This window comes from Capricornis sumatraensis, chromosome 8, assembly GCF_032405125.1.
Source record: "Capricornis sumatraensis isolate serow.1 chromosome 8, serow.2, whole genome shotgun sequence".
In the NCBI taxonomy this organism is placed as follows: Eukaryota; Metazoa; Chordata; class Mammalia; order Artiodactyla; family Bovidae; genus Capricornis; species Capricornis sumatraensis.
In genome coordinates this window covers 100,550,897-100,616,589 of record NC_091076.1, presented here as the reverse complement: position 1 = coordinate 100,616,589, position 65,693 = coordinate 100,550,897, and the positions used below count along the sequence as shown (strand labels likewise).

General features: G+C 58.1%; 5 protein-coding genes across 8 annotated transcripts; 3 read left to right on the top strand and 2 right to left on the bottom strand.

The window, feature by feature from the left end:
- Positions 1-13,999: 13,999 nt before the first annotated feature.
- ASPSCR1 (ASPSCR1 tether for SLC2A4, UBX domain containing) lies at positions 14,000-42,347 on the top strand. Its single transcript, XM_068977629.1, has 16 exons — positions 14,000-14,109; positions 15,029-15,084; positions 18,761-18,875; positions 20,151-20,251; positions 25,861-25,918; positions 26,757-26,830; positions 27,176-27,611; positions 36,312-36,451; positions 36,663-36,744; positions 37,107-37,173; positions 37,584-37,646; positions 38,175-38,227; positions 41,570-41,621; positions 41,856-41,925; positions 42,008-42,183; positions 42,268-42,347. The coding sequence occupies exons 1-16, from the start codon at positions 14,008-14,010 to the stop codon at positions 42,279-42,281; spliced, it is 1,659 nt and encodes a 552-aa protein (XP_068833730.1). The 5' UTR covers positions 14,000-14,007; the 3' UTR covers positions 42,282-42,347.
- Positions 42,348-43,873: 1,526 nt separating this feature from the next.
- Positions 43,874-51,130, bottom strand: CENPX (centromere protein X). 3 transcript variants are annotated; one of them, XM_068977140.1, is made up of 6 exons: positions 50,915-51,130; positions 50,627-50,759; positions 44,726-44,777; positions 44,472-44,525; positions 44,097-44,185; positions 43,874-44,009 (listed from the first exon to the last, which is right to left on the bottom strand). In XM_068977140.1, exons 2-6 carry the CDS (start codon positions 50,678-50,680, stop codon positions 43,995-43,997), a joined length of 264 nt encoding a protein of 87 aa, XP_068833241.1. In that variant the 5' UTR covers positions 50,681-50,759; positions 50,915-51,130; the 3' UTR covers positions 43,874-43,994. The 3 variants fall into 3 exon arrangements, with proteins under 3 accessions (XP_068833241.1, XP_068833243.1, XP_068833244.1); XM_068977142.1 differs by having other exon boundaries at positions 44,097-44,182; XM_068977143.1 differs by lacking the exons at positions 50,627-50,759; positions 50,915-51,130 and adding an exon at positions 47,096-47,128.
- LRRC45 (leucine rich repeat containing 45) lies at positions 47,693-55,291 on the top strand. Its single transcript, XM_068977139.1, has 17 exons — positions 47,693-48,041; positions 48,557-48,618; positions 48,999-49,069; positions 49,330-49,508; positions 49,728-49,856; positions 50,671-50,783; positions 51,127-51,185; positions 51,477-51,554; positions 52,013-52,148; positions 52,229-52,306; positions 52,407-52,518; positions 52,605-52,675; positions 53,080-53,172; positions 53,270-53,362; positions 53,889-54,062; positions 54,162-54,309; positions 54,556-55,291. The coding sequence occupies exons 1-17, from the start codon at positions 47,822-47,824 to the stop codon at positions 54,750-54,752; spliced, it is 2,013 nt and encodes a 670-aa protein (XP_068833240.1). The 5' UTR covers positions 47,693-47,821; the 3' UTR covers positions 54,753-55,291.
- Positions 55,292-55,775: 484 nt separating this feature from the next.
- RAC3 (Rac family small GTPase 3) lies at positions 55,776-57,884 on the top strand. 2 transcript variants are annotated; one of them, XM_068976886.1, is made up of 6 exons: positions 55,776-55,843; positions 56,427-56,498; positions 56,686-56,803; positions 56,950-57,012; positions 57,413-57,572; positions 57,701-57,884. In XM_068976886.1, the coding sequence occupies exons 1-6, from the start codon at positions 55,809-55,811 to the stop codon at positions 57,829-57,831; spliced, it is 579 nt and encodes a 192-aa protein (XP_068832987.1). In that variant the 5' UTR covers positions 55,776-55,808; the 3' UTR covers positions 57,832-57,884. The 2 variants fall into 2 exon arrangements, with proteins under 2 accessions (XP_068832987.1, XP_068832986.1); XM_068976885.1 differs by having other exon boundaries at positions 56,686-56,869.
- Positions 57,885-58,882: 998 nt separating this feature from the next.
- Positions 58,883-61,496, bottom strand: LOC138082617 (L-xylulose reductase). The gene is made up of 8 exons (XM_068975825.1): positions 61,425-61,496; positions 61,250-61,347; positions 60,612-60,766; positions 60,472-60,514; positions 60,296-60,395; positions 60,131-60,195; positions 59,915-60,032; positions 58,883-59,795 (listed from the first exon to the last, which is right to left on the bottom strand). The coding sequence occupies exons 1-8, from the start codon at positions 61,474-61,476 to the stop codon at positions 59,692-59,694; spliced, it is 735 nt and encodes a 244-aa protein (XP_068831926.1). The 5' UTR covers positions 61,477-61,496; the 3' UTR covers positions 58,883-59,691.
- Between the last annotated feature and the right edge of the window lie 4,197 nt (positions 61,497-65,693).

Sequence of the window (65,693 nt, the reverse complement as noted above, 5' to 3'; positions counted from 1 at the left end):
CTCTTTTCTTGGCGGAGGCATCGCCTTTTCTTCCCAAACCGCAAGCCTGACGGAGGGGCCTGGACTACCCCGCCGCGGCCGCCGGAGGCGCTCCCGGCCTGGCTCCGTGGGGGGCAGCGCGGCCCGGCGGCCCCAGCGGCTCATTCACCGCGGCCAGCCCGGCGCCGCCGCCCCCGCCCCCGGGCGGCTGGAAGGGGCGGCGAGCGGGGGCCAGCGGGGAAGGAGCGGGGTTTTTCCGCGCGGGGGTAGCTCGGTTGGCCACGCGGCGGGTCGGCCCGACGGGCTGGGGGCGCAAGGGGAGCGCTCACCTGGGCCGCCGGAGGCCCTTCGCTCCCGCCGCCCAGGCCCAGAGCAGCGGTGGGCGACTGGCACCCCGGTCGGCACTCCCCACCCCGAACCGGCTCGGAGTCCCGCGCTCACCGCGGCCCGCGCGGGCGGCCCCGCGGCCCCGGCTCCTTGGCGTCGCTCGCCCAGCGCCAGCCCGCTGTACGCCCGGCTCGGCTGCCTCCCCTCTGGCGCTGGCGCGGAGCCGCCCGGGACTTTTATCCAGCGGGGCCCCCGGGATCAAAGCGACGGCGGACACAGGGCTCCGCGCCGAGGGGCCGGCAGCAGAGGCGCCGGGGCCTCCCGGAGGAGCGGACAGGTGTGGCGCGAGGCCCCGGCGCCCTCGGCGACCTGCCGGAGGGACTGGGCGCCGCGGCACGGCGCCACGGGGGAGTCGCCCTGTCCCGCGCCTGGGTGGACAGATTCTGGGCGGCCCTCGGACGCAGTGGGAGCAGAGGGGGCGCCGTCACTTACCGAGGTCGGTGGGCCTTGGGGTGACGTCCTGGTTCCTCCACGCGTGTTCTCTGGCTTTGCATCCTGTACCAGGGACCCCCCAAGAACCTCTCCCCGCCCCAGCCGGCACCGGGGCGTGGGCCAGGATGGAAGAGCTGCCGGCTTGGTCTCTGTTCAGTGACCTCCGGGCAATAAAGTGTATCTGTCGCTTCTATCTCACCTTCCCAGCGCTCCTCACTGGGGACAGAAGGAGAGTCCTCAGAATCCCAAATGGGGTATGTGTGGGGGAAAGCTACTTACTTCGGGGCTTGTTCCGGGCTGCGTGGACAGACAAAAGAAAAAAAGGGGCATTTATTTGTCCTGCACACAACACACACAAAGCACCATAGACAGCTTTGGTAGATAGACCTCTCATTCCCCTCGCAGCCACAGCTTCACGGATGTCATTAAGCCATTTCAAAGATAAGAAATAGACCTTGCCTTTCGGAACAGGGGTCTAGAGCTGGGGCACAGCTTCCTGAGCTCCCTCCTGACTTGGGGCAGTAGAGAAGCTGTGTCCCCAGGGAGGCAGGCACCTGCAGCCCCTCTGAGGCAGGAGAAGAGAGGTTGCCAGAGCCTCTGGCCACACCAGGGACCCCTGCCCCTGCCTTCCCCTCCTGCCCTGTTGGCCCCGAGCACTGTCCTCCTCAGCAGTCCCTGGGCTGGGTAATGAGCTGTGGGGTAAACAGTTACCACACCCACCCTGCACACACACACACAGCAGCCTGCTCCAGCGGTCTCTCAGAAGACACAGTGAGACTAGACAGGGCCCTTGAGAGCGTCTCTGTGAGGCTGAAACTGTAACTTCAACCTCGAAGCCTGGTTATCAGGCTGAGGTGCCCCAGAGGTCAGCCTTGGCTGGAGTCACGCAATGGAGAAGAGGGCAGATTGTGACAGAGGGCCTCCCCACAAGCACCCATGGGGCAGCTGGGCACCCATTTTCCTGCTGAGGGGACCTGAGACTCAGAAGTGCTAGCGGAAGAGCTGAGTGTGAACTCTGTTCATTCAAAAACCCACACTTGCCACACTGCGGTTGTCAGGTCAGTATACAGGCCCTCCATAGGACTGGCCAGAGGCAGGCACTTCAAAGACAGATTCCCCCATCTGAAGGTGTCCCTAGGCATTGGGGAGAACGTGCCCCAGGAACCTTCTCCGTCTAAGAGTCTGTTATTCTAAGTCCCAGGCAGGGAAATGCTGCTTCCAGCCGGATGGCAGGATTGCATAGAGTTGTGCTTCACACGGACCTGGCTCTGAGCCATTTCCTGGCAGGAGATCCTGGGCAAGCTCCATGACCTCTCTGTGTGCCTCCGTTTCCTCTTCTTTAAAGCGGGGCAACGACCGTACCTCCATCAGAGGGCTGTTGTGGGATTACGGGAGCCCATGCGTGAAAGTGCTCAGCGCTGCGGGAATGGCAGTTACGACTGCCAGTGGAATTCCAGTGTGAGGGGGGAGCTTGCATGCTGCACTCGCTGGCATTGCTGTAATGAGATTTAGCCTGCACTTTGACCAAAATGAGTTCCTGTTTGCTTTATTCAACACTACTAACAGTAGTGAAGAGCCTTCCCCAGAACTTCCCTGTCCTTCCGTGTCTCTGCATTTCCCACATCCTCTTCTTTAAAGCTTTAGACCCCGGACCCCAACTCTTGGGGGCAACAGCTCCTGAGAGCCTTCTGGAGCTGTTCATACCTCCTTCTCTCGACTCTCACAGACTGGCTCTGTTCCCTCAAGGGCCAGCTTTACCTTCTGCACCTCGGACTCCTCCAACTCAGTCTTCAGCTCCCAAAATCTGGGAGGGAGATTCCCAGGACAGCAGGTTGGCCTCAGTTTCCAGGCTGTCTGCAGCTAGCCTAGAGGCTGCTGTGGCCCTGACATGTGGGAGGAAAGGGATCCTGGACTGAACAGTGGAAGTTCAGATAACACCTCACACCCACTAGGATGGCTGTGATAAAAAAAATATGGAAAGCAGGGAATTCCCTGGGAATCCAGTGGTTACGACTCAGTGCTTTCACTGCCAAGGATCGGGATCAATTCCTGGTCAGGGAACTAAGGTCCAGCAAGCCATGTGGTGCAGCCAAAACAAAAACAAGCAAAGGAAAACATTGAAAACAATAAGCATTGGTGTGGGTATGGAGACACTAGAGCCCATGCATTGCTGGCAGGAATATAAAACAGTATAGCTGCTATGGAAACAGTTTGGTGGCTGTGCAGTAAGTTACATACAAAATCATCACATGGCTCAGCAATTCCACGCCTAGGTATAATCCTAAGAGAGTTGAAGACAGGTGTTCAAACAAAAGCCTGACCATCACTGTTCACAGCAGCAGTACTCACTGTAGCCAAAAGGGGGAAACAGCCCAATGTCCATAATGAATAAAATGGATGAAGAAAATGTGGTCCATCCACACAATGGACTATTATTCAGCCATGAAAAGGAACAAAGTACTGACACGTGTGTCAACATAGATGACCCTTAAAAACAATAAGCAAGTGAAATAAGCCGGAAACAAAAGGCCACCTATCTTATGATTCCATTCACAAGAAATATCCAGAGTAACCAAATCAATAGAGATAGAAAGGCCTTTCTTGCTCAGTCCTGTCTGACTCTTTGCGACCCTATGGACTGTAGCCCTGCCATGCTCCTCTGTCCATGAAATTCTCCAGGCAAGAATACTAGAATGGATAGCCATTCCCTTCTCCAGGGGATCTTCCCGACCCAGTGATTGAACTCTGATCTTTTGCATTGTAGGGAGTTAATTTCCGGGGGACAGGGAGGAGCAGGGAGTGACTGCTAAAGGGTACAGGGCTTCTTTCTGGGATGATGAAAATGTTCTAGAATTGACTGTGGTGACGGTTGCACAACATTGTGAATGTACTACGTGCCATGGGATTGCACACCTTAAGGTTTTCTTTGTTTGCTTGTGTTTTGGTTTTGGTTGTGCTGGAAGTCCAGTTCAGCACTGGGGCTTTCTCATGTGCAGCCCATGGGGTCTTCTCTAGTTGTGGTGCGTGGGCTTAGTTGCCCTGTGGCATGTGGGATCTGAGTTCCCCGACCAGGGATTGAACCCATGTCCCCTGCTTTGGAAGGCAGATTCTTAACCATGGATCACCAGGAAAATCCCTAAAGTGGTTCTATATTATGAATTTTACCTAAACCCCCCCAAAAAAACCCAAACACCTAAGGGTCTGACCAGTGGTGGTCAGCAGGCTGGGCCTGAAGCACCAGGTAACTGGCAGGGAAGGAGGGTAGGTGAGTGAATGTGGTGGGCTTGTCCCACCCTGGAGATTCTGTTGGGACATGGGATGTGCATGCCACTATTCACTTATTAGACAGATGTCTATGGGACCCACACAATAACAGATGTAGCCGTGGGGCTGAGAGCCTACATCTGCCCCTGCTGGGCCTGCAGCTGGTTCTCTGAACCTCAGGCTTATTATCTGTAGGGTGGGGACGAGAATACTACCTGCCTTCCAGGGTCATAGGAGCATGAAATGGGGCAGGACTTGTATAGGCCAGTGAGCATGTGATCAATGATAGTTGTTGCTCCCCAGTGGATGCCAACCTTTCTTCAGGAACCAAGGCAGACGCGGTCCTGGGCACAGGGGGCTTGTGTGATGTCTGGAGGGCTGACACTCAAGCTTGAGGAGGAAAAGCGGGAACAATGGCCCATGGACACCAGATATGCTGGACGTGGGACTCACTCTTCTGCCGACCTTGTCCCAAACCATTGCCATGTCCAGGTAGTTTCTGCATCATTTCTGTCTCTTGGCTTCCTGGTTCCCGTTCAGGTGGGCAATAGGTGCTTCTAGCCAAGCTTAGATCCTGTGCATGCCCAGGTCCAAGGAGGCCTAGGAAAATGAGAGCCCAGAGGGGAGCCTCTGCCTCTTTTGAAGTGCCATCTTTAGATATAGGATGGGGGTTCAGGGGCTGGGCCTTTGGGGAGGAAGTTGTAGGGGAGGGAGCACAGAAGGAACTGATGAGACGGGTCCACGTGTGGCACGCGTGCATGCTCAGCCACTTCAGTTGTGTGCGACCCTGTGCGACCCTATGGACTGGAGTGTGCCAGGATCCTCTTTCTATGGGATTTTCCAAGGCAAGAATACTGGAGTGGGTTGCCAAGCCCTCCTCCAGGAGATCTTCCTGACCCAGGGATCGAACCTGTGGTATCTCCTGCGTCTTCTGCATCGCAGGTAATTTCTTTATCACTGAGCCACCCAGAAAGCCCTGTCCATATGTGTCCACATGTGCCAAGTTTCAGAAGAGGGCATCAGAGATGGAACATTTTGGGAAACAAGAGCTAGAGCCTGAGTTGGGACAGGCTTGGGGTCCCTGCTGGCCAGCAGGCCCTGGGGAGGAATGTATGGTGGGGGGCAGTCAGTGGTGCAGGGGATCCCACCTGTTGGACTGGGCCTTCAGGGTCTCAGGATGTCCAGCAGCTCCAGACTCAGTGTCTTTACCTGGACATGGGTCGGCCCCGTATCACACAGCCGGCTCCCTCCTGGGGATCCCCAGGGGCCTGAGCCCAGGGCTCCAACAGCACAAGGCTGCTCTGGGCTGCAGCTGCTGCCTGCCGTCTGGGGCCCAGCTGTTCCCTGCTGGCCTCAGCCGCCCCGCCTTGCACAACCACCTGGGCGGCTCTGCATCCCAGCTGCTGGCCTCTGAGGCCCAAGAGGGCAGGAAAGTGGGGCAGACCACCACACCCCCCACCAGTGGCTTGCCCTGAATGGAGGCCCTACTCCCCAGCCAGCCAAGAGCCCACAGCTAGCTTTGAGCTGGGGGAGGGGCCTCAAGTTGAGGTCATGCAATCGCAGAGCTTGAATCCGCCTGGTTTCCCATCAGCAGGAACAGCCTTCGCTTCACGTCCTGGGGCCTTGATGAGAAAAGCCCATCACTTGGAGCCGTCTGGTACAGGGGCTGGGGCCACCTGGTCAGTTCCAGGCCTTTACAAACAACTCTGAGGCATGATGTCAGAAGTTGTCCTCTCCTGTCTGCAGGTGGCCGTTTGTAGGCCTGGCCTGAGCAGCCTTGGGGTCACCTGCAGAAAGGACCCATACGCCCCTCACCGTAGGACTGGGAGCACGTGGGAATCAGAGCCCCCTTTACTTAGGGGTGAGGAAGCTGAGTACCAGATGTGCCTGTCACTCTCCCACAAGCCCTGCCCTCCCATGCCTGTGAATGGAGGACTGATAGGGTTTTCTGGCCCCAGGCTTGACCCCAGCCCACCCTCCCCACACAGCCCCACCTGGCTGGTGGGCAATCCTGGCTGAAGGACTGTCCTGGATGCCAACCCACAGCTGACCTGGGCTAACTATGGAGTGTCAGGGTCCACTGGGGTCCCCCTGGGACCAGCCACATTCCAAAGCTGAGGGGAGGAAGGCGATGGGGATGGGAGGGGCTTCCTACACATCTGTGGAGACGGGGCTTCTTGGGGGTGTCACCAGAGTGTCTGCAAAGTGCTAGGGCATGCTCCTCACTATATAGGTGAGAGGGCGCGGGGGAGGTCAGGCTGCCTCAGGCCTGTGGAGAGGGCCAGAGACAGCTCCTCCTTAGCTTTCCCAGCTGCTGGCTCTGCTGAGCCCTAATGAGCTCCAGCCGGCTGGTCCCCATCCGAGTAGCCTGCAGGTCCTCAGCGCTGGCTGCAATAGCGGCTGCAGGCCATGTGACCTTCGGCCCTCCCTCCCTCTCACCCTGTGATCCGCACGTGGCCTCTGGGGAGGCAGAAACAAACCCTCAGATCTGCCACTGGGAACCTTTCAGCGCCAGCGACTTCAAAGGGGGCAGCAGGGCGGCGGGGGCGGCGGATGCTTTTCTTAAAGAGCTACACCACTTTTTAATTCAAAGCAGATCCTGGGAACAGCTGTCAAGCCGCTGCTTGGGAGGGACCAGGAGGTGAGGAGGAGCAGGAAGGTGGCTCCCCTGTCCTCTCCAAATCCCACTGTGTTTGCTTACAGAACTGACTGGAGGGCGGGGCGGTGGGGACTATGCTGAGCACTTTCCTCACACCATCTTGCAGAAGCACCACCACCCTCCACCCAGGAATCAGGATCCACTTCTCAGAGGAGGACACTGAGAGCCAAGCAAGCTCCTGAGTGAAGGGTGTTGATTCTTCTGCCAGCTGGTGGCAGCTTAGAAACGGAACTAATTTCATGAAATTAACAGTGTGATCTCCTTTGCAGGTGTGAGTAGGAGCCAAGATTCTTACCTGTCCAGGTGTCTGCCTGGCCTGGAAGCCACCGAGACCAAATGTGGGGCAGCTCCATGCATGGTGGTCCATGCGTAGGGGTCCCTGACGATCTCACATGCACTCACCGGAGCCTTGTCCCAGGCTTGTCTGCTGGGGGTAAGGGGGCAGATGATGGAAACAGCTGCTCAAGGGACTCCACAATGTGAGGTCAGGAGTGGGCAGAAAATGAGAAAACGAGGCAGAGGGCAGCAGGTGGGAAACTGTCAGGGAAGCCCCCCAGCAGGTGACCTGTGGGCATCACCCTTCTGATGGGAGGCAGCTGAGGAAAGGCCTGGAGAATGGGCTGAGCAGGCGGCCGTGAGGTGGAGAGTGCTGAGGGTGGACAGCAGGCCGCCATCAGGAACTCATTTTTTTTTTTTTTCTTTGGCAGTGGAAAGCCTGAATGATAATACAGATAATCGCCCAGAGAATCTATGCTGGAAAGTAGATTTAAAACTTATTAAATTTAAAGTGCAATTTTACTACAATTATATCTGTCTATATATCTTTATGTATTTTTTAAATGCATTCAGCTGTAGTCTAAACACAGAGTGAGGCAGGGCTGATCCTCCCCAGGTCCAGCTCAGAGGAGCCTCAGAAGCCACTTGCTCTGAGAATGAGCCACAACTTTCCCAAAGAAACAGGTGGAAGGAGCTTTAGTCCCCAGGTCAGCCCAGCCAGGAGCTTTTAAACCTTAACCTACAACCTGAAGTTCTAAGAGAGGTAGTTTGGGACATTGTTTCTTTGGAAAATACAGGCTTGGTCCCATTACGGGCACTGGGGAAAATAACCGCTATTACTGCCCCCTCACCCCCGCATTCAGGTGGGTCCTGGGCCAATGTTGAAGGGAGTCTGGGCAGCCTGGGATGAGAACTCTGGCCTCACCTTCTGACCTGGCTCAAGATTTCCCACAGACACTGAGTAGAATCGCTGCCTGTGATGTTTGTCTGGCTTACCTGCACTGAGCCTCCACCTCCCTGGGTCTAGCTTTACAGATGAAGAATAGAGGCCCAGGCAGCCAGGAGATGTCAAAGCTCTGCTTGGTGTAGGGAGGGGAGCCTGGACCCGAAGCCCTGACCACTGTCTAAACTATATAACATCCAGGACTTCGTGCTCTGGATGTACCATGTGGTGGAGTGGAGCAGAGTTAGACGAGGTTCCAGAGTGAGTCGTACAGGCTGCAGAGAAGACAACAAATGAGGGTATGTTCTGTGTTACCTGCTGTGTAAAAAGGAGGGAGAGAATCTGCATCTGTGTCCACTTAGCTTCTGATACATGCACATGCTCATCTTTGCAGAAAAACAGGAGGGCCACTGCGGAACTGGAAGATTACTTCCTATGTGGGTGACAGCCGGAGTGATGAAGAGGGAGTGACCCTTTTCTGGCTATGGGTCATTTTATATTTATAACTTTTGAATCAAATAATATTTAACTCAAATGAATATTCTCCATAATCAAAATATTAAATAGAGAAAGAATGAAAAAGACCCTAAAATTCAGTCATAAATGATTTTTTGATTCCTTTATTGTGTATCAAATCAACATAACCACACAGAAAAAAAGAGAATTCAAACAGCTTTGAACACCATATTCTGAATTTCAGTGTGATATATTCTGAGGACAAAAATAATTACAAAGAGATCTTGAGATTTCCTTAGTAGGTTTGGTTAGTAGCAGGATTGTTATAGTAATTCCAAAGCTATTTGGAGGGCATTTTGGAACAGAGTAAATTAATAAATATGTTGATGCCGCTGAAAAAGGGTTCTTACTGTGGATAAGGATTTATTTGGTTGTGCCTTTTTTTGTGTGTATTGAAAATGGTTTAATATTTACAAATGCATACAGTTCAGTTCAGTAGCTCAGTTGTGTCCGACTCTTTGCGACCCCATGGACCGCAGCACGCCAGGCCTCCCTGTCCATCACCAATTCCTGGAGTCCACCCAAACCCATGTCCATTGAGTCGGTGATGCCATCCAACCATCTCATCCTCTGTCATCCCCTTCTCCTCCTGCATCAGGGTCTTTTCAAATGAGTTAGCTCTTCGCATCAGGTGGCCAAAGAATTGGAGTTTCAGCTTCAACTTCGGTCCTTCCAATGAACACTCAGAACTGATCTTCTTTAGGATGGACTGGTTGGATCCCCTTGCAGTTCAGGGGATTCTCAAGAGTCTTCTCCAACACCACAGTTCAAAAAGCATCAATTCTTCTGCGCTCAGCTTTCTTTACAGTCCAACTCTCACATCCATACATGACTACTGAAAAAAACATAGCCTTGACTAGGCGGACCTTTGTTAGTAAAGTAATGTCTCTGCTTTTTAATATACTGTTTAGGTTGGTCATAACTTTCCTTCCAAGGAGCAAGCGTCTTTTAATTTCATGACTGTAGTCACCATCTGCAGTGATTTTGGAGCCCCCCAATATAAAATCAGCCACTGTTTCCATTGTTTCCCATCTATTTGCCATGAGGTGATGGGACCAGATGCCATGATCTTAGTTTTCTGAATGTTGAGCTTTAAGCCAACTTTTTCACTCTCATTCACTTTCATCAAGAGGCTCTTTAGTTCTTTTTCACTTTCTGCCTAATGGGTGGTATCATCTGCATATCTGAGGTTATTGATATTTCTCCCGGCAACCTTGATTCTAAGTTGTGCTTCATCCAGCCCAGCGTTTCTCATGATATACTCTGCATATTAGTTAAATAACCAGGGTGACAATATACAGCCTTGACGTACTCTTTTTCTTATTTGGAACCAGTCTGTCATACAGTTCAGCCAAGTATAAATATGGAAGGAGGGAAGAAGAGGAAGAATAAGGGGTGGTGAATTCAGGATGCTAGCACTGTCTCCTAGGGGGTCTACAAAGCAGAGGCATCCCGGTAGCAATGAACACGCTCAACCCCAGACCTTGGTCGCTAAATCCCACTCCCCTCTAACAGGGACTAGGGCTTCCTTGGGAAATGGCATTCAGGGCTGGGGCAGGGACAACCTTGATAAGCTTAAGACACTTTCTTGTGGCTGAAGTGAGGAAGTGCTCAGAGAACAACAGAAACATCAAAAAGATGCAGGAAAGGTGTGAGTGCTACAGGTGACTGCAGAGTAGCTCAGATTGTTGTATCAATTAAAGATCTCCCAATGTTGTATCATAGTTCGGTGGTGAAGTAAGAGTGGCCCTTCTTCAGAAATACATACTGAGGTATTTAGTGGCAAAGGTGTACAATGTCCCCACTTACTCTCAGATGGTTTCAGAAAAAAAAAAAGATATATATACACACAGTGACAAAGAGAGAAAAAATATACATAGAGAGAAATGATAATGATGAAGCAAATGGGCAACATGCAAACAAATGGTGTGTCTAGGAGGTATGCATGCAGGAGTTAGTTTATGGACTGTTCTTGTAACTTCTAAGTTTGAAATAATATGAAAATAAAAAGTTACTGTCCTCCCTTCCCCAAAGAAGCACAGGAGCCAGCTTGAATGGAGGGTCTAACTAACTGGTCAAATGTGGATCAAATTTTAGCATCAAAAGGATAACTGAATGAAGAAAAAGAATCCATGCGTTCATGCTAACATTTAGGAATTTAAAAAAATTCTCAATCAGAAAATGCCTGTTAAGTATAGAGGAAATGATAAGGTTGCAAGACTGATTTTGCACCATAAATGTAATGATGGATTCAGGCAAGGACTATCAGTTGGTGCTAAAACCACTGGGTCAGTGGTTCTTAGAAAAACATCATATTTGTGCTCTCAAAGAATTACCTCCACACACAGCTTATTCAGTTTACAAGGTACCTGGAATGGGGAGGTTCAATCTTTGCATACTAATGGGACAAACTGAAACCCTAGAGCTCCTGAGAGGCTGTCATCTACACTGCCTCACTGCCCTGAAAGTTTAACTCCAGGAAAAGATCATGCAGATCCAGCCTGTGGGCTCTAAAATATGTGAATGTCATGAAAAATAGAAACAAAACAAAAAACAGAGGCACTGTGGTTATTATTATTATTATTTTTGGCTGTGCCACACAGCTTGTGGGATCTTAATTCCCTAACCAGGGATCAAATCCATGCCCTCAGCAGTGAAAGTGCAGAGTCCTAACCACTGGACCACCAGGGAATTTCCAGGACTGTGGTAGATTAAAGGAGTGTAAACAGGCCCAACAACCAAATGCAATGTGACAACCAGCTATAAAGGACCATTTTGGGACAAAGGAAATTCTAACGTGGACTGTGTAGATATATCATCAGATAATATCATTATATCCATGGTTGTTGCATGTGGTGACGGGTTATGATTAAACAGGAGAAGGTCCTAGTTCTTAGGAGCAGCTGCTGCAATATTTGGGGAGAAAGGGCCTAGATATCATCAACTTACTTTCTTTTTTAACAATACTCACTCATTTATTTGGCTGTGTCGGGTCTTAATTGCGTCCCTTGGGATCTTTCGTTGTGGCACACGGGCTCCAGAGCATGTAGGCTCAGTGACTGCAGTGCTCAGTAGCATGTGGGATCTTAGTTTGCTGACCAGGGAGTGAACCTGCGTCCCTTGCATTTCAAGGTGGATTCTTTAACCACCGGCCCAACAGAGAAGTCCCTCATTAACTTACTTTCAAATATAAATACGTATGCACATATTAACACAGAGAGAAAAAGGCAAACACTGTCATTTCCATACAATTGCAGCCTTTGGGGACCAGCTCTTTTTTATTTTCTTTCGCCACATGATGTAGCATGCAGAATTCCCCAACCAGGGATAGAATCCGCACCCTCTGCAGTGGAAGTGTGGAGTCTTAGCCACTGGACCACCAAGAAATTCCGGGACCAGCTCTTTTCACTCGGCGTGACTCACCCAGGTTGGTCAGTATTCATTCCCTTGATTTTTGAGCAGTGCTCTGAGTGTGGATGTGCCGCATTGGTGAAGGACATTTAAGTTCACTCCAGCTTTTGACTATTAGATAAAGCTGCTGTGAATATTAATGTACAGATATGTAATATTTTTTTAAATGGCAAATTTGGAAATAAAAAATAAGAGCTACAAAAAGAAGCTGAACTATGAGCACCAAGAAAGGACTCCCCTTTAGGACCTTGCATGCTTCCCAAAGATAATCTTTGACCCCACAGTCATCTCTGTGACCCCTATTGTGATCACACTCTCAAGGCTGTAACCAGACCCCCTGTAGGAGGCCTTGAGGCCATGAGGGAAGGTGCCAAGTTGCAGTGAGGAGCTCAGGAAGGCAAGCCCAAGGAGGCAGCCTCCTTATGGAGCAAATGGAGGCGTTCTAATGGAGGAGTTCTGACTCAGGCTTGTGAGTTCTAACCCGTGGCAAACTTGCCACGAAACAGGTAAGGGTCCTTCCTGCTGTGGTGAGGAGCTGGTATGTCAAGCCTGAATTTTTGCCCCTGGCCTGAAATTATCCCTTGTCCCAGGGGAGCCTCTGCTGGGCGTTTCCAGCCTCTGGAGGCTTCTCAAGCTGTTTCCAGCATCAGAGGTCGGCTCTGGGGCTTGCTTCATGGATGCCTCACAGACTCTGGTTTGTAGTGCTTCGTCTTCAAAAGGTCACACCCAGCCAGGCTACTAAGGGAGGAAGGTCTGCTCTGTCTCTCCTATCTCCTAATGCCAGCACCAGGACACAGACCCCATGGAGCATGGGGCACCCTGATCTGCCTGGCGGGCGGCAGCAGCCAGAGAAAGCACATGTGGGGGGACTGCGCATATGTTTGTCTCCCCATCAATAGTCATTCCTCTCACAGATGTTTGCAGAACTCCCGCCCCATGTGAGACTCCGGTCTGCGTGCCTGCCAGTGGATAGCCAGGCAGACAGGGCTGCCCTGAGTGGAGACAGCCAGTAAACAAGTGAGCAGGCACGAAAGGCCTGCCCCAGCAGATGGGGCTCTGAGGAAACCCTGCAGTGCTGAAGAGGCCAGGTTGGGGGCAACCAGGGACCTGGCGGCCACAGAACTGCATGGGAGGCCCTGGCGGGCTGAAGGGTGGGTTAGAGAGCTTGCAGGCAGTGATCAGAAGTGCCCCCCAGGAGTCTGCTCCAGGGCCTTGTGTACTCAGCTACACATGGATGGTGTGACCCACGCGAGCAGGTGGGAAGGGAGAGGCAGGTCAACTGAAGCTGACTCTGAGCCAGAAAACTTCTCTGCCCTGTATCCTGTGCGGCTCCTCTCCCCAGAGGGAACTGGCTGATAGTGACCAATGTGGGGGCTGGGTGAGGCACTGAGGTTGCACAGTCAGTCCAATAGGACTGTGAGGCAAACTGTGAAGGGTGGCCCTGGAGCTGTGGCTACTCTGAAGCTTTCCCGTTTTCTCGCATACACATGCGGTCAGTATGAGGCTGCCGGTGAGATGGATGTGTCAGCTACACGAGGGCGCCTTGCAGCACCCACTCCTGAGAGGTGGCAGGATCCACATGCCCCTCCTCCCGGTACCTTCCACTGACTTGGGCAGCTGGAATCGGAGGACAAGTTCTGTCACAGGAAACGGTGAGAGCACGGAGAGTCAGAATGCTCGTCGCAGACTTTCACCGAATCTGCTCTCTGATTTGGAGTTTCTGGTGGGCCCTTCCCCAAAGCTGCTCCCAGACTTTCACACCACCCCTCGGCCGGCAGGCATTCACTCCACAGAGGTGCGGGAGCCTGGCTTCACCCCTAGGGAACATAGGGGGCAGGAAAAGGGGCAGTGGGACCCAAGACGGGCCGGAGGGGATAGGGAGCCCAGGGCACCCCAAGCCCGGACCTAGGGCCACGTGGCCCAGCTGGTGTGACCGCGCTCAGGTGTCGGGCGCGCGCTCGGGTGTGGGGGTGGGCCAGCAAAAGAGTCGGGGCGTGGCCACGCAGGGGCGGACCCGGAGGCGCGCTGGCCCCGCCCCATCCCAGGCCCCGCCCCCGAAGCCGCGAGGCTGTGCGTCAGGCTGTTGCGGATAAAGTTGTTTGACGCCGGGCGGGCGGGCGGCTGGTCACGTGAGCGGAAGATGGCGGCCCCGGCAGGCGGCGGGGGCTCCGCGGTGTCGGTGCTGGCCCCGAACGGGCGGCGCCACACGGTGAAGGTGACGCCGAGCACCGTGCTGTTGCAGGTGCGGCCGCGGGCGGGCGGCGGGCGAGCGAAAGGCGGAGACGCGGCGGCGGAGACGTGGCGCCGGCCGCTCCTGCTGTTGCTGCGAAGGCCGCGGGGGCGGGGCCGTGAGGGAACCTTGGGGCGGGGCCTGCTGCGGCCAATGAACGGCCTTATGGCGCGGCGGGCCCTCCCTCTTCCGCGTCGGGCTCCGGGCGCATGGGGATAGGGGCTGGCTAGCCTCCTTGAGGGGATGGGATGCCTGGGGTCGCGGTCCCCGCCACCCCCATCCGAGCCCGCGGCGCTTCGAGCCCAACTCCGAGGGTCCCGGCCCCATGTTTCCACTCTAGGGTCACCCTCCGGCTCGGTGCGCTGTGGCGGCGTGTGCTGAGTCACTTGCTGCCCTTAACCCGGCAGCTGGCCCATGTCGAACCCGTTATGTTGCAAATGCTTGTTGGGCCCTGTTATGTAGGGGCCGGCGCGAAAACACGGTGGGGATGGGGGCTGAGCCGATGAATGGCAACTCAGTGTGTGCAGAGCATGATGAAAGAGGGGTTTCTGTTGAGTGGGGAACCCAGGACCTCCTTGAGTTGGCTCTCTTTGGAGTTTGAACATTATTCTCTGGGGGTGGAGGGGTGTCCCTGAGTGTGTAGGAAGATATCTGTGGTGGCCAGTTGTTGAGGGCCTGATGTGGAAGGTCTCGCAGAACTGAGTTGACACAGCAGGCCCAGTGAGGAGAGAGTAAGCAGGATTTGCAGGTGAGGTGTGTGGAGCTGCTGAGTGAATGGTCCACCACTTGTATTACAGGCTTTGTCCTGTGGAGCCAACGGGCTCTGCAAGAGGTGGACTGTGTGCCCTCAGCTGCCTAAGTGGCACTTGCCTGCCCCCACCTGGGGCGACCAGGCCTGACACAGTGGCTCACACCCTCATCTCACCCTTAGGTCCTGGAGGACACGTGCCGTCGGCAGGACTTCAACCCCAACGAGTACGACCTGAAGTGAGTTTGCTCTGGCCAGGCCACGGGCTCCAAATCCATAACCCACCCTTCACCCAGGGCCCTGCTGGGGCTTCAGCCCACGTGGGTTTATTGTCTCACGCCCTGGAGGCCAGAAGCCCCTGATGACGGGGTTGGTGGGGCTGCATCCCTTCCAGAGATCTGGGCGAGTACCTGTCTTACCTCTTTCAGCTTTGGGGGACTCGAAGTGTTCCTGGGCTTGTGGTTGCCTCCCTCTTATCTCGGTCTCCCTGATTCTTGTGTGTTTGTGTCTCTCCTCTTCTGTCTCTTGAAAGTGAAAGAGGAGAGCAAAAAAGTTGGCTTAAAGCTCAACATTCAGAAAACGAAGATCATGGCATCTGATCCCATCACTTCATGGGAAATAGATGGGGAAACAGTAGAAACAGTGTCAGACTTTATTTTTTTGGGCTCCAAAATCACTGCAGATGGTGACTGCAGCCATGAAATTAAAAGATGTTTACTGCTTGGGAGAAAAGTTATGACCAACCTAGATAGCATATTCAGAAGTAGAGACATTACTTTGCCGACTAAGATCCGTCTAGTCAAGGCTATGGTTTTTCCTGTGGTCATGTATGGATGTGAGAGTTGGACTGTGAAGAAGGCTGAGCGCCGAAGAATTGATGCTTTTGAACTGTGGTGTTGGAGAAGACTCTTGAGAGTCCTTTGGACTGCAGGGAGATCCAGCCAGTCCATTCTGAAGGAGATGGACCCTGGGATTTCTTTGGAAGGAATGATGCTAAAGCTGAAGCTCCAGTACTTTGGCCACCTCATGCGAAGAGTTGACTCATTGGAAAAGACTCTGATGCTGGGAGGGATTGGGGGCAGGAGGAGAAGGGGACGTCAGAGGATGGGATGGCTGGATGGCATCACGGACTCGATGGGCGTGGGTCTGGGTGAACTCTGGGAGTTGGTGATGGACAGGGAGGCCTGACGTGCTGCGATTCATGGGGTCGCAAAGAGTCGGACATGACTGAGTGACTGAACTGAACTCTTCTGTCTCTTATCAGAGCACTTGTCTCTGAATTTAGAGCCTAGCAGATAACCCAGGATGATCTCATCTCGAGATTCTTAATTACATCTGCAAAGGCCCTGTCTCCAAATAAGGTTACATTCATGAGTTCTGGGGGTTTGGCTATGGATATGTCTTTTTAGGGGCCATATTCCAACCATGGCAGAGGGCTTTGAGCCTTTGGTTGTGTAAGTTCCTGGTGAGGCTCTGAGGGCAAGAAGAGGTGATCATGGAGAAATGGGAAGAAACCCGCAAACAGCAGGTAGCCTCTGGTGGCCTCAGGCCCTGGAGCACCAGTCTTCGTGTGCAGGCATTTTTCCAAAGAGAGGGCTTTCACCAGATTCTGGAATCTAGGGCAGTGAAAGAGTCAAAACCCCACACGAGTGGGTGTGGGTTTCTGTCGCATATAGGGAGCTTTCTACCTTAAGCACATCCTTAACAGTATGGCTGTCCTCACATCAGGGGTAGACAGGAGCCGGAGGTGTGGGAGACTGCTCGGCTAGATCTGGCTCGCACTGCCTCTCACGTGGGGCTCTTTAGAAGAGGTCTGAGCAGGCATGACTCCGTGTCATCCCAGATCCCTGCCTCCTGCCCAGCCACAGAGAATCCCAGGGCCTGTACTGGGCCTTCCCCTGGCATCCTGTCACAGAGCTGTGTATTCTTTCTTTGCTCTCCCTGAACCTGCCTGAGATTTCCATGTGGTGCCTGGTTGGACTCTTACAACACGTATTGATTTTTCTCTTGTTTTCTTTGTATCCACTGACTGTGTAATTTGTTTAAAAACTGCTGCTCCTGCCAAGGAAGGCAGCCTCTTGCCCACGTGTGTGTGTGTGTGTGTGTGTGTGTACTTCATGAGGCCCCTTCCCTTCATCTCCAGGGCTCCGAGCGCCTCCCTTCTGGAGTTTTCTGTAGCTCTGCTGTCCTGTCTTGCACTTAACGTTGAAGTTGTTGTGTGGCAATTTCTAAAGTGCTGAAGATGGGTATCAAAGTTCTTTCTTTCTTAGGTCTTCCAGACGCCCTTTGCATGTTCAGAAAACCATTGTTTCCAAAGGCATCTTGGTATTCATGCTGCTGGGTGACCACTTCCTTGTGTATTCAAATCTCATGTTCTCTTGCCAGTGCTGTAGTTCCCCCTCTTCCCCTAAACTTTCATTAAAAATGGAGCTCAGGGTCTGACTTCCGAGAGGCATAAATAAGTTCTCTTATTCACTCTTCTGGTGATTCATTCTGGCCTCTGTCTGTGTCTAATAAAATCACGACCACACGGCTCCTGTTTTCTGTTACGGGCAAGAGCTTTCCTCACTCCCAAGTGATCTGTAGGGTTAACAGTGGTGGTTCTCCTTTCCATAGCATTCGTGGGAGCAGAGAGGATCAGGGGAGGGCCCAGGGTTAGGCAGGCTCCAGGGCCACCTGGCTACCACCCTCCCTCCCCCACCCAGGTGAGACAGTGTCAAGGCCTCCAAGTCCCAAGCCCCTTTCTATCCCTCCTCTTGTCAGGTGTGGGTATCTGACTCTCTTTCAGTCCACAGACAAGATATGATCTGAGCTGAATATCAGGAGCTGTATAGTGTGGTCCTAGCACTGCCTTTGGGTGGCCTGGGCTACCTGTAGGTACTTCCCATCTTGGTTTCCTGTTTGTGATGCAGGCTGATCCCAACCCTGGCCATGCTTCCTAGGAGGGCTGGCTGCCAGTGGAGACCAGCAGGTGTCTCGGAGGTCGCTGGATTCTCTACCTGTCCTCTTGGCTGTGGGTATTTCCCTTCTGACTCACCACTTCACTTTCCTCCCACCAGTTCCTTGCAGGAACCATCCGTCTTTGGATCCAGGAGCTCTGTACATGAGGGTCAGAGGAGGCTGTGGGCCCATGCGGGCCTCTTCCTTGATCTGCTGGAGGCTCTAAGTTGCCAGGTCCCCAGCTCTAAAACATGCAGGACATGGACAGAGAGATGATGGGCCACTCCAGGGTTGGAGGACCTGGCTTTGTGAGCCAGGAATGGTGGTCTCAGCCCTTTATCCCCATATTCCAGCCACTGTGAGGGCCTGGCTCTCCATGGGGATTTTAGGTCAGGTCATTCCATTAGTGATTCTCTAAAACCTTTGCCTCTGTCACTGGCCTTTGGGGTTGTGGCCCTGCTTCCAAGGATAGCAGGAAGCAGGGGGGACGGGAGCAGGTCATTTTGGCCGGTGGCCTGCAGTACAGGGGCGTGGCCGCAGTGGCTGGAGTGCTGTAGCTCTGGGCAGTAGCAACAGGGCCTTGTTCCATTAGAACTTTTCTGTGCAGAGCAAGGTGCATGCCCTTCAGTCGTGCCCACCTGTGCTTTCATTTTCTGAGTTTGTAGTTGGACTGATCACTGCTTCATGGTCTGAGGGAGCAGGTGCTTGCTTTGCCCCAGAGGTGACCTGTGTTCTCACTGTTCCTGCTCGAATTGTATCAATGCTCACTCTCTCTCCTTCAGAAGACCCACTACTAGAGTCAGGGACCCACCCTGTCCTTGCAGGCTCTCAGGCCAGCCCTCAGTTCTTGCAGCTTTGCCCCCAGGGACTGTGGAAGTGCTGGCCAGACATGGGCGTCTGCTCGCACGCTGCTCCTGGCAGTGCTGGGCTGTGTTCGGGTCAGGGGGCAGCCTGAGGCTTTGATCTGTTTTGCAGGTTTCAGAGGAATGTGCTTGACCTCTCTCTCCAGTGGCGATTCGCCAACCTGCCCAATAACGCCAAGCTGGAGATGGTGCCCATCTCCCGGACCCGCGAGGGGCCCGAGAACATGGTAGGTAGCTCGGCGGCCGCGTGCCTCCCAGCTCTTCTGTTCAGACCACTGGGGCCGAGCAGATGGGTGGGGTGCGTGGGCTGCGCACGCGAGGCACTCATCCCCATCCTCGGGTGAGACTGGCTTCTCTGGGTCAGGCGACAGCCACTTTTCTATTCCCCAAACTGATGATTGGAAATGAGACTTTTCATTCTTTGTGCTGACTGTGTTTTGGGGTGGGGGCGGTTACTTGTGTCCATGTCGGCATGCTGGCAGCATTCACCGTAGAACATCGCCAAGAACCTTAGAGCCGGCAGGACTCTCTGTGTGGCGTCCAGTGCAGCCTCAGCTCTGGGATGAGGACACACAGGGTGAGGCGCAGGCTTCCTCTGACTGGGCGCAGCGAGAGCACAGCCTGAGTCTTCTGACTGCAGCTCACTGGTTTCTACCAAATCCGCAGCTTTTGCTTCCTAGGAATTTAGCAAACGGTGAGAATCATGGTGATAGCTGCCCTCTTGTGCTCAGGCAGGTCCTTTAAGAACGAAAGTGCAAATCCTCCCAATACTGCAGGGAAGCAGTTTTCAGCCCGGTTGAGAGACCAGGCTAGAGCCTCAGGGGTGTGAGCTTAGAGCCCACCAGAGTCAGGCACTTGGGGCTGAGCCTGATAGATCTCTTTTTCCATTACAGTTGTGGTTCGCAGCCTTTGATGTGGAAGGATCCCTGACTTCCGTAGGGGATTCCATGGGCGTGGCTGGAGACCCCCTCACGCTCTCCCACAGAGCAGTTTCTCCTTTGTCTTTTATTGGGATTTAATGTAAATTATGGCAACCAACTCCAGTACTCTTGCCTGGAGAATCCCTTGGACAGAGAAGCCTGGTGGGATACACTCCATGGGGTCGCAGATCGGACCCGACTGAGTGACTGACACACACAGTGTAAATAAATGTGCCCTGGAGAAGCCCCTTGGCCAGAAGGACTGGAGTAGCTGCGACCTAGAGAATCACTGCACTGTGGCAATGGGCTGAGCAGGTCCTCACCTGGGGACTTTGAGCTTTAGTGTGTCTGTCACTTGACAGAGGGACCAGAGTATTTATCCCCCTTGTGGGTTAATAGACTTACGTCTCTATTTTGGGAGGTAATTGTTAAAAGCGTCTCGTAAAACAGTATGCTCGCTTATTTAAAAAAAATTCAGCAAACACAGTACCTTCCGCCTGTGCCCTGAGGACCAGACCTGGGCGGGGTCCAGCCAGGACAGTGCTCCTCTTCCTGACCTGGCTCCAACGTCTCACCCCTCAGGTGCGCATTGCTCTGCAGTTAGACGATGGCTCTAGGTTGCAAGACACTTTCTGCTCAGGCCAGTCGCTCTGGGAGCTTCTCTGCCACTTTGCCCAGATCAGGTAAGTGCTGATGAGCAGGTTCTGGGCCGTGCCTTCCTCTGTCAAGGGGATGTTGCCACGGTCACTGGGATTGATCCAGAGCTGCAAGCCGGAGCTGTGCTTCGGCCTCCACCAGCTGCTGCCAGTACCGCCTTCGGCCTACACCGGTAGCTCGTCTGTCTTTGTGGGTGTCCTGGTGTGATGGCTGGGCCTCACCCTCCTGAAAGAGCTTGTGGGGGACCCAAGTGACCCCCTCCAGTGTGGTGAGCATTGAATAGAGAAGTAGGGTGCTGACAAATGCTGCACCTATAAAACTCCCTTGTCATGAGAATGGGCTGTATTTAGAGAAAACACTTTAATGACAGTTGCCATCGGTCAGTTTCTATCTGGTAATTAACGGTTTAAACTTTGTTTCTGAAAGTGTTAAAATGGTAGTCTTTTAAGTTTTGATTTTTCTTTGTGGGTTGGAAGTCTTTGTCCACTTTTAAAGGTCTCCAGCCACAGAATGGAAGGGACCATGGAAAGATATAGTGGTTGCTGTGTGGCCTTGGGCAAGTTGTTTGCCCTCTCTGGGCCTCCCAATGGTGATATGATGATATGAGTTGATGTTTCTCAAGTGCCGAGAACTAGGTTTGTCTCTGTGAATGAGGGGACTCTGGGTGGGGTCCTCACAGTGACAGGGTGGAGAGGGCGAAAAGGGGAGGTGGGGGGGGCCACGGCAGGCGCTGGAGGAGATGAGATCCTAGATCCCCGCAGACTCCACACTGCTGATGCCGGAGGTGGTTCCCTGGGTAGGGTGGGGCTCTGCCCACACTGTCCCGAGAACAGGGATAGGTGAGCGTGAGAATTCTGGAGGCTCATAGTGTTGGGGGCACGGGTGGCTCCTCAGATCACCACCTGGTTACTGACAGCCAGCTGTACCGTGACCAGAGTCCCAGTGTAATTGGGAGCTCACAGCCAAGGGGCCCAGACATTTGAGTGAGCCTGACGTGAGAGTCCAGTGCAAACAGGAAGGGACAGCAGCTGTCAGGACAGGCCAGAGCATTTGTTCCTTTTCTTAGAGGATGGGGAGGCTGTTGGAACTGGGGAGCTGGATGCCATTAAAAAGGAGGGTTCAGAAACAAGAACTCTCGGAAGCAGATGAGGAAGCCACAGTAGAAGGTGCCGGGGTCAGCCACAGCTGTGGATCAGATGGCAAGATCCCAGACACATGCCAGTGCGCTGCATGTCTGGGAGCCCTGGAGCCATTCTGCTGAGGCACCCGAGGGTTAGCTGGCCTGGCTGGTCTGCGGCCTGCCCAAGCGCATTCTTCCCGTGGTAGCAGATGCCTGAGGGCACATGGGGCCCCAGAGGCGTGGGAGCAGGCCTTGGACCTGGGGTGCAGAATCGCTGCCCTGCCTCCTGTGGGAGGAGCCACAGAGCCAGTGGCCAGGCATGAGCACAGAGGCCAGAGGACGGGGAGTCCGGACAGGCCAGCCTGCCAGCTCCCGCTGCCTCAACTCTAGAAAGAACACAGAAGTGCAGGAGGAAGCTGGTGGGAAGCGGTTCTGGAATCGAAGGGCGTGTGTTTCCGAGTGACAGGCTGGCTGTGCCTGGGCCAGTGGGGCCCCACCTGGTGGCATCACTGTGACTCGTCAGGAGCTGGGGGTGCGGGGATGGTTCCGCACCCTCGGGGCTGGCGGGCTCGGGGCTGGCGGGCTCGGGCTTGGGCTCTCCGTGGTAGCACCAGGATGGTGGCCGCGTAGTGCCTTCAGAACACTGTAGGAAATGCATTTGTTCTAGAATTCTGTTTTGCTAGACAGTTCTGGGGATGAGGATGAAACAGAGCCATTTTTAGACACACAAGGTCACACATGCACCACGTGCACTCTCTGAGCAAACTGCCGACAGCTCCGTCCTGAGATCTACTCTGGAGGCAGAGTTGCTGGACCTGTAGATGGCACTTGCCGAGGCTTCGTCTCCAGAATCGCAGATCTGGGCCTTTGCTTGGAAGCTGGCATTAGCTAACTGTGAAGCAGGGTTCAGATGTGGGAGGGTGGGTGGCGGGTTTGGCCCCAAAGCCATGGCCAGATGCCCAGTGAACTGGTGTGGTCATGCTGGGACCACTAGAGGGCCCTGCTGCTGGAGTTGGGGGCGGCCACCTGACAGGTCCAGTGTGGTGAGGGAGCTCCAGCTGGCTCATAGCAGCTCCCTCACTGGCTGGGTGGGTGAGCGGCTCTGGGAATTCCAAGTGTCCATGTGCCCGAGAGTGGGACAAGCAGGAAGTTAGTTTTTCTCACTTGACACTTTCAGGAAGTGATAAGTGTCCCTGAGCGACTGGCGCCGTGCATGGCCGGGAGCTGTGGGTTTGAGCTCGGCATCCCGGGTCCACTGTGGGTCGGGCGGTGGGTCCTCTGCTTGGGGATCACGGTGGACAGTGGCCCAGCCCTGATGGCAGCATCTGGAGCGACAGACTGTCCACGGGATGTGCCATGTGGGCCACATGTGCAGGACAAGTAGGTAATTCAGAATTTTCTGGTAGCCACATCAAAGAAAAGTAAAAACGGGGCAATTAATTTTAGGAATATAATTAACTTGACTCAGTATATCCAAAATATTATCCTCTGAACATGTAATCAACAGGAAAAAGGAGATATTTTACATTCTTTGTTGGTAGGAGGTCTTTGAAATTCGGCGTGTCTCACACTTGGAGCTGGCCGCCCTCTGGGCCGGCTGCCCTGTGTGTGCTCAGCACCCGTGAGGACTGGCAGCTGCTGCGGAGGATGGCACTGGCTCCATGTGGGCTGGCCGTCCCCCTCTCTGCGTCCCAGGTGTCTGCGGCAGGGAAGCTCCAGGCGTGTCATGCAGGCTCGGTTCTCCCCTGAAGCCCGTTGCCCCTTGGCACGTGGCCTGATTTCATGGCTGAGCCTGCTGGTCCATCTCAGCCATGTTCACTCTGTGGATAGGAAGAGCAGGGATTCAGGGGTCCTTGGGAAAGACAAGCTGTCTGCCTGTTCTTTTGGGATTGTACAGCCCCCAAGGCACTGCGGGCTGTAGGGAAGGGCTGCCTGTGAGGTTAGGGACCAGCTGTGGTCACGCAGAGCCCAGACCAGGGCCTTGTGGGCGGTTAACACAAGGCATAGATGCTGGGCTATTCATTCCGTGGTCTCAGGTGGGCCTCCCTCCCCGCCCCCAGCCTTGTTTGGAAAGGCCAGAGGCCGCTTTGCTCTCGAAACTTCCCGTTCTGTCTGCTCAGGGGAAGGAATCCCTGTGATTTGGCCAGTCCTTGTCCTTCTTGCTTCATCTGGCGCTACCCTCATCTCTTTATGGGCTGGGTTGCTTAGTGTGGTGGGTGTGAGTCACCTGGCCCCTCAGGACATAGCCTCGCCCACCCTTGGGCCTTCTGGTGGCCTCAGGGCCCCCTCTGAGCGTGCAGGCACGGCTGTTAGTTTGGGTCGGTTTCTGTCAGTTTTGGTTCTTCTTGCATGGGAGTGTTGTGGTGCCAAGCTTGTGTCAGAGGCACCTGAGTTTGTACCAGCCCCACTTGGTCAGGCCCAAACGTGAACGTGAAGCCCCTCAGTCGTGTCCAACTCTTTGCGAGTCCCCATGGACTGTCGCCTACCAGGCTCCTCTGTCCATGGGATTTTCCAGGCAATAGTACTGGAGTGGATTGCCATTTCCGTCTCCAAGGGATCTTCCCAACCCAGGGATCGAACCCGGGTCTCCCACGTCGTAAACAGACGCTTTACCATTTGAGCCACCAGGGAAGTCCAAACAAGTGACAAAAACAGAAGGGGCTCCAGATAAACTGCCTTGCCCCCCATTCACAGCTTCACTTCCCTGGGGGCCCTGCTGGGAGCCCACGTCTGTGGCGTGGCACTCTGTGGTGGGTGAAGGACAGCAGGACCTGCCTGGGCTGGGGAAGCTGAGGGCAGTTCCAAGGGCACAGGGGTCCCCGGGAGGGCCCTGCTAAGTTCCCTCTGAGAATGAGGATCTTCAGCGAGGCCTGTGGCAGGGAGTGGCGGCTTCAGCTCGCCAATGAACTGGAACCTCTTGGTCCGCTGTCCTCGGCTGGACACGAGAAGGCTGCTAATTGGCCAGGAAAGTCTGGAAGCGATCGCGGCTGCCGCTCCCCTCAGCGTGTTTAGGGGCCTCCTCTCAGATCCCACATGCGGGAACCCGATCCCTCTGGAGGGGCCGACATCAAAGCCGGGCTGCTGTTTGATGTCCAGAGGCCTCTGAGGACAGCAGGCAGGCAGGCCGGCTTTCCCGGGTGCTGCCGTGCTCTCGTCCCTGTTTGTGATTTGCGGTTCCCGGCCTGCCCTCAGGTGCCGTGGGCGAGGATTTTGGAGGGAGGACGCGTGGCCGGAGCCCCCAGGAGCAGAGAGGGCTCTGCTGTCTTGCAATGGGCAGTCAGCCAGCTTTCTGAGCCTGGGCAGCTGCTGTCTCTGTTGCCGTTGAAAGGAGCAGGACCCCCGTGTCTCCCCCTCCTTCTTCCTCTCTGGGCCTGGGATCTTGTTTGCTGGAGTATCTTCCCTCGCTCATCCTCTGTTTTGGTGTCAGGATGAAGAGCGTGTGGGTCTGGCAAGGGCTGACTCTCTGGCACTTTGGGGTCTTGTGTTTTCCTGAGGCCTGGCTCTGTAAAACGTGAAAGCAAACAAGAGAGATGGGAGAAAACGTGCTGAACCCACCCAGAGGACATGGGTCCTCTGTCACGGGTCTGGGGTGGCCCAGGCAGTGTTCCAGTGTCCGTATGGTTACCAGCTCAGCACCTGTGTCATCCGGTCCCAGCCACTTCTGTGCTTGAGCCCTGGGGCCCGGCTGGGGCTGAGCTGCATGGCCTGAAGGGGCTTCAGGTCTGCTTGCTGCACGTCACCCTTCCTGGAGGAGAGGGACAGGCCTGGGGCACTGCTGGTGGGTCTGGGATGGGCCTTTATTTGGGGGCTGGTTCTGTGGTTGTGTCAGGAAATGCAGAGATGAAGAAAAGAACTTGAGTCGGTTGTCACAGGCCTGCCATCAGCAATTTAACCATCCAAAGGCAGGGCTTGGCCACCGTGTGCTTAAAACCTCGGTGGCCATCGAGGTACAGGCCGGTGCAAGTGGTGTGGACTGTCCTGAGAGCGTGTGCCCGACTGTGCACCTACATGCCCTCCACCCTCCAGCGTGCCCAGCTGTGCTTCCCTAGGGCCCTCCCCTCCCATCTCGGGGTCTGCTTTACAGGTGGCTGGGCCTGTTGCCTGCCTCCCTGTTAGTCCCGGGGTTGCCCCACTCTCTCCTTGGAGTCCATGTGATAGATCCATGCCAAACGATCCTGGCGTCTCTGGTGGCAGCAACCCGCTCAGGGGACAGGTTCAGATAAAAGCTCAGATCACGGTCCCCCAGGACTTGTCGTCACCGACCGTGGGGACAGTTGCCAGAGACGTGAGGCACATCCGGGAGGTGACTGGTGCTGCCCGTCCCCCTCTTCTGTGTCCTCTCTTTGCTCTGAGCCCGGAGGCTAGGGGCGGGTGGGAGACTCCGCCAGGCTGGTGGCCAGCTGTGGGGCGGCCAGGGTGGGCGGGTCCCCATGGCGCTGGCCAGGGTGCCGTCCTGAGGGCAGCAGCGTCCCCGGGCAGTGGCTGCCTTTGATGCTTTCTTCACTCTCCTCACAGGGAGTGTCTGGAGCGGCCGTGTGAGGCCAGCCCGGTCTGCGTGTATATGAGGGATGAGGTAGGTGAGCTGCGGACCCGCCCGCCTGGCCCACACCCCGCCGCCCACTCCTAGCTGCCACACAGGCCCAGCCCCACTTTCCAATCTGGAAAATTCACTCCCTCAGACCTCCTTTCAAAGCAGCGACGGGCAGACTTGGGCCCTGAAAGCATGATGTGTTTCATGGAAAAAAGGCAGGACGCCGGCTCCGCTGGAACCGACCGCGGGCCGCCCGGGCTGCTCCCAAACCTCCCTCAGAGCCCTGTTTGTTTTCTCAGCTTCTCTCAAAGCCCAAGAGTCACAAAAGTGGTTTCATTTTAATAAATATTTGCTTTGCTCCCTGTTTTGATCTTTTTCAAAACCGAGTGTGGCGTGGTGCAGGCTTGGCCTGGCACCGAGGCCCTGCCTGTCCCCGCCCGCCCGCCCGTGACGGGGGACCCTCCTGGCGCTCAGTGCCCTGGCTCACAGGGGCTTTTTGTTTCAACCCTGGCCAAGTGCCCTTTCCTGGCCCGGGGTGGCCACTGTCCCCGAGGGGCCTCTGGTATGGATGGGCCACACCCACGTATTTATCCCAGCTTGAGGTTCCTGATCCAGGGCTCAGCAGGGTGAGGGTTCCAGGGCTCTGAGGGGGAGGGACCTCAGTGGAGACATCTTCTCCTGCAGGAGAGAGACCACTGGGCCTTGGGCACCTGGGCCGGATTGAGGCCATCATGGGCCTTTTGGGTGCTGGGGCTGGCAGGGCGACTCCACAGTGCTGGTGACATAGTGCCCAGGTTGGGGGAGGCAGCATGTGGCGGGCTCAGCGGATGGGGAGCTTCATCAGCACGGGGTCAGCAGGATGTCCTGTCCCCTCTCACAGGTGACCGGCAGAGCCGCCTTGCAGAGCACAACGCTGCAGTCACTGGGCCTTACTGGGGGCAGTGCGATCATCAGGTGAGGCATGTCTTTGAGTCTGGTTTAGAAAACGGGGGTCTCATAGGAAAGGCAACAGGAAACATGGGGATGGCCAGACCCTCGCCAGTGGCTTCTCCCGCCAGCAGCCTGGGGGGCTGGGCACCCTAGGGTGCAGCATCAGGTGGGGGATCTGCCCTTGGCAGGGTTGGCATGGTGACCCTGTGCACGTTCCTTCCCCGGAGGTGAGGTGGGTCGGGAAGGGCTGTGAGGTGCTTTCGGGGCACTGGGTTCAGTTTGGTAGTCATCAGAGGCTAGGGGGCGGCACCGTGAGACCCAGGGCTCCACGTGTGAAGTTTCACTTGCTTTCTGGGCCTCTCCACTCAGGTTTTCCATGAAGCGATGTGACTCTGCCAGCAAACAGGAGCCTGGGGCCTCCTGGAGCAAAAGCCCAGGAAGCCCGACCCCCTCCATGTCGGCTGACCAGGCAGCCAGCAGCCCTCTGCTCCCACTGAATTCGGCGGGGCTCAGCCAGGGCGATGTGAGCCGTCAGGATGAGGCAGTGAGCCCAGGCGCCAGCTGTGTGGATGGCTTAGGCCCGAAACCAGTGGATGCTCAGGCGAAGCGGATCTCGAAGGAGCCCCCACCTGCCCCTTTTGTTCCTTTCTCTGGTGGGGGACAGCGACTGGGGGGCCCCTCCGGGTCTGCAAGGCCTCTGATGTCATCTTCAGCCAAACTGCCAAAGTCCTTCTCCAGCCCTGCAGGCCCCTCCAAGCCGAAGAAGTCGAGGCCTGGCCAAGAGCCCCAGCCAGAGCCAGAGCCGGTAAGGGGTGAGCTGGGCTGGGCACTGGGGTCTTTTTTCCTGACAGCTCCTGACCTCGTGGCTGGTCAGCCTAGGGTACAGCAGGGTCACTTGGGTACATTTCATCTTCTCAGGGAAGTGATGTTTTGGCTTTGTTTTGCTTGAAATTAACTTTCTTGAGGGACCGTTTTAGATATACTGTTGATGGGTTTTGACAAACCTGTGTGTCCCTGTGGCCGCATCACAGTTGACAGGGCCATCCTTCCAGAGCCTCAGAGCTGGCACCTCGCCTTCTGCTGGGCTGGTGGGCTTGGCCGGCACTGATGCGAAGGTGGTTTGGCCTTGATTGTGGCACGCCACCTCTACTCCTGAGCCAGGCGTTCGCCAGCTCACCCGTTGTGTCCCATCGCTGGCCAGCAGAGGGTGAGTTTGCTCACTCTTCACAAACGTTGTGGCCTTGTGGTTGGGCCTTGGACATCTCTTCTGGACATTTCTGGGAAGTTCCTGGTGGCCACCTGAGCCGTGGTGGGGAAGAGGGTGCACGGCCCTCTCTGAACTCGGATGGAAGGGCCCAGGCTCTGGATTGTCTCCGTGACGCCGTTTTCCTGTCTGACCAACTCTGTTGAAGTGTTGGGTTGGCCCAAAAGCTCATTCGGGTTTTTCTGTAAGATATTATGGGAAAACCAGAATGAACTTTTTGTCCAACCCAGTACAGCTTACTGCATAGACACCTGCCACCAGGGCAGCGTGGGGCTTTTGTAGATCTTGAGGCTGTCTGGGGGCACCTTGGAGCTGTCGTGAGTCTCACACCCTCCCCTGCAGTGAGGCCCGCTCCCATCTTTTGCTCTGACCACACACAGACATGCACAGTGGCTGGGACCCTGCATCTTGGATCATGCTGAGCAAGGGGACCCCCAGGTGGCCAACACCTCTGCAGAAGTCAGGCATGTGGCCAGTGTCGGCCTCCCCACTGTCTGATGGTGCCAGCCTCCAAGGCCATCTCTGGTCTTCTGTAGGTCAGGCCAGCCCTGCCCTGGTCAGTTGCAGCCTTGGCAGAGCTCCTAAGAGGGAGGACAGGCGTGACTTCTGTTGGATCCAGTGCTTGAGCTGGGTGCTGATGCAGGGCTTTCCCCTCGGAGTGCCTCTGGGACTTTGTCCAGTGGGGCTTTCATGAGCTGTAGGGCAAAGCTCCCATGGGCTTGTGTCCCTCTGTGTGACTGTTCCCTCAGCAGTGCTGAGACCCTGTTTTCAGGAATGGCCTGTTGTAGATTTCTTAGTGTCTTGGGTTCCTGGGCACCAAGGAATGTCTTGCCCTGGGACTGTCCTGGGCACCCTGCCTCCTGGGCTTGGCCCCTAAGGAGGCTCTGTGCGTTCATCCAGAGTCCAGCTTAGGCTTCTGGCTTGTGGCTGGAGAGGGTCTTTCCTAATGGAGACCTTACGGTGGCGCCAGCCTGGGTTGGCAGCCTGGGCGGCAGGTTCTCACCTCTGGAGCCCTTGCGGTTGCACAGGTGCGTGTGGGCATTGTCTGAGACGCTGCTGCACCTTCGGAGTGGGGCCCCCAGGTTCTCCACCCTCCTCTCCCCTTCCTTCCAGCCAGAGTGACTCTGTGTGCCCACACTCCACTCAGGGTCCACTTGAGGTTTTATGTGATGAGAAGGATGCCCCTGCCAAAAGAAACTGCTCTTTACAAATCACCTTTCCAGGTGATGGGGAGCCATTGGAGGATTCCCTGCCTGGACTGGGAGCTTCTGGAGTGAGGGTGGTGAGGCTCCACCTGGGCGGTAGGATGCTCACCTGCTTTCCTGGTTCCAGCAGTTTCTCAGTGTCAGTTGGAGTCTGCAAATAATGTCAGTTTTATCTTTTTCTTTGATGTCCTTCTTCCTTTTTTTTTTTTTGCTTGTCGTATAGCAGTGATTGGGTTTCTGGTGTCTGTTGAATATCAAATTTAGTGAGCATTCTTGTCTTGACCTTGATCTTACAGGGAGTAACCTTAGTTTATCTGTGAAGTATGCTGAAGACAGTGAAAAGTCTTTTATTAAATCGAGGGTTTCTATTTCTAATTCTCTGAGAATTTTTCTTTATCATCGTGGTTATTTTATGAACGGCTTTTCCTGAACTGAGGTAACTCCACACCTTATGTCTGCTTCAGTTCATTTGCATGATGTGGGTTTGGGTAGATTTCCCCCATCAAGCCATCCTCGCATTCCAGGGCAGTTCCGGTGATGTGTTAGTGCTGGAGCCTGTGTGCACCCTCTCTCTTCTAGAGCCGCCTCCTCACTCTTGCTCTAGGTCACACACCGGAGGATGGTGGAAAAGTAGGGGCACCTGTGTTGTGGGGAGGTGGGGCAGCTCGGCCATGAAACAGAGCCCAAGTCCCTGCAGGGGAACAGGCTTCGGAGATCTCCTCCTGCTCCCTGAGTCACCCTGCGTGTGTTCTTGCTGAAATGGATGGTGGTGGGAGTGGGGTGTTGGAGGTGGGGTGGGGACTGAGCCAGTCCCAAGCCCCATGAATGGCCATCCTAGGGAGTTGGTGGTGGCACCCTGGCCTTTCAGGGACCCCACTGGTTTCTACACTGATGTTTGGGCTGCATTAGATGGTAGTATGAAGCCCCCAGTCTCATCACCTGGGCCCAGAACCAATGGTTGAGCGCAGAGCCTTGTGGTTGGGGTGAACCAGGGCCGGGCTCCTGAGTCCCTTCAGGCCTGCCCTTTGGGGGAGGGGTCCCTGAGTTTGGGGGTCAGAAAGCTAGAACTGGGGCTGGCTGTCTCCTCCTCCCAACCTAAAGCCTGTGGCTCTCTGCATCTCTTGGGAACCCGCTGACACCCGTGGCTGTGTGGGGAGTGGCTTGGGTTGGTGCCGGCCTGGTAGTGGTTGCTGTCAGGCGCAGGTTCCCAGTACATCCCCGAGTGCTGACCCTAGGGGCCCCAGGAAGGAGGGGTCCCGGGGAGGGTCCGCCTGGCCGCCAGCAGTGCGTGTCTTTGATCTGGGAGCCCCAGCAGCTGGTTGATTGTGGAGCGTCCCCCGCCCGCCCGCCTGCCTCGCGCCTCCTGTCACACTGACAGCCGCGCACCCGGAGGCCCGGCTGGCCACATGGTGTCTGCTTTGTGTCCCCTCGAGTCCTGGGGGAGGGGAGAAGGGAACAAAACAGAACTTTTGGGGGAACTTCAAAGGTACATTTTAGTAATCAAGAAGAGTTTCCAAGTTTCCCATTAATGTTTTGCCTGTGTGTGGTTTTGGATTTGAATGAAGAGTCAGAAGAGACAGGATGAAATACAGGCAGGTCCTCGGCTGAGGCCCAGGATGGTTTACAGACCCGGGCGGCTCCTGCCTTTGATGTCAGAACATTAATTATTAGAAGGTAGTTTTACTGGCCGTCAGAACCGGGTGCGGGGAGAGGTTGGGGCTGCCCGGCGGCCCCTGGCCTGTCCTTTGAAGTCCTTCCGCTGGCCCGGGAGCCTGCCCCGCAGCTCTTTGTGCTGCTGGGCCATGCTCCCAGCAGGCGTCCCCTCACGCAGCTGGCACAGGGGTTCGTGATCAAAGGCTCCGACCCCCTAGGCAGGGCTGGCTGGCCACGGTCCCCCCTGCCTGTCCCCCACCCTCCGGGGGGTGGTCTCTTCCCTTGGAGACGTGGTCCCGTGGACTTGCTCCGCACCTTGCACCCACACCTTGGGGCAGGCGTCAGCTTCACCTCTGGCTGTCCCCGGTTACTGGAAGGTTTAGAACACACGGGACTTGGGGGACCCTGGCCAGGACCTGGGGGCTGGGGTGGACTGGGAGCAGCGCCCCTTGCTGGCTTGCCTCCCTCCTTCTCTTGGTCTGGGGTGTCTGTCCATGACAGCCCCCAAGAGCACAGCTCACTGTCTCCTGTGTGTGAACCCAGGGTGGGGTATGAGCTGTCCCTGATCTGCTGGTGATTGTGGATACCCGCGGGCGCCAGCCTTGGCCTTAATTGGGATGTCCTCTGAGGGTTTTTGGCAGATAGGTCAGCCGCTTTGAAGGCCCCAGCTGAGTCTCAAGGCGGTTTCTGAAGCCTGGTGACCGGCAGGTGCCCTCCAGCTGTCCCTGTGCTGTGTCAGCCGTGACTGGACTCGGGGGAGAGACAGACGCCCAGCCTGCAGAGCCATGATGTAGAACAGGCGGGCAGAGCACCTCAGCCACTGGCACATCTTCTGGTACGCAGAGCTGCCCACAGGGCCAGGAGGCCTCTGATTGGGCCCCGGGGGCTCCCTGTGTGGGATTGCTCCTGGCCCTGGTCCGCTGTGTGCATCCACCCCCGAGCCTGCTGGTCTGGAACATGCGTCTTCCCCTGTGGATGAGGAGAGCCACCCCATGCCCCGCGTCTGCTTATTTCAGTCCTTTGGGGGTCCGTGCACTGTTTGCACGGAGAGATGCCAGCTTCAAACTGCCCGTGTCGCTGTTGCAGCCCATCGTTTCTCTTTTAAAGATCTGCTCTGTTTTTTCCTGCTCGGAAGGTGGGCAGAGTCAGGTGTGGACCTCAGCCCCGGGCTGGGGCAGACCTGGCTTCAGCCTGTGTCACAACGGGCCCATCGGGTGAGGGGCTCAGGTTCAGTGTGGCCTTGCCGGTCAGGCCTGGCCTCACATTGGCACAGCGCGCGCTCTGGAGGGCGGCCGGCTCTGAGAGTGACGGAGGCTTGGCCGACGTCCCTCCCGCGTAGTGATTCATTTCAGCTCCAAGCCTCAAGGGGAAACGCTCCACATTCCCTGTTACCAAAAAGCATTGTCAGAGGACAGTCTGGGCAAGAGGGAGGCAGGAGGGCGGGAGGGACACAAGAGCCCTCACAGGGAAGCTGGAAAATCTGGGGTTGAGGTCACCTCCAAATAGTTTTTGCATTTTTTTCTCCCTGTGTCATCACGTCCTGGAAAATTACTGTCAAGAAAATGAAACCTCAGCGGGCAGTGAGGCTGCTTCTGACACGAAGGGACCCTCGTGTGCCCAAGTGGGTCCTCAGCCACTTGTGCAGCGGCCCCTGGAGCATGTCCACCAGCTGTTGGGGGATGCCATGGGCCCAGATCTTGGCCCGGCGCCCTGTCCCCTCCAGGCCCAGCCCCTGGCTGTGCCTGTGGCCTTGCTGACCTGGAGTGGTGCTGACAGTGGGCAGTGCCCTCACTTCCTCCCCTCGGGTCTCCCTTGCGGGGTCTGTCCCCCTGTGGCGGCGGCTCTTTCTAAAGGCGCAGGTGGCCGTCACAGCTGGTGGCTGGTTCCCAAGTCCCCATGGCTGAGTGGCCCAGGCGTCAGCCCGGTGTCTTTCCAATCTCAGGCATTGCTCGGGGCCTCCTCTGAACGTCACCCTCAGAGAGTGCTCCTATCACCCCACCTCCGGAGGGTCTCTTCCCTCCCCAGGTGCCGTCTGTTCCCCGCACCAGTTTCATCCAGTTTGCAGACCCCCTGACTCATCCCCTCTTTCCATCTACCTTCCTCCTTTCTGGTTTTCTGGGTGTTGTCTCCAACTTTGGTGGAGGCTGGGACAAGGGAATCTTTGCCAGGGTCACGTGTTTGCAAGAAATGAGGGACCCCCACGGGGTGTTTCACCAGCAGGGTTGGGTCCCTTAAGGCCCTACCCTTGGAGCCTGCAGACACCCACTGTGCCTCCCCTCAGGATGGTGCCTGTTTGCTCACCTGTCAGGGGCAGTTGTATAGACCCCCCACCTCGCAACTCCATGGACTCAGGCCCCAGGCCCTGGCTGCTGCCTCATCATTCTACTCATCTTCTCGCTGACAGATGCCCACAGCATTGAGGCCATCAGGGAAGAGACCAGCTCCTCTGGCATTCCGGGGGTTAAGGGGTAAGGGAGTCAGAACCAGTCTCTGCCCTGAATACTGACAGCCTTCAGGAGCTGGACTCTGAGCCAATGATGGAAAACTTGCAGGTTTGCCAGGATGACCCAGGCCTGGTGACATTGGGTTCTTGGTGGAGGCGCATCCTCCAAGCGGCTCCCACAGGCTCTTGGAGTAGACCTGGAGTTCTGGGCTGTGAAGACAAGCTGTCAGGCATGCTGAGGAGGTTCCAGGCCTGCCACCCCACAGGGGGCGTTTCATCTCGGAGCCCCATCCCAGAATTGGGGGCTCTGGCCCTCGACCAGCGCACAGGAGCCCAGTCTCCGTGGTGAGGGTGCCAGGGCCCTCTGACAGTGGCCATTGTGTGCGTTTCTTTTTCCTCCCCTAATGGTCTCATCCTAGGCCTCTAGTCTCTATCCAAAAACATCTCCATAAATCCATCTAGGATGGGAGCTGTGTGCGTAATAACTGCCCATGACCACGGAACGGCGGGTGAAGGGACAGCAAATGAGGGCCAGATTGCCGGCAGAGCATCCGAAGTGAGCGGGGCCAAGGCTTGGCCTCCCCCGGTGCCGCGTCTGCCGCACTTCCTCCCACGTGGAGCTGCCAGGTCCTCTTCTCCTTTCCTGGTCTCTCTCCTCTTTGCAGTGGGAATATCTCCACTGGGCAGGCTGTGTGGAGGTGTTTGAGGCCCCTGGCTTCTCCCTTGGTCATTTGGCAGGACAGGGTGATGCGTCCTACCAACCAGCCATGGAAATCCACTCTTCTTATGGGACGGGGCCCTCCTGGGGCCGGGTCAGGGCGGCAGCTCTGGGACTTGGGTGGTCTGGGCTCTGATGGGCGGCATCAGACCTCTGGCTCCTCTGCCCAGGAGCAGGGAGTTTCCCCAAGGTGCAGACGATGCGGGCGGGTCAGAGTCATCTTGAGGTGGCTCTCTCCTGGCCCTCTGGCTCCTATGTGGGACCCTGGCTCCAAGCTGCTGTTGGATAGAAAGACAGGCTTCTAGAGCAGAGCTGAGGCGTGCGTGGGAGGAGGGGCATGAATTGAGGGTGGATCCAACACTGAGAGAGATTTTTCTCAGTTTACTGTCTGACTGAAGGTCAGTGGCCCCTGAGCAGCATGAAGCCAAAGGCTGATGTCGCCTATGTCCTTGTTCTGAAAGTTGTGGGAGGGCTGTGGAAAGTGCTAGGGGCCCGCGGTCTTCCAGGTCACCCCTGGGCTGTGCACCGGAAGCACCCAGGATGAGGACGCCAGAGCGGCCCCACGCTCTCCGGGTCAGGCTTCACCAGCGTGTCCCCCGGAGATCAGGGGCACTTCTGGATGGTCAGGCTCAGCTCCAGGCCACAGACCACAAGTCACCCGATGGCTGGATTCTCAGGGCAACTCACTCGTGTGCCCACACGGGGCCCTCTGAGGGCAGGACTGGAGCAGGGTGGCCTGTGGGCTCTGTGCTCGCCCGTCCAGGGGCCTGGCACTGGTGGACACTGCAGTGCCCAGCTCAGGCACATCCATGTCTGCCCTCACCCTCCCCCAGGAGCCCAGGCGAGTGCTCGGCCCTTCTGGAATGCAGGCGCCGTGGCTGTGGGGGGCAGCCTGGCGCCTGGCATCTTGTTATAAAAAGCTTGGCGTGGACTGCCTGTGGGCTGCAGGAGGGTTGTGGCTTTGAGGGGGCAACCCCTGGGGGCCTTGGTCAGCCACCTACCGACCCCACTTCCCGGGCCTCAGCCAGTCTTTCCTAGCCACTCTGCCACCAGTGCCCTGAGATCAGAGGGGCTTCATGGCGAGAGCCCACCGCCCTTTGTTACGAGGCGTGATGCAGCTGTGCGCTCAGGAATGGCAGAGACCTGCCGGCCTGGGCAGTCAGGGCCTTGGGGGTGGCTGGGGGAACAGCCCTGAGCTACCTGGCAGGTGCGCTGGCCAGCCCCAAGACGGTGAGTCTGACCTTCAGAGCCAGCGGGGCTGGGGTCAGGCCAGAGTGCAGGAAGGGACGATGAGAGAAGCCTGCCAAGCCTGGCATTGGGTTTCGAAGGCAGAGGGTGGGATTCCTGTGCAAGGCTGGGGCGTGGAAGAGAGGGCAGGCAGGAGCAGGAGGCAAAAGAGGCCTCACCCCAGACGTTTGTGGACAGTCTGTGCAAGGGAGGGCAGGACCTGGCGTGGGCCCCGAGGGACACCTCCGTCTGCCTGGGCTCCATAGGCAGCCTCAGCACCGCGAAGGTGTCTTCCCCCGTCATCAGTTGGGCCACACCCGGAGGCACTGCAAGCAGAGTGAGCCCTGCCTTGTAATTTCCTTCGCCATTGGCTGCCAATTAGGAGAGAGGCTGTCCCTTCCTGTGTCCCCGTGGTGGGCGGAGGGAGGGTCTGACTGCTCCCCCAGGGAGGGGAGGTGGGGTCAGTCTAGCCACGGGGCCAGCGGCTGGCAGGTTTTTGCCAGACCTCTAATTTAGGGGCTGTTGCTTGTCCTGCCCCTCCCGTGGAATCCCTGACGTGGCCCTGACCAGGGTGCTGCTCTCCAGTTTTGTTCCCCACTTTGGTAGACTGTGATAACAGGTGACTTCCTGGGGCTCATGGGGAGCCCTCGTGAAGACAGGATGCGAACAGAGATGCTGCCGTTAATTCACTGTCCAAGTCCCCTCAGTAGTCAGGGTGCCCTCTGACCTGGCTGCACGGAGACCCTAGGGCCCTGCGCCCTGTTGGTGAGGGTCTCAGCATTGTCACTGCTGAGCGGGTGGGCCTGGGGGGAGGGGCCCTGGTCCTGGAGAGGCTCGGGCGCCCCACGCCCCACCCTGGAGCCTGGCCACGGGCTGACAGGTGGGGCCGGCAGCACAGAGCTCAGCTGGGGTCTGCATGGCCAGCCCAGCCCCTCAGGGTGGGGAGCCTGGGCCCCACCCGGGCCTTGCATCAGCTAAGCTCTCTGCCTGCCCAGCCGGTGGACCGAGACCCCGTGGTGTGCCACCCGGACCTGGAGGTGCTGCTCCAGGCCTGGCCTGCGGAGCTGCCTGACGAGTTCTTCGAGGTGACTGTGGACGACGTCAGAAGACGCTTCGCCCAACTCAAGAGTGAGCGGTGGGTGTGCCCTGGCCCCTTCTGAGACACCCATGCGCTCAGCAGCACCTTGGAGGGTGGGGGGGCCCAGGCAGGGGTTGCTTAGTCCTTTCTGGCCCTGTGAGGGAGAGCAGCTCACGGAGCCTGAGGGAGAAGCTGAGTCCAGCTGGTGTGGGCCTCCGTTCTGGCTGGGGAGACCTGGGACCTTCACCACTCCCCGCCCCCTCCCCAGGAAGCGCCTAGAAGAAGCGCCCTTGGTGACCAAGGCCTTCAGGGAGGCTCAGATGAAGGAGAAGCTGCAGCGCTACCCTAAGGTACCCGGGGCAGGGGGTGCGGTCTCCACACGGCTCTGCGCTGGGGCCTCTTGCAGTTCCCACAGCCCACAGGTCACTGGCCATGGTCTCCGGTACTTCAGCCCAGGCCGGCAGGGCTGCGGTTTGTTAATGAACCAGTCAGCCCCGTTTTAAGATGAAAAATGTCACTGTGTTTTCACAAGTGCACGTGGGTACTTGTCTGGTCCTTCCGTCCAGCGCATGGCCAGGAGTTTCAGGGGGCAGCCAAGGTGAGGGGGTGCTGGCCCAGTGTTGGGGAGGCCTGGACATTGTGGGGCCAGGGGTATGGCTGCCTGGGTTGGGCTCCAGCTGTCCTGCTGACAAACCGGCTTGTCCTGGCCTAGGTGGTCTTGAGGGTCCTCTTTCCTGACCGCTACATCCTGCAGGGCTTCTTCCGCCCCAGCGAAACTGGTGAGGAGCCCCGTCTGGGCGGCCAGGAGGGTGGGAGGCCCCACGAGCCCCTCCAGGCTTCTTCCGTCTGGGCTCTGGGGCAGGCAGTGGGCACAGGGCTGGGGGCTGGCTCTCGCCAGAGGCCCTGCAAAGCAGCTAGGCAGTACCTCTGGAGCTGGGTGCCCTTCATGCACCCACCTGTTCTGGGCATTGGTGGAACAGAGGGGCAGAGAAGGTGGGCTCCCCTACACCCAGTACCGGGGTCTCTGGCCTGGGACTGCAGCTCACCTGGAAGAAAGACAGCCATGCCACCAGTTCTGAGTGGGGTCCTCCGTGGCCTGGGGGGAGTGAGGTTGGACCTGGCTCGTCCCGTTGCAGAGGGGGCGTGGCCCTGGAGTGGGGTGCTTGCTTACCCATTCTTCCTCCTGCAGTGGGGGATTTGCGGGACTTTGTGAGGAGCCACCTGGGCAACCCGGAGCTGCCGTTCTACCTGTGTGAGTGCTTCCTCGGGACCTCCTTTCAGCGGCCCTGGCCCCTCTCAGTTGGGGCTTGAAGTAGCTTTTCCCACAGAAGCAGCAGCGGGGCTGGTGGGTCTTGCGCTGGGGTCTGAGCATGAGCTAGAGGAGTAGGGGAGGGAGGGTGACCATTGCTCTGCTCAGTACACCTGTGCCCTCTGCTGCCCGCCTGCCCTCGGGGAGGTGGGGGCTGGGGGCAGGGGTGTCAGGGAGAGCTCCTGGCCACCTTTGGAGAACATCTGGGGGTTGAGGGGTCAGGTGTTCCCCTGCAGTGAGTCTGCCCCTGGTTCTCTCCCCAGCTTCTGGCTGGGCTTTTGCAACAACACAGAGATGGACAGGGAGATGTGAGCTGAGGGGGCTGCTTCAGAAATCCTCTGACTCATTCTCAAGCCTGTTCTGGGAGTGGGGTCGGGGGTGTAGGGGCAAGCATGGGCAAAAGGTGGGGGTGGTGATGGGGGGAGGGGAGGGGCAGGACACTTCCTGGTGCAGACAACCACCTCTCCACAGTCATCGCTCCTCCAAAAACCATCCTGGACGACCACACGCTGAGCCTCTTTCAGGTACCATCTGGGGCTGGCCTGGGAGGGACAGTTGCGAGGGAGGGTGGGTGAGGCCACAGTCAGAAGCGTGATAAGGCCTTGTCGAGGGGTAAACTTGTACCAGAGTGCCTCTGAAGGCAGTTTTGGGGCTTTCCAGTCTCTCGTGCCTCCTGCTTCAGTGGGGATGGGCTTGCTCAGTTGGCTGCCGCCGGCTTGAGCCAGGACTGCCCCTGGATCTGGGTGAGAAGGGGCTGGCACATGGGGCTGCTCAGGGAGCCCCCGAAGGACCAAGGGTCAGAGGCCTCAGTTCAGGTGGCCAGCCGCCCAGGAGGCCCCTGGGGTGCCAGCTGCCGGGCAAGTTTGGCTGCAGACTGGAGGGGCTGCTGCCAGGCCTGCTGCCCTGCCCCTGCCTGTCCCCTGGATCCCATGGCCTCTGCTGGGAAGGCCGCGACGGGCCCTCCCCAGGCACTGGGGGCCCCCAGAGCTCCCAGGGTGAGGAGTGTGGATCCGGTGCCCTGCTGGGCTGCAGTCCAGAGCCAGGAGGAATGTCCTGTCCCTTCACCCCAGGAGAGCAGCCCGGGGCCTCCCCAGCCCTCTGGCCTAATGGTTTCCTCTTAAAGTCTCTTCAGATATTTTAATTAGTAACAGAGGCTGGCCTTTGTTAAATGGCCAGTAGGCCCTGCAGAGGTCTGAGTTGGGGCAAGGGGATCTGCTTGCTGCCTGGGGCTGCCACCATCTTGAGGGGATGGGGCCAGACCAGCAGAGAGGCTAGAAGCCCACCAAGGAAAGGAGTCGAGGTTGGTGGGAGCAGGGTGCTTCCCTGCACCCCCACTCCCCCTTCTCAGCCCCCCAGGAGCCCCAGAGGCACTGGGCCTCCTTCTATCCCCACCCGCCCTGCCTCCCTCCCTCCCCACTCTCCCTCTTTGGCCAGCCTGTTGATAAACATTGAATTTGGAAGATGCTTTGGGATGGAGCGAGGCCAGCGTCCAGGCACCCCCCTCCAATTAGGAACCCTGGGGTGCCGCCTGTCCCGCCCACGTGGCCTGATTCCTGGTGGCACTCTGCCCCCTGCTACTAGCAGCCGTCTCCTTTCATCTGTCAGCTCGCCCTGGAGCCGTGGGGCCTCCGCTCGGGGTGGTGTCCCTGCCCGCCCGCGATCAGAGAGCTGGCAGGGCTCGGGGAAGGAAGCCTTCCTCCCACCCGCGGGTGAGCGGGCGCGGAAGCTGCCGGCTTTCATGTCCCTGGCAGGGCCTCGTGCTGGCTGCCGGCTGCCCTGGAGGCTGCCCGGGGCCAGTCCTGCGCCCCAGGAAGTGACAGCTCAGGGTGGGTGTGGGGGCTGGAAGCCTAGCTGCCTGTTCTGGCCACGGGGCCAGGAGAGTGACTGTTTGTTGGGCAAGACGAGTGAGGTTGAGGATGGGTGGTTGCCAAGGATGCCGTCCGTGGACACAGAGGTCCCCAACAGCCCATGTCATACCTGCTTCCTGAGTCCGAACCCTCTTCATGCTGGTGCAGCCCTGAGCCTCAGGGACCTCCCTTCGCTCCTGTCAGCCCCCCTGCACTGCCTCACCCAGAGCCCCAGCATCAAGCCCCACCCCTTGGTGATGCCCTTAGAGGGCCCCGAAGACCACCACAATCTGTGAACTTTGTCAGCCTGAGCAGAGGGGTGCGCCTCCCTCCTGGAGCCATGGTGGTCTTCTGTGCTTTCTGCTCACCCTTTTTTCCAGTGGGGTTGTCCCCTGGGATACAAGCTGGCGGGTGGGGGGCTTCCAGCAGGTGCAGAGGGCAGGCAGGGAGGCCAGGTTCCAGAAGAGCGGCCTCTAGGGGCCCAGAGGGGTCCTTCAAGGTTTTAAGCTCTGCATCCCCTAGACGGCCCCACTGGGATGATCCTACCAGTGCCTAGTGGGTTGGCCAGGTCAGGGTCTGGCCTCACTGGGCCACCTGAGAAAGGGTGAGGTACTGTCCTACCTGTTTCCAGCCCCTCCAGATTCCGGTGCCTCCAGGGCCAGGGGCAGCCCCCGAACACCATCCAGGCCATCCTTCCGCAGTAGGCTGGGATCCCAGGCCTCAGAGTCGGGTTTCAGGGTGTTCATGGCCCTTCTCTGTCCCTCTGTTTGCCTGCAATCCCAGCGTTCTGGTCTTTGAAACTTCCTTCTATTAATAAGTCCCCACCCAATTTCAAGAGTTCAGAGCTGAGAGGACACACTCAGCTGGCAGCTGCGGCCCTTCCGCCGAGGGCTGAGGACACGGCCGTGGGTGGTGGCCTTGCTGTTCCTCAGGCCAGCTCTGGGGGTTGCAGCCACTCCTGCCTCGGATGCAGAGGTGGGAGTGGAGGCAGGTGATGACGCTGGGGGGCTCTGGGATCCTCTCCTACAGCCCTGATTTTTGCTCCATGGTCTGGCCTCCTGCCTGGGAGGCCTCCAGGGACGTTTCAGGGGCTGTGTGATGCGTCCTATGCAGGTGGGGCCAGTCCTTGAGTGGAAATCTTGTGCCACCACCCCCACGGACAGGATGCCAAGAAGAATGTGGGGACCCCCCTACCCTGCAGGAGGGCCTTCTCGCTGGCTAGCACTGGCTTTTCCTCATAAGGTGACCTAGTGCCGAGTCAGGGAACCCTTATGTGAGCTTTCAGGTCAAGGCAGTAGGCCTGGGGGCACCTCTGGGCCCAGGCTCCTAAAGCAGCTTGGCTCCAAGAGGCCCCCTGCTCATTCCCCATGCCTGGGCCCCACTGGAGAGCCCTGCACATGGCGCGCCCGCCTCCCATCCAGCTGCTCCCAGGGGACCGGGCTCACCTGTCAGCCCCTGCAGAGTCCCCCCTCCATTCTTCGGGTAGCAGAGGTCGGGGGGGCTGGTGGGGGTATAGCGGGCTGTGCCTGTGTTGGCGGCCACCTTGCGCCCCATGCCCCCATCCCCATCCATGCACTTCTGTGTTCATCTGCATCTCCTCTGACCTCTCGATGTCTCCTGTAGTCTCTGGTGAGGGTGGGGGTGGCCACAGCCTTCAGAATATAAAGCGTTGACCCTGGGACCTGGGCAGGAAGGGGAGGTAGTTAAAAATGCCAGAGCACGCGCACCACAAGAGCTTCCTGTTCAGCTGGTGCTTGGGGCTGGGCCCTGGCAGGACCCTGTGGTTTGATGCCCTGGCCTGGCTCGCACTGGGGTTGGTGCCAGAGGAGGAACAGGTGAAGCTGGGCAGTGGGCGGCGTGATGGGAGGGGCCTGGTGGGGCTGTAGGCCTCCTCAGTGGAGCCCTGGGCCTAACAGATGCGGTGCCCGTGAGGCCAGCACGGAAGCCCTGCTCCTCCCTGCCATCCTGTGCCCCACGGTGCCCACTTGGTCCCTGAGCTCCCCTCCGCCCTCCCTGCAGGCGAACCTTTTCCCCGCTGCCCTTGTGCACTTTGGACCTGAGGAGCCGACAGGTGGGTAGGGTCCCCCTCTGCCCACCAGCGCCGGCCAGCCCTGGGCCCCACATCCCAGCTCCTGAGATGCTCCAGAGCAGAGGACTTCGGGTCTGGGAGGGAGACCTGTGGCCCCAATACCCCCATACCCTACTACTCCCCAGGGCCAGGCCATACTCCCTCCCAGAGCAAAGCAGCTGTAGGCAGGTGGGGTCCCCTTGTCTGTGGTCTGAGGGTACACTGGGCCTCCTGCAGGCATCTACCTGGAGCCCAGGCTGCTGGAACACACCGTCTCCCCGTCTGCAGCTGATGTGCTCGTGGCCAGGTGCGTGTTTGCAGAGGGTGGGGGAGCACACTGGCACAGCGCCCGCCCCCTGGCACCTCGGCCCTTGTGCCTTTGTTTTCAGGTGCATGTCCAGGGCTGCGGGAACCCCACCCCCACCGCCAGCCCCTGACGCTGCACCCCTTGAGTTGGAGCCAGCTGCTGAGGAAGGGACAGTGGGGCCCCCTGAGCCCAGCCGGGGGACAGCCCAGCCTGTGAGGAGGGATCTGGGCAAAGTGCCCAAGTGGTTGAAGCTGCCAGGTACCCTGGGGGTGTGGCCGGGCGGGGCAGGGCTGTGGGCAGGAGCCCAGGGCCCCGAGGTCACCCTGTGTGTTTGCCTTGCAGCCGGGAAGAGGTGAGAGCCGCCAGAGGTGCCCACTCTGCCAGCCACAGGACCCCTTCCCACCCTGAGCGGGAATAAAGACGCGCGCCTCTCTTGAGACCCTCCTGTCATCTTTTCCAGGGGAGGGTCCTTTGGCCCTCTGCTCTGCGCCAAGCTCCCAGCCAGAGGGCCCCCAGCCTAGCTAGATGGTGATACGTGAGCCCAGAGGCCGCTTGCTGGGGCTTGTTCTTGTTAAGCACACAGGTGTCTTCCTTGAACTGCCTGCCCTTTGGTTTTGAACCTCACTGACGTTAACAGCCCCCCCTCAGTGGAGGACACGAGTCTGGGGAGAAAGTCCTCCGGGCGTCGCCTGCTTGGCTGCAGCTCAGGCTGGGCCCCCAGCCTCTGACAGGAGAGAGGATGTTGCCTCCACCCCCGGAGGGCGGGGCGGGCAGGGCTGGCCTGGGGTTTCCCGGGACCCCGCCCGCCCCACCGTCTGAGTGCACTTCAAAGTGGCTGGGGGGGGGGGCACAGGCCCTGGCACTTGTCGCCAGCCTCTCCCCTCAGGTCTAATTACTTCCACATGCGCCCAGAGCTTTGAAGCCCTGAGACTCCCTGTGGGAGGGGGGAGAGGAAGATGGGGGGCAGAGGCGGGGAACGGGTGCAGGAAGGAGCCAGCGGGGCTAAACTAGGGAGGGCGGGCGGGCTGGCCCCCTACCTATGCCACCCTTTGGCGGTGGGGGCAGTTGGGCAGATGTCCCTTCCCAGCAGGCCAGGTCCCGCTGCTTCATGAGAGTCCTGACTCTGAGGTCACTGGGCCCAGAGCCCTCGGGGTGTTTCAATCCTAGGTTGACAAGTCCAGGCAGCTTTCAGAATTAATGGGAGGTAGGTGCTGGGGGGGTGGGAGGTTGGTTGCTGGGCCCCAGAGGGCAGCCAAGCCTCCTGACTGGGTTCCTAACAGGTCCTGAACAGCCCTGACCTGCCTGGCCTGGGCCCTGGGGGCAGTGGTCCTTTCCACTGGCGTGAAAAGGACCTTTCCTTCTCCCCCCAAACAGCCCTGCCCACACATCCCTGGGCATCCCGGCCAGTCGGTGGCACCCCACGCCCTCGGCAGCCCCGGGCAGAAGCACCATCCCAGGCGGGCAGCCACACGTGCGAGGGCTCCGATTTCACAGCCCTCGAGCCCGGCCCATGGCAGGGTACTCACACATGCTCTTTGTTACTCTGTCCTCTCCCAGCTTTGAAGCAACTTGACTTTGGGTGATTAATGGCAACAGGAGGCTGTGCCTGGGGAGGTGGCTCTGATTTATTGATGTTGCTTTGTTGAAAACAAATATATAGCTCAGGGAAGCATCTTTTGAGGGGAGTATCAGATGGCTAGAAGGTGACACGCTAGCTTTGGGACCAGTGGCAGAACCACACCATTCTGTGTGTTCGTGGAGGACACATGGGCTACCTGTTCAGGTGGGCGGGTCTCCCACATCCACTTCCCAGTGACCAAATGCTTCCCTCACACCAGTGGGCGCCTAGCTGCCCCGGGAAGTGGGGTGGGCACCTGGCCCCTGATCCTGTCAGCGACCCCTTCCCTCCATATGCTGTGTCCTGGCCGTCAGCAGCAGGCAGAAGGAATGACCAGGGGAAGAGGGGTGGTTTGCTGGGAGCTGGAGAACGTTGTGGGTCAGCAGGTTCTGTCATATCTGCAGCCAGAGGCCATGACTCCCAACAGGCGGCCACAGTGAGGGTGGAAACCCTAGAAGTCCAGAAGCTGTGGGGGAGAGGAGCGCTCAGAGCCTATGGGTGTGGGCCACCCACCCGTTCCCGGCCCAGGCCCTGTTCCTGGAGGCCCACTTACCAGCTGAGGCAGCACCTTCTCCAGCTGTTCCACGTCCACACGGGCCAGGCCCTCTGCCTGGGCCTGCCGGACGCTGCGGATGGCCGCTTCTGCCGTGATGGCCGGGGGAAGTAAGGTAGAGAAAGCAGCGGGGGGGCTTGAACCCCAACCCCCCTGGGCCACAGCCCTGGCTGTTCCCCCACCCCTGTGCCAGCTGACAGCTCAGAAGACTGAGGCTGGGGCTTCTGAAACACAGAAATTTTCAGGGACAAGGTGCTTGTGGGAAAATGGGAAAAAGGTGTCTTGATAGCCTCACTGAAAAATGTAAAGGGATCACGAATGGTCCAGACAAGCCTGGGTGGGACCCAGAGGACACTATCGGGTCCCTCTGCTCACCTACAACGAAGATCTTGAGCAGCTCGGCCATGAGCTGCAGCGCATCCCCACTGACTGCAAGGTGAAGGGAGCAGGTTACAAGCATGCACTCTCCCTGCCGCCCCACTCCGCCCTCACCCCTTTGGACTTGGCTCAAGCTCAGGCTGGTGACCTCCGCCCTCTGTCTGGTCCACCCAGCCCTCCCTAAGGCCCTGGCTCCTGCAGAGCTGCAGCGCAGGGTCCCAGCACCCCACCCCTGCCTCGGGCCCACACACCTTTGGTCTTCTTGTCTTTAAAGTGCAAATGCAGCAGTTTGCTCACCAGCTCCTGGGGAACGGAGGGCACATCAGTGAGCCACTTCCCCCACCCCTCCTGCTGACCCTTTGGTCATTTCATTGCGGATGGGATGGGGTTATAATTTCCAGCTGGAAATGCTGTCTGTGGGGCTGGGTCTCCCCAGGGTGGAGGACTAGGCATGGGGGACTACCTCCCTGCAAGTGCCTCCAGGAGAGCCAGAAATCAGATGCGTGTGGCAGACACGAGGAAGCAGCCCAGGTGCCTGCCCACTGCTCTGGGGCTCCAGTCCTTACGGTATCCAGAGTGGTCTTGTGCTCCTGCCCCTAGAGACAAGTTGCTTTCCCCACAGTGGGCCCCTTCACAGGCCTGCCCATGTCACTAACACTGCCTGGCTTTGCCAGACCCTGTTCTGAGCACGGCGCCAGCTCCATCCCAGGTCCCTCCTTGGGGCCTACAGCACAGCATGGAGAAGGGGATCTTCCTGTAATGGGGAAGGGTACTGTGAGAACCCTAGAGCTGAGCAGGAGCCAGGCTTTTTTTGTCAATGGGCAGTCAAGGTAGGGGACCCAGGGAGGTTGCTGAGGGTAGGGACTAGCTGGAAGGAGCTGTGAATGAAGAGCCCGCAGAGCGCCTGGGGAGGTAGGACAGCAACAGTGGGTGCCTAGAGGCCGGGTGTCGTGCAGAGGTGAGCTGAGGACCCACCAGGCCTCCAGCCTTGGCCATGGAGATGGCACTGCCTCACCCAGTGCAGCTCAGCAAAGCTGGAGAGCAGAGGGGAGGGAGTGGACCCCGCCAGAGACCCAGCTCCGGAGGGGAAGAGCTTGCCACAGGTCACTCGGGCAGCGCTGAAGCAGCTTCACCATTCCAGCTGTGACCACGGGAGCCTGGCGCCATCTGCTGGTCCTACTCGTGTCCGACTCTTTATGACCCCATGGACTGCAGCCTGCCAGCTCCTCTGTCCATGGAATTCTCCAGGCAAGGATACTGGAGTGGATTGCCATTCCCTTCTCCACCGGACCTTCCTGACCCAGGGATTGAACATGGGTCTTCTGCATTGCAGGCAGATTCTTTACCAACTGAGCCACTGGGGAAGCCTGTGTACCTGGAAAATACCAGGAAGGGCCCAGAAGGCTCTACCGCTCCATCAGCTCCCATACCCAGGCGAAGAGCTAAATCAGTCAGATTGCTGCTGGGGGGCAGCTGCATGGGGTGGTTTGTGACAGAGGGATCAACACCAGCTGGGAGCAGAGATTCCCTAAACTTGCAGAGGGGAGGATGGGACCTGGGACGTGGTCAGCCTTTGTCCCACTGTGTGGAGGCAACACAACCCCTTCTCCTCCCGGTCACCCTCACGGGGACAGCCCTGGTCATGGGGAATGGCCACAACCTCAGCTCTCAGTAATAAAGACCGAAAATCCCCACTAAAGACAGGCTGGACAAGGCAGTGCTCACAAGGGGCTGGGATGCTCCTTCCCGCCCCAGGTTCACAAAAGCCTGACATCAAGGGCTCAGTGTCTTCTAACCTTAAGGCAGAGTAACAAAGAGACTCAGATCACTCGTAGCCAGCAGTGTATAGGAGGTGGCAGGCCTCCCTATCCATCCACCCAGGGCAGCACTCACCAGATGCAGGGCAAAGGGGCTTACTCTGGAAGTGGATGGCCTGGGTTTGATCCTAGTTCTGCTGATTTCTCCCACTGGGGACAGTACTAGGACCCATGTCCTAGGGTGTTGAGCATTACACGGGCTAATTCATGCCTGGTGCATATCCAGTGCCTGACTGTGCTGGGTGTGTTGCTAAGAAGAGCACTCGTAGAGCCACAAACACACCAGACAACCGAGCCAGCCCGGCTAAATCAAGACGCAAAGCACAGGGCTGGCGTGACAGCAAAAAGGCCAAAATACACAGCTTTAGAATACACAGCCGAGACTACCAGCGAGCTGGGCCGCACTGTGCTCTACGCTAAACCCTTGAGGGAGGAGAGTCCTGCCGATCCCGTAGCCGCGGGGCGAGGGGCAGGGGTCGGCGGCCCAGGCTCCTCTCTCAGTCTCCCTGCATTTGTGCCAGCACCCACCCCTGCGGGATTTCTGCAGACCCTCTCCGTCTGGCCACAGACCGGGGCGCCTATTCAACCTTCTGTTACCGGGCCACGGGACCACGGAGGACGAAGGGCGCTCGGGATGGGGGTCATTGCCGGATTCTGGAAACCGGCTCACCCTAGATGGCAGCGGGGGAGCCGGCTCAAGACCCGCACTTGAGTCAGGCAGGGAGCCAGGTCCGTGCGCGTCCCCCAGCCGCGGAAACCTCGCCCGCCGCCCCCAGCCCGCCCAGCCAGCACACCCTCTCTCACTTTCCGGAAGACAGCTCCGGTTTCCTCCATGACTGCCACAAAAGCGCGCGCCCTCTGGAGCCCCGCCCCCGCCTCCCCAGCCAATGAACCCTGAGCGCGCCCTCTGGATCCCCGCCCCCGAGCCGCCAGCCAATCGACCCAGAGCGCGCCTCCCGGAGCCCCGCCCTCGCACCGCCAACCAATGGACTCGCCGCGCGCGCCCGCTCCTTCGCCTTCATTGGCCCGTGGTGAACGCCCTCCTCCGCAAAGCCTCCTGGGAGTCGTAGTTTCTACCAGGCCTTCCCGGCGCGCCCTGCTCTTCCTGGATACTGAGGCGCGCGGAGGCCGCGTACACCTGCGGCGAACGAGCCGGGGTCAGCTGCACGAGGGCTAGGGCCTTGGGCCCGAGGCCCAGGGGTACGTCCGACGCCCGGACAGGCTCTGCCGCTGGAGGCTCCACCCCGAGGACGCCCACCTCCTCGGTCCCCCGCTCTTGCCGTCCCCTGAGCATCAACTGCCCCCTCCCTCCTGGGGCCTCTTGCCTGTTGGACCAACTCAGTTTGTTCCTTGTTCCTCGCCTGCTGAGGACTTAGGGTCCTTGTGCCCCCACTTAGCTGCCGGGGTCTCTGTAGGCCCTCATGGGAGAGGCCTTGCCCTACTGCCTTTCCCTGGCTTCCTGGCTCCAGCTGGCTTCTGGTGAGTCCTGTCTAGGAATTTTGAGGGAAGCCCTTCCTGCACGCCACGGACATGGAGGAGTTCCGGCGCGCCTACAGCCGGCTGTGCAAGGAGAGTGGAACCGAACCCCAGGAGACTGTCCTGCAGCAACTGCACCAGCTGCCACAGGGCCGGCTGGACCTGGCCACACAGAGCCTGACAGTGGACACCTGCAGGGCTCTGGGCAGGCTGCTGCAGAAGGAGTCACTGCTGACGGAGCTCATCCTGAGTGACTGCATGCTGAGTGAGGAAGGTGGGCACCAAGGGCTGGCAGCGCCCAGGGCAGTCCTTGCAGCTTCAGAGTTGGGGCTGGGTTCAAGCCCTTTGCTTCAAGCCCACTTCCCCTGACTGCTTTTGCACTGCTGTTTGTCAGCTACATATTCCCCAGTCCTCCGTGCTTGGCACCTCTAGCAAAGAACTCTGTCCCACCTGATCTCTTTTTTTATTTTTGGTGAAGTTTCTCAGTTTCATTGTCATTAAACCAACACCTTTGGAGGCCTGGGCGCAGAAGGCGATTTCTCTTTTTAATGGGAAAGCCCTTAGCGTCCCCCAGCTTCAGAGAATCCTGCCGTGCTGATGAGCACAAGGGTCAGCAGCCTGACTTGGCACTTGGAAGCAGTTTCAAACCTGACACAGAAGTGGGGTGACTTTTGGCATGAACCCTGGCGGGTGGGGGCCAAGTGGACTGCCATCCTTCCCCTGTGCCTGGGGAGCTGCCCCAAGATGGAGCCGCCAGGGGTGGGGAGTGACTGCCCTGCTCTCTTACAGGGGCCACACTGCTGCTGCAGGGGCTGTGTGTCAACACTGTCGTGCGGTTTCTGGATCTCAAGGTGGGTGGATCTGGACTCAGGGGCATGCCACCTGAGTGCAGGAGTAGAGAAGATAGAGGTGTCCCGGCCACCAGGAGTCTGCATGGTGCCCAGAGGCCATGTCTGTAAGCGCTCTGGGCACACAGGCTCCACACCGTTTTCTCATGGTCTCATGCATGTGTGCTGGTGTTCTGAGGGTGGAAATGTGAGTTCCAGAGCATTCTCACAAGCACACTGAAAGATCCCGCATCAAAAGGCCACTCTGGTCAGGGAAGGCAGAATCTGAAAGGAGCCACACATCTGTCCAGAGCTCACCGTGGCCTCACCCGCTGCCTGACCAGGGTATTCAGAGCCCAGCCCAGGACACCGGGGAGTGACTGGATGGCCTCTTCCTGTCCTAGGGCAATAACCTTCGAGCAGCAGGGACCGAGGCACTGGCAAAACTCCTCCGACAGAACAAGTCCATTCAGAGGTAGGGTGGCAGTCCCAGCCCCCAGCTCTTCCCCCAGCCCCTGCTCTCTCTCTCTGGTTCTGGGTTGGCTCTCCAGGGGACATTTTTCTGCAACATGAGAGTTCACACCTTCATGCCAGTCTTTTCTGGTGGGGGGTAGGTGGGTATAAGTTAGTTTCTGCCAGAGACACCCCAAGCCTGTGCTCCTCCTTGAGCCCACTGGATCCCATGGGAGGAGGATGCCCTTTAGGGTATGCACCTCATGTCCACCCTTCCTGCAGCCTCACCCTGGAGTGGAACAACTTGGGCACATGGGACGAAGCCTTTGCCACCTTCTGCGGGGCCTTGGCGGCCAATGGCGCCCTGCAGCAGCTGGACCTCCGCAACAACCAGATCAACCACAAGGGTGCCGAGGAACTGGCCCTGGCCCTGAAGAGCAATGCCAGCCTCCAGCAACTGGGTGAGGCTGCCAGCGCCAGCCTTCCCCATCCTCAGGGCAGGCAGGGAGGTCTTGCATCTCAGCCCTCCCAATGCTTCCTCTGTCCTCTCCCATAAGGGAAGGGGTGGTGAGGAGGGGCACACCGAACTGGGCTCCTGATCTGTGGCCGATCACCGGAAGTACCAGCATCTTGGGCTGGGCCAGCCCTCCCACCCCTGGCAACACCACATTTCCTTCCAGACCTGCGCTGGAATCACATTGGCCTCCTTGGGGGCCGCGCCCTGGTGAACTGTCTCCCCAGCAACAGAACCCTGTGGAAGCTGGAGCTGGCTGGGAATAACATCCCTGGTGACATCCTTAGAGCCGTGGGTATGGGCACATGGGGCGGCTGGCAACTTGCACTGTTTGAAGCAGGGCATAGAGCTGATTCCCTGTTGACGGGATCAGCTGACTCACCCTTTAAAAGCCACATTTTGGCGTTTAACCTTTGGGGCAGAACCCACCGAGGGAGGGGCGGCTTGGGCTGGAACCATAAAGGCATCACAGTGGTAGAGTGTTAGAAACAGAGGGAGCAGGGAGCAGACACCAAGGAAGAAAGGGGAGAGGTGGGAGCCCGCAGAGTGCCAACGGCCCAGGTTCACCATGGTCCCCTCCTCACACCACGGTCCCTTCCGTCATGACCCTCAGCTCCTCCATCCCAGGCCTGCTGAGCACTCTGCCACTCCGCATGGCAACTTGTTCCACTGGCAGCACCAGCCCCTTGAGGGCCCAAGCTTGGGCTGGAATCTAGTGTGTGGTTACCATCTCCTGAGTCTGCCCAACTCATGTCCTCTCCTGTTTCTTGGTTCTTGCACCTGCCTCTGAGTCACCCCAGTTGACAGCGTGGCCGCTTCTGGCCGGTCCCTCTCCAAATGCTGCTTGGATCTTTCCAGAACATGGGAGCTGAGCACGACATTCACCTCTTAAAAATCACATGTTGGCTTTTAAGCTTTGGGGCAGAATCCAAATGCCCACCTTTTGTGACTGTTGAGCAGCCTCTTCATCTCTTCCACGTGCCTGTCCCCCCGACCCGGTGCCTCCCCTGCTCCTCGCTTCACTGTTGCCCCATCCCCTAGCCCCGCCACCTCTGAGCCTCTCACCTGCTTAGTGCACTGAGGGGTCTGATCTGTGCGGCTTCCAACAGAGCAAGCCATGGACCACAACCAGGACCGGCAGACCGTCTTCCGGGAGAGTCAGGCCCGTGCCCAGGTGCTCAGCAAGGAGGTGCGGCACCTCCGGGAAGAGAAGTCCAAGCAGGTAAGGACAACGCTGCCTCTGACTGCAGAGCCTCGCCCCGCCCTGGCTGTGTGGACAGAGCTCCCTCAGCCCCCATGCCTTGGCCTTCTTCCCTCCCTCTGAGCCCTGGAGCCTCTCCAAGAAGCCAGTACCTAGGCCCGAGGCAGCCTCTTTTCTGATGCCTTTCAGCTGGGTGGGTGGGCTTCCCCTCTGGGCCTCCCTGTCTGGCAGCCACCCTCTCCTTGGATGAGGCTCAGCTCCTTGGTGTCCTGCTGCCTCAGTAAATGTCGGCCTCCTTTCTTGCCAACCGTGGGGCATGAGCAGGCTCTGGGCCCTGACGGGCCCTGCCTGGCTCTGTCCCCAGTTTCTGGACTTGATGGAGACGATCGACAGACAGAGAGAAGAGATGGCCAGGAGCAGCAAGTGAGCTTGGCCCCGGGTCCAGGGCAGGGCGGCAGTGCAGTGGGGGAACCTGGGAGTCTGGGTCCTGGCTCTGGCCTTGGAGTGACCTAACGTGTGAGCCTGGTCCTCTCCCCACAGACAAGGATGTGGGCTGTATTTCCTGAGGGAGTTGGCTGGAGGCTTCGAGGCTCCACTGAGCACTGCCTTAGCCCGCACCTGGGCATTGTGTGAGCATGAGGGGCAGCAGCCGCTTCAGGGAGGGGCTCAGACGACTCGGCTTTGGGCCCCTCGGACCCTCTTCTGTGTCTACAGGGCATCGGCTGCGCGTGTGGGGCAGCTTCAGGAAGCCCTGAACGAGAGGCACTCCATCATCAATTCCCTCAAGGCCAAGTAAGGAGGGGCAGAGGGCAGGATGGGAGTATGAGGAGGTTTCAGAACACTTTAGAGACCTGCCCACAGGACAGAGGAGGACCATCATAATAGGGACTCAAGTTCCACTGCACAAAGGAAGTCAGGGAAACCGCTAGGGTAGTTACTGGGAAGGCTTTCTGGGAGGAGCTCCAACTCATCCGCTTGCAAAGCCGGGCACTGGGCACTGAGGGTGGGAAGGTTAAGCTTTGTCCGCTTTCCCCAAGCCCCACCCCAGGCTCCCCAGAAGCCTGGTCCCACTCCCCCACCATCCCCTTCCCTGGTTTTGCAAAAGCAAGTTCTTTTCACTGGCATCAGACAAGTCTCTGAGGAGCCTAGACTAGCTCAAGGGGCACTAGCAGGGGCAGTGGCCTGGCAAGAATGACCTTAGCAAAGGCTAGAGGTTGGCTGGGGTGGGGATGGCCCTTCCCTCCTTGCAGACTGCAGATGACGGAGGCCGCCCTGGCTCTGTCGGAGCAGAAGGCCCAGGACCTGGGGGAGCTCCTGGCCACTACAGAGCAGGAACAGCGGAGCCTGGTGCAGAGGCAAGCCAAGGAGCACAGGCTGGAGCAGCAGGTGGGTGGGTGTGGGGTGGGCAGGCCGGGGGTGCGTGGTGGCAGGTGGCCACCGACACCCTTTTGCCATGTCACCCCCAGGAATCTGCAGAACGGGAGTCTAAGCTCCTCAGAGACTTGTCTGCTGCCAATGAAAAGAACCTACTTTTGCGAAACCAGGTATGGGGTGGGGGTGGGAGTGGGGCCAGCCCCTGGGAAGCCTGGGGTGGGGCTTCGGGAAAGCAGAACGTAGCTTCCTCCCTCCGTGCCGACTTTGCAGGTGGATGAGCTGGAGCGGAAGGTGAAATCTCAGCAGGAGCAGCTGTTCCTGACCAAAACGGAGCTGACCAACACAACGGCTGAGCTGAAGATGCGGGCCATCCAGGCTGAAGGTCAGCACAGCCAAGCCTGCTGCTGGGGCCTGAGGACCAGGGGCCCCCTGAGGAGTCCCACTCACACGCCTCCCCTGTGCTTCCAGAACGCCTGGAGCTGGAGAAGAACAGGTCCCGGCAGAGCTTGGAGGACGCGGAACATCTGCGCTTCAAGGAGGTGCCTTATCAGTTGTGTCTTCTGGGCTTTGTCCTCCCCGCTCTCCCAGGGCATGCAGACACCTCAGTGGGGCACGGTGTTCCCCAGGCAGACTCCTGGCCCGGCTTCCCTCAACAACCTTGGGCTGCTGATGACAGTCCCGGCAGATGTCAGACCCAAACCCTCCCCACCGGTTTCTAGAAGGGACCCTGACTGACTGTGCCTGGGCCACAGTGCAGGCTGCACCTGGGGTGCAGCACTGGGACCTGCCCTCCGTCCTAGCTTCCTGCGAAGCCACTTGGGGCAGCCTCCACTCGGAAGGAACAGGGTGCCCAAGATTCATCTGCCCCCCAGGGTGGGGATCCCATGAGGGGAAACCTGGGGGACCAGACTGCCAGCCCTGTCCCCGCCCCGCACCTGGGCAGGTAGAGCACATGACTCGCCACCTGGAGGACAGCGAGAGGGCCATGCAAGAGAGGGTGCAGAGGCTGGAGGCTGTGCGGCTGTCCCTCGAGGAGGTAAGCTGGGTGGCAGGCTTGGGAGGCTAGGTGTGGCTAGAAGGGGTCCCCGGGCAAGGGCCAAGGACGGGTGCAGCGGTTACAGTCTGTGGTGTAGGAGCTGAGCCGGGTGAAGGCCGCGGCACTCAGTGAGCGAAGCCAAGCCGAGGAGGAGCTCATCAAGGCCAAGAACCAAGTCCGCCTGGAGGAGGTGAGCGCAGGGTCATGGCGCACTGCTTGCAACACCCACGGGGGAGAGAGCACTGAGGGGCTGGCATGAGCTGCCGGGCTTGCACAGCCCTTCGGGCTTAAGTGGGTATGACCAAGGCTGTCTCCTGGCTCTGTAGGGAGGGACAAGGGAACAGGAGTTCCAGGGGTGCAGAAGAGCCAGACGAGGACACTCAGCCCATCAGTACCACCTCCAGCCCCCCCTGCAAAAAGCCAGTGTGCTCCCTCCCCACGCTGGGGAAGGGGTTTGTCCCAAATGTGCAACCTGTGACCACTTGGTGGAAGCGGGGGGCCAGACGGCAGGATGGTGTCAGCCTGGCACACGGGGGAGGCTCCTCATTCGAGTTGAGCCCATTCAGAGCAAGACATGTGTTAACTGTAGTGACAAAGTGGTTTCCACATTGCAAATATAAGCTCCTTTCAGCCTGAAGGGACAGGGGTCACTCCTCACAGGAGCTCAGAGCCACAGGCCAGAGAGCAGCTCACCCGTCCTTCTCCTGGGCCCACAGCAGCAGCACCAGGCTCACCTGGAGGAGAAGCTGCGGCTGCTGGCACAGGCACGGGACGAGGCTCAGAGCACCTGCCTGCAGCAGAAGCAGATGGTGGCCGATGCCCAGGTGCGGGCCAGCCAGCTGGGCCTGCAGGTGGAGAGCCTGAGGCGGCGCCTGGAGGAGCTGCAACAGGTAGCTGGGACACTGAGGGCTCCCCCTGATGCCCCTGGACCGCCCCCCCCCCCCCCACTCCCAGCCACCACCTCACACTCACCCCTCCTCGCCTGGCAGGAGCTGAGCAACAAGGACCAAGAAAAGGTAGCTGAGGTGACGAGGGTGCGGCTGGAGCTGCAAGAGCAGAATGGCCGCCTGCAGGCCGAGCTGACGGCCCAGGAAGCACTGAAGGAGAAGGTGGCGGCCCTGGAACGCCAGCTGAAAGGCGAGCTGAGCCCCAGGTCCCCCCACCCCCTGGCATCTCTGCAGGGCCTTTCTTACTAGGCCATCCCACAGGAGGAGGAGGTGGGCCGGGAGAGCTGAGCTTGGCCTAGGTCTTCGCTCTGGGAGGTGCTGCTGGTAGGGGAGGCTGGGTTGTGTGTACGCGCAGAGGACCCTGAGCAAACCCCACCCTGCCAGCCGCCTGTGGACCTCCTGGGCCCCCTTCCTCACTGAACTTCCTCTCCTGCAGTGATCGCGAGTGACCACCGGGAGGCGCTGCTGGACAGGGAGAGCGAGAATGCCTCTCTCCGAGAGAAGCTTCGCCTTAAAGAGGCTGAGATCGCCCGGATTCGGGATGAGGAGGCCCAAAGGGCCAGCTTCCTGCAAAATGCTGTCTTGGCTTATGTGCAGGGGTCCCCCCTGAGGACCTTGAGCCCCCAAAAGTGAGGGAGCAGGGAAAGTCTGAGAGCGGCAGGAAGGTGGCATCTGTCGGACATGTGTCTGGCTCCTGCCCCTCCCTTCTTCACCAGGAACAGGCCACTGGCAAGTCTGGGCTCTTTGCACAGAGTCTACAGCCAATAACGTGGAAAATCAGTGCTGGGCAGGATCTGAGAGCAGGACAGCCGCAGCTTACAACCAGGGTGCCTGTCTGGGTGGTGGGGTGGTCAAGAACCTGGCTGGCCAAGAGGGCCTTCCCCACTCTGTCATCTCCATCGCAGGGAGTGACATGCCTGAGAACAGACCCAGGAAGGGAGAAGCACTGTGTGAGCTCTCCCGGCCCCACCCACCGTGGTGCAGTCACCTTTTATAACCAGAGCTCTGCAGACCCAACTGCTCACCCTAGGGTATTTTGAAATACAGAATTTTGCACTTTGTGATACATTTTGGTTCCAGTGCCTTTCTCCCACATCAGTCTGTGCTCCCAAGCCCGGGCCCTGCAGGAAAGGCCGGCTCTCCAGGTGTGGCTGGGTCACCCCTTCTAACTGCTACCAGGTGGGGATGGTCTGGCTACTGCAGCGGACAGGAGGGGATGGGGGCGCAGCGGGCTGCCGGCCTTGAGGGTCTGTGGTGACTGACAGCAAACACCCGAGTTTTCACCAGCTGCCTTTTGGTTGGAAGGTAGGTGAGCCCAGGGGGTACTTTTGCCCACCGACCGCAACCTGTCCAGGTGGGTGGGAGCCGCCTGCCTGCGCTGCCCTCGCCCCATGAAGTGGGTCACAGGGAACTGGGGAGAGCCAGCCCGGGCTCAGACTCGCTGAGGGGTTCGTTGTGTCCCGCCCCTCACCAGATTTCTCTGCAAAGCGCGTCTGCCCGGGTTCGGGGCCGGTCCGCGCCCCCCGCCCGCCCTGCCGGCCGCGCTCGGCTGTCTCCGCGCCCGACGCTCGGCAGCGCTCGGCTCTCTCCGGCCGCTCGGCTCCGCGCTCGGCTCCGGTCCGCGGCCGCTGCGGCGCCGGGCATTTCTCCGCAGCTCGGCTCGCGGCCGCGCCCTCCCGGCCCGCGCCCATGCAGGCCATCAAGTGCGTGGTGGTCGGCGATGGGTGAGTGCGCGGCGCGGAGGCCGCTCAGCCGGGCTCGCCCGGCGGGGTTGGCTTAAGGGATCCTCCCGGGCAGGGCGCGCGGCTCCGGGGCGCGGCCAGGGCGGAGGAGGCGGCGCGCGCACGGGCCAGGGATCCCGGCTGGGGGTCCAGGCGCGGCGTCCCGGATGCGCCCCCGACCGGCCTGTGGGCGTCCGGGGACCGGGCAGGGGCTGGAGGACGTGGTGGGGCGGGGTCCCGGCTATTCGCCGGGCGCAGGCCTCCAGCCCAGGCCCACCTGATGCTGCCAGCTGCCCGCGGCCCCGCCCGGCCTCCGGGTGGGTGGGGCCAGGGCTCTCATCTGGGCTGAACTCTCAGCGGGTGCCACCCTCCCGATACCTGCCTGGGGCGCTGAGGCGGCTTGCCTCAGCCCGCACCCACCACTCTGTCCCCAAAGCCCACCTGCCCTGGTCTCCCTCCTGTTCCTCGTTCACTGCAGATCTGCAGGGCAGGCACCCCTGTCCCCACCCTGGGACCGTGGGAGGGGGGCGCCCTTGCTGAGCGGTGGGCAGAGGTGGAGCAACGTGGGCTCGCCCTCTCTCCACAGCGCCGTGGGGAAGACCTGCTTGCTGATCAGCTACACAACCAACGCCTTCCCCGGAGAGTACATCCCCACAGTGTGAGCAGGCGGGTGGGTCCAGAGGTGGGGAGCAGAGGGTGTGGGCGCCTGTGTGCGAAGCTCCTCTGGGCTTGGAGGTGGGGCCCACGTGGCCCTAGTCTGGGCTCCTGGGGTGCAGCAAGGTGCTGACAGCTCCAGGTCTGTGCAGACTGAGAGCCCAAACACTGGCTGATCTCTCTTTCTGCAGTTTCGACAACTATTCTGCGAATGTGATGGTGGATGGGAAGCCCGTCAACCTGGGGCTGTGGGACACCGCCGGGCAGGAGGACTACGACCGCCTGCGGCCCCTCTCCTACCCCCAAACTGTAGGGACCGCAGTGTGCCTGCAGGGGCCGGGTGGCTTGGGTAGAGGCCCGGAGGGCCTGGTGCGTGTGTGTGTTGGGGGCTGAGGCCATTCAGAGCCTTTTGACCCTTCCCACATGGTCCTCTCCTTCCTTCCCTTTCTCCCAAGGACGTCTTCCTGATCTGCTTCTCCCTGGTGAGCCCAGCCTCCTTTGAGAATGTTCGAGCCAAGGTAGGGCAGGGCAGGAAGCCGGGTTGGGCTTCCTGGGAGGGGCGGAGACTGCCCAGAGAACTTGTCCTTACAAGGCAGGGTCTCTTGCTTGAAGGCCTGCCAGAGGCAAATTGTCCTTTGGAGGCAGAAGAGATGCCTATTCCACTTGGGGTAGGGTTGGTGAGTGCGGCTCTCAGAGAAAGGAGGGCCCTGACTGAGAGGCCCTGATGAGCTTGGAAGCTCCTTGGCATATTTTTGTTCTTGGTCATTGCTTTACCAGACCTACTGGTTGCCCTGTGAAGCAAGAAGGGCTAAGTGTGGGTCTAGGCATGAGGAAGGGCCCCTTGAGAGCTGTGGCTTGCTCTGGGCAAGGCAGAGGACAAGGCCCCAGGGGTAGGGATCAGAGCCTGCATCCCCACAGTGGTACCCAGAGGTTCGGCACCACTGCCCGCACACGCCCATCCTCCTGGTGGGCACCAAGCTGGACCTTCGTGACGATAAGGACACCATCGAGCGACTGCGGGATAAGAAGCTAGCACCCATCACCTACCCCCAGGGCCTGGCCATGGCCCGAGAGATCGGTGAGTGGGCCCGTCCAGGCCTGCTGGTGCAGGGAGGAGAGGAGAGTGCTCTGGGAGCCACAGCGTTAGCGTGTGCTCCTCCCGCCCCATGACCTCTCCTAACTGCCCCCTTTCCTGGCCACCCCCAGGCTCTGTCAAGTACCTGGAGTGCTCAGCCCTGACCCAGCGGGGCCTGAAGACAGTGTTCGACGAGGCCATTCGGGCTGTGCTCTGCCCGCCTCCCGAGAAAAAGCCAGGGAGGAAGTGCACGGTCGTCTAGAGCCGCCGCTTCCGGAGGAGCAGCCCCTCCCTGCCTGTGTCTGTTGTGCTGAGATGTGTCCTTGAGTCTGCTGTGGGGGGTGCTGGGGGTGGGGAAGGGGAAGAAGCATGGGGATGAGGCTGCTGCTCCCGGGGCACCGCGGGGACCATGGGGTCCTGTCTGCTCTGTCTCATCTTCGTGGGGATGCAGCTCCAGCCTCCTCTGGCCCCCACGGGAGGCTGGAAGGGAGCAGGGTCTCCCTCAGGCTGTAGGGGCGGGTCCGGGGCAGCCCCAGGATGGGCTTCCCAGATGGGGGAGTTTGGGGGGGGGTGGGTTCTGTCCTTGTGCCCCACGATGGGGTAGCCCCTTCTTATTTTATACAATAAACCTTCTTCATCTCCTGTTCTTGACTCACTACCTGCCCTGCCCAGGTCTCTCCCTGCCTACTCCTCCACCCGGGGGTGCTAGGCCCCCAACCCCTGCCAACCAAGGGTACAGAGCAGGTGAGCTTAATACTCCCCACCCCCCAGCCGAAGGCCAGTTGAGCCCTCTCAGTCTCCATAGGAGGGACCCAGATCAAAGTGAGAATGAGTGTGCTTGGCCCCTTCTGAATAAAGCAAGCCCCTCCTGTGCTCACCTCAGGCCTCTAGGAGGGCACAGCACCCTTCAGCAGCTCCCAGGGGTGGCACAGAACAGTCTGCAGTCAGGCCCTAGGGGCCCTGTGGAGTCCAGGGCAAGGCCAGGGGTCACTCAACTGAGTGTTCACGAAGACACACCGTCAAGAGGGAGGGCGTCCTGCAGCTGTGGAGGTGTGGAGAGGACAGGAGGGGTGGCAGACGGGTCAACAGGTTGGGTTTGCTGGGCAGACATGGCGGGAGGTGAGGGGTGGGCCCGGCCTGTCACTAGGACTTCACCCCTGGGGCCTGCAAGGCACCACTCTGGGCAGATCCATGACATGAAGCTAAGTGACACTCAGCTCCCCCGCAGTGGTGTGCAGAGGGTGGACTGCGGGAGTTCAGGAATTCTGCTAGCCAGTTTTTAAGTAACCACTATTAAGAATTACATAAACTTGAAATCAGTTGTATTTTAAAATGAAATTAACAAATACTCAAAATTTGTTCCATCACTTCCTAAACATTTTTGTACATGTACTGTTAGCTGTGCTTTGGGGTGTAAGCCTTTTGCGTCTGTGTGGTGAGGACAGCATGGAAAAGTGGAGGACAGGCATCTCTGTGCCAGCTCCACCTCAAGGACATCAAACAGGAGGGAATATGTCACCATGGAAGTTGGCAAATTCTACAGCTGGATCTTGCGCTGGACTGTGCCCAGTACATGGTGAAGGACTCACAACGCTGAGGGAATATCCTCTCCGTAACTGAAAACCACCACCTGATTCGGCAAAGAAGTCATTCAGTCGTGAACAAAGTGGTGAAGTTCCAGCACGCAGCCTGCTCAGCTCACTTTTGTTTTCTGCGCTGACTTAAGGAACGCCAATGAACGTTCACGTTAAAAACACCACCGCTTCCACCCTAGAGGCCTCTGGACAGGGCCGAAGGCCATCCTCGGTCAAATTCACTACCCTCCTTAGAAGCTGGCCTTCTGGAAGGTCCTACGTGTCTGCCAGGGACTTAGGCCCGAAAAACTCTGGCAGAAGAGCCAGGCTGCCACTGACCCAGGATGAGAGCTGAAAGGGTGTCTCTACCTGGGACTCGTCCCCATGCCCAGCTCTGAGCTTTGCATCTTCCGGCCACATGACTGCAGCCTAGGTGTGAGTGTGCAGGCTGGACGGAAGAATCATGTTTACTGAAGAGATGGGGAAGGGGGATGGGGGTAAAGGTGGGTTCAGCATGGAACAGGGGTGTGTGGGGATGGAGGGGGCGCTTAGGTAGCCAGGAAGCCCCCATCCACCGGCACAGTGGAGCCTGTGGTCATGCTGCTGCGGTCACTGAGCAGGAAGAGGACGGTGTCCACCACGTTCTCCATCTCTGCGGGCAAGGTGGCGTTCAGGACACGCGTGAAAGGAGCTGCCCTTCGTCCCTCCCTCCCACCCCTCACCTGAGCAGGCCACTGGCATGACTCCCAGCCGGGCTCCCGCCCAACTCACCGGCAAACCTGCCAAGGGGGATGCGGTCCAGCATGGCCTTGGCCTTCTGAGGGTCACTCCAGGCGGCCTGGCCCATGGGTGTCATCACCACCGTGGGGTTGACTGCATTCACACGGATCTGCACTGGCACAGGCGGGGGGGGGGGGGGCAGCTCAGGGGACTGAGGCTCTCTGAGCACACGGACTGGGTGAGGGGAGGCGTCCCACTGGGGCTCACCTTGTGTGGCCCGAGCTCCACAGCCATCACTTTGGTCAGTATGTCCAAGGCACCCTTAGTGGAGCCTGTGAGGAGGGACGGCATGTGTGGAGCCTGAGCTGCCTGCTCAGATGGGGGGTGGCAGGGGGTGGGGGTGGGGGCAGGGCACAGCCGGGGCTCACTCACAGTAGACACTGTGGTTAGTCAGTCCCCGTTGGGAGGCCTGGCTAGAAACATTCACGATGACCCCTGGGGCTCCCCGAGCTATCAGGCCTCGGGCCACAATCTGAAATGGCAGAAGAAGGATGAGGCAGGGCTGGCATCACCCAGCAATCCCCACTCCTGCCCTGAAGCCAGCGCACCTGGGACACCTGGATGACCGCCCGAAGGTTCACATTGAAAGACCTGGAGGCAGATGGACAGACCCTGGTCAGGGACTGAGGCCGCTGCAGCAGGAGACAGCCCTTCCCCAGGGGCGTTCCTCCACCCCACCCTGGCTTACATGTCATATGCCTCCTTGGTGACCTCCAGGAAGGGCTGTAGAAACGCCACAGCTGCATTGTTCACCAGCAGGTCCACAGGGCCAACACCTCCCAGCGCTTGCTCCGTGGCCTCCCAGTCAGCTAGGTCCACGCACACGGTCTCTACCCCGGGGCACTGTGTATATTAGGTGGTAACGGGGCACGTCTACCAGAGGCTCCATGCCCCGGGGAGGGGACAGCTGGGCCTCTCCCATTCAAGGGAGAGGGACTGTGTTTTCGTGACCTTTCAGTCTCACAGGGGTAGGGGGTTAGGGGGTCTCAGGGGAACCAGCCGCCTTTTGGGGGCTCCCAGGGTGCTGTCGGGAGAGAGTTAACTTGGCCTTTGGGCAACTCAACTCGGGGCTTCAGCATCAGGGATCTAGCCCCGCCTCCAGCCAGGCTACTTCCTCCCAGCGCCAGAGCGCCTCTGGCCCAGCAAAGCAGCCATTTCTGCCTCCTCCTAAGTCCAGGGGGAATCGTCGTTCTTCCGCGCGTCCGGCGAGGGGCGGGGGTGCTAAGAGTCCTTGCTGAGCCCCAGCGCCCAGCTCCCGTGTGTCCCTGCTGGGCCGCCCTCAGCTCCCCGCTGCTGCCCCCTGGGCCGGGACAGGGCGGCGCCTACCTCGCGGACCAGGCTGTCCAGGTCGGCCTGGGTCCGGCTCACGGCCACCACTCGGGCGCCAGCCGCGTGTAACGCCTTGACAGTACTGCGACCGATGCCTGCGTGGAGCGCGGATGAGTGAGGGTACCCATCTCCGGCCACCTTTGCCCGCCCCCGGCCACCTCCCCAGGCCCACCTTTGCCCGCCCCCGTGACGAGCGCCCGGCGCCCCGCGAGTCTCAGATCCATGATGTTCCGGCGGCCACAGTGCGAATCTCGAGCGGCGCTCCTGGGTTCAGAAGGGCGCGGGGCGGGGCGCGGGGCGCGGGGCGGGGCGCGGCGGGCCAATCGCAGGGTGGTATCCTGCCGCGGGCGGGGATATTCATATAATGGCCTCCCCGCGAGGGCGATTGGCCGAAAGGAGTGGGCGCGGCCGAGGTGAGACACACTGGGTCCTCGCCTGACCCTAAGGCAGAGTTTATCAAATTGCCTTCTTTGCGGTCCTTCAACCCGGCGGGAAATAAGGTTAGCGGGCCCCGCCAGCATTTCCCCCCTGCCAAGTAGGCTATTACAAAATAAATAAATTAAACCAGATATAGTCATTTTTACCGGAAAGAAGGTGAAAGAGAACGCAGTGCTAACCCTTTTTTTGTTTCTGAGAAGAAAAGCTTCCCCAGACCTGGGAGTAGCTCAGGCAAGCTCACTTGTAGTGCTTAGAGCGAAAGGGTTTGGACAAGCCTTATAAGCCTGAAAAAGAACTGATGCGAAGAACTGACTCCTTGGAAAAGACCCTGATGCTGGGAAAGACCGAAGGCAGGAGGAGAAGGGGATGACAGAGGATGAAATGGTTGGATGGCATCATCGACTCGATGATGAACTTGAGCAAGCTCCGGGATATGGTGCTGGACGGGGAAGCCTGGTGTGCTGTAGTACATGGGGTCACAAAAGTCGGACACGATTGAGCAACTGAACTGAACTGGCTCCCAGAGGATCACGGGACAAGGAAAGGATTTGGACACCATTCTGGGTCCAAACTGACACTTAAATTGAAGAAAATTGGGAAAACCACTAGACCATTCAAAGTGAAAGTGAAAGTGAAGTCGCGTCCGACTTTTTGCGACTCCGTGGACTATAGCCCACCAGGCTCCTCTGTCCATGGGATTCTCCAGGCAAGAATACTGGAGTGGGTTGCCATTTCCTTCTCCAGGGGATCTTCCCAACCCAGGGATGGAACCCAGGTCTCCTGCATTGCAAGGCAGACGCTTTAACCTCTGAGCCACCAGGGAAGCCCGTAGACCATTCAGGTATGACCTAAATCAAATCCCTTAGGATAATACAGTGGAAGTGACAAACAGATTCAAGGGACTGGGTCTGATAGACAGAGTGCCTGAAGAACTATGGTCGGAGGTTCGTGACATTGTACAGGAGGCAGGGATCAAGACCATCCCCAAGAAAAAGAAATGCAAAAAGGCAAAATGGTTGTCTGAAGAGGCCCTTCAAATAGCTGTGAAAAGAGGAAAAGTGAAAGGCAAACAAGAAAAGGAAAGATATACCTATGTGAATGCACAGTTTCAAAGAATAGCAAGGAGAGATAAGAAAGCCTTCTTCAGTGATCAATGCAAAGAAATGGAGAAAAACAATAGAATGGGAAAGACTAGAGATCTACCAAGGGAATATTTCATGCAAAGATGGGCACAATAAAGGACAGAAATGGTATGGACCTAACAGAAGCAGAAGATATTAAGAAAAGCTGGCAAGAATACACAGAAGAGCTATACAAAAAAGATCTTCATGACCCAGATAATCACGATGGTGCGATTGAAGGAGGAAACAGACAGAACAGGCTCCATCTTGAAAGCAGGACTCCATCTTGGGCCCGACAGTGGACTTTGAGCTATATGCCCAGTATCTATGGAAATGACATACCAACTGGAAAACCAGGCCCCCTGAAGGAACAGCCCTAGGGCTCGTACCTAGACTCTCCATCACCTAAAAGAATACCCTAATTATCTGTGTAACCAAATAGAATCCTACAGTCTATTATGCTTATTGAGGTATGACCACAGGCCTATTGATAATTGTCCACTGTTAACTACCTAGGCTTAAGGCATATGAATCACAGGTTAACTTTGATTGTATCTTTCTTTTCCTTTGTTCAGACTAGTTTCAGGGATTTGGGGAGGTGGGTTTGGGCACATACACTTAGGGTATATAAGGTTTTCAGAAAAACTGGTCGGCCTCCTTGGCTAAGAGGAGACTCTTCCTTTGGCCTGCAGGTGTAATAACCTGCACTCCACTATCTGCATTGTCCTTCTGAGGGAGCTTGTTTCCCAGAACGCATGGCTACATTTGGTGCATTGGCTGGGAAACTCCTCACTTTGAGGAGACAAGTCCCCTTTGGGACTACTCCAAGGGCTTGCAGACTGAATCTTCTAGAGGGGGGAAGGCACCTCGCCCTTCTGGAAGGATTCTGCTTCCCAACACCCAGACCTTTCATGTTAGCAGGTAGTGGACGGCAGCAGGGGAACGGAGTGCTCAGGTGAGGAGGAACTCACCTGGAGGGTGGAAGAGGGGGCTTGATCACCCCCCTGGGAGGGACTAGAAGGGACACGGACCCACAGGAGCCTGGAATAGGCAGGTGGCAGCGATTGCTTGGTATGCAGGTTAACGAGCGTGTTAGGGCTTAGGAAGGAAATTTGTGAATGTCATTTAGGAGGTAGTGTCCATGCTATCTTGGGGAAAATTATTACCAAGCTATCTCCAGGAGATTATTAGGAGAAAGACTTGGTCTTTGCGTGCTCGTATTCTTCCCTCCCCAAGAAGGCGTCCCATCTGCTGTGAAATTCTTGACCCCCTCGGAATTGTCAGGCTAGAAGGAGGGGGATACATAAGTGAGTATGAATTGGCTTTTCCAGAGACAGCCTGGGATGTGGGATATTTAACCCATCTGTGTTTTCATCTGCTCCTGATCAAGCCCACCAAGGCAGAATGGACTTTAAAAGCTAAGGGAGAAACAGTTTTGGACCACGTGGTGTTCTGGTTCGGCTGCGCTGACCAGCAGGTGAAGACACGCTGATCCCCCTTCTCCCTCTGAGATCTGGCGGGTAAGGCTCCTCTCACCCCAATTAGGAAACCCCAATGGCAATTTAAGTGTTTCATTGAGTGGAAATATCAGAAGTACATATGGTACCAAGAACTTCATAGACAGAACAGAAAGGAAGAGTAGAAGAAGGTCTGAGGAGGTAAGCAAGATGGGAAGAAATCAATCTAAGGCAACTGTACTGGAGTGCAGGATTAAACATTTAAAGAAGGGATGTGGAGGAGACTATGGGGTGAAGATGAAGCCTAACCGCCTCCACATACTCTGTGAGGTCGAATGGCCCCCTATGGGAGTAGGATGGCCACCAGAGAACACCATGAACTTAAAACTGGTGGAAGCAGTCTGTACAGTAGGAGAGCCGGGACACCTGAATCAATATCCATATATTGACTCATGGCTAGGGTTAGCTCAAAACCCTCCTACTTGGACAAGGTTCTGTATCCAGAAGGGAAAGGGAAAAATATTAATGGCACAAAAATTGACTGATGATAAAAAAAGAAGTTCTACAGGATTTGGACGGGGATGACCTGCCCCCTCCCCCATACTGGATAATGACGCGCCCGGCACCCAGTGCTCCACCAGGACCAGAGGCCGCCTTAACGCCCGATCCAGGGCCGGGTGAAGTTCCTGCAGCAGCCGCTGCTCCTCCGCCAGCTCTCCTGGAGATCGTAGAGCCGCCGTTTCGGCAGGCTCCTATCCCAGCGATGGATACCTCTGGTCAGCGCCCCCAGGATTCTACCTCAGCTGGACCTCCTAGATTGTATCCACCTCTCCCAGTGAGTACTGATGGGAAGGGGGAAGAAAACACAGGAATTAGACAGAGGCTGTGTTCCGCCAAAGAGCAGGGGGAAAGAAGCCCACTACAGATGCCCCTCAGAGGGTAAACAGCCTCCAGTTCAGGATGAATGGGGCACTACCATCCGCCCCCCGTAGCCTAGTATTACCAGCCATTTTCCTCTACGGATGTATTAAACTGGCAGAGACACACTCCACCATACTCGGGGGAGCCACAAGCCATAATTAGGCTAATAGACACTACTTCTCGAACCCACCGCCCTGCATGGGATGACATAATCCAACTACTAGTCTCCCTTTTCAGCACTGAGGAAAGACACAGGATCCTAACTGAGGCCAGAAAATGGTTCAGGGAAATGGCACCTGAGGGTACTGCAAACCCGCAGCGGTGGGCAGAACCAGCCACCCCCGATGAGAGGCCCGATTGGGACTGTAACACAGAGGAAGGGAGAGGCCACCTGGAGAGGTATTGGGTGACTCTTTTACAAGGCCTCGCAAGGGGGGCCCGAAAACCTATGAATATGGCAAAACCCTCCAAAGTGATTCAAAGGGAAACCGAATCACCCTCTGA

Excerpts from the sequence above, each read along its gene's own strand:
- ASPSCR1 (XM_068977629.1), top strand. The coding sequence starts at position 14,008 with ATGGCGGCCCCGGCAGGCGGCGGGGGCTCCGCGGTGTCGGTGCTGGCC. Across the intron at positions 20,252-25,860 it reads TGCCACTTTGCCCAGATCAG|GGAGTGTCTGGAGCGGCCGT; the intron begins GTAAGTGCTGAT and ends CTCTCCTCACAG. Across the intron at positions 36,452-36,662 it reads GCCCAACTCAAGAGTGAGCG|GAAGCGCCTAGAAGAAGCGC; the intron begins GTGGGTGTGCCC and ends CCCCCTCCCCAG.
- LRRC45 (XM_068977139.1), top strand. The coding sequence starts at position 47,822 with ATGGAGGAGTTCCGGCGCGCCTACAGCCGGCTGTGCAAGGAGAGTGGA. Across the intron at positions 51,186-51,476 it reads GAGATGGCCAGGAGCAGCAA|GGCATCGGCTGCGCGTGTGG; the intron begins GTGAGCTTGGCC and ends CTGTGTCTACAG. Across the intron at positions 54,310-54,555 it reads CCTGGAACGCCAGCTGAAAG|TGATCGCGAGTGACCACCGG; the intron begins GCGAGCTGAGCC and ends CCTCTCCTGCAG.
- CENPX (XM_068977140.1), bottom strand. The coding sequence starts at position 50,680 with ATGGCTTGCTCTGTTGGAAGCCGCACAGATCAGACCCCTCAGTGCACT. Across the intron at positions 44,526-44,725 it reads TAAAGACAAGAAGACCAAAG|TCAGTGGGGATGCGCTGCAG; the intron begins GTGTGTGGGCCC and ends TTCACCTTGCAG. Across the intron at positions 44,186-44,471 it reads GCTCAAGATCTTCGTTGTAG|AAGCGGCCATCCGCAGCGTC; the intron begins GTGAGCAGAGGG and ends CCATCACGGCAG.
- RAC3 (XM_068976885.1), top strand. The coding sequence starts at position 55,809 with ATGCAGGCCATCAAGTGCGTGGTGGTCGGCGATGG. Across the intron at positions 55,844-56,426 it reads TGCGTGGTGGTCGGCGATGG|CGCCGTGGGGAAGACCTGCT; the intron begins GTGAGTGCGCGG and ends CTCTCTCCACAG. Across the intron at positions 57,013-57,412 it reads TTGAGAATGTTCGAGCCAAG|TGGTACCCAGAGGTTCGGCA; the intron begins GTAGGGCAGGGC and ends GCATCCCCACAG.
- LOC138082617 (XM_068975825.1), bottom strand. The coding sequence starts at position 61,476 with ATGGATCTGAGACTCGCGGGGCGCCGGGCGCTCGTCACGGGGGCGGGC. Across the intron at positions 60,515-60,611 it reads ACCAAGGAGGCATATGACAT|GTCTTTCAATGTGAACCTTC; the intron begins GTAAGCCAGGGT and ends ATCTGCCTCCAG. Across the intron at positions 60,396-60,471 it reads CGGTCATCCAGGTGTCCCAG|ATTGTGGCCCGAGGCCTGAT; the intron begins GTGCGCTGGCTT and ends CTGCCATTTCAG.